The 71,430-nt window shown below is 43.7% G+C and overlaps 5 protein-coding genes across 10 annotated transcripts; all 5 read right to left on the reverse strand.

Moving 5' to 3' along the window:
- Positions 1 to 11,272: 11,272 nt before the first annotated feature.
- On the reverse strand, positions 11,273 to 12,388 carry LOC147992698 (BTB/POZ and MATH domain-containing protein 3-like). The gene has a single exon (XM_087541095.1). It carries the CDS (start codon positions 12,386 to 12,388, stop codon positions 11,273 to 11,275), a length of 1,116 nt encoding a protein of 371 aa, XP_087397221.1.
- Positions 12,389 to 14,983: 2,595 nt separating this feature from the next.
- On the reverse strand, positions 14,984 to 22,048 carry LOC147992699 (BTB/POZ and MATH domain-containing protein 3-like). 4 transcript variants are annotated; one of them, XM_087531401.1, is made up of 3 exons: positions 20,580 to 22,048; positions 19,954 to 20,473; positions 14,984 to 16,797 (listed from the first exon to the last, which is right to left on the reverse strand). In XM_087531401.1, exon 1 carries the CDS (start codon positions 21,750 to 21,752, stop codon positions 20,616 to 20,618), a length of 1,137 nt encoding a protein of 378 aa, XP_087387527.1. In that variant the 5' UTR covers positions 21,753 to 22,048; the 3' UTR covers positions 14,984 to 16,797; positions 19,954 to 20,473; positions 20,580 to 20,615. The 4 variants fall into 4 exon arrangements, with proteins under 4 accessions (XP_087387527.1, XP_087387525.1, XP_087387522.1 ...); XM_087531399.1 differs by having other exon boundaries at positions 19,954 to 20,109; positions 20,199 to 22,048; XM_087531396.1 differs by having other exon boundaries at positions 14,984 to 15,320; positions 16,196 to 16,797; positions 19,954 to 22,048.
- A 5,814-nt stretch (positions 22,049 to 27,862) lies between these two features.
- LOC147992700 (BTB/POZ and MATH domain-containing protein 1-like) lies at positions 27,863 to 29,392 on the reverse strand. 2 transcript variants are annotated; one of them, XM_087541099.1, is made up of 3 exons: positions 29,183 to 29,392; positions 28,754 to 29,116; positions 27,863 to 28,440 (listed from the first exon to the last, which is right to left on the reverse strand). In XM_087541099.1, the coding sequence occupies exons 1-3, from the start codon at positions 29,301 to 29,303 to the stop codon at positions 27,863 to 27,865; spliced, it is 1,062 nt and encodes a 353-aa protein (XP_087397225.1). In that variant the 5' UTR covers positions 29,304 to 29,392. The 2 variants fall into 2 exon arrangements, with proteins under 2 accessions (XP_087397225.1, XP_087397223.1); XM_087541097.1 differs by having other exon boundaries at positions 28,754 to 29,392.
- A 7,562-nt stretch (positions 29,393 to 36,954) lies between these two features.
- Positions 36,955 to 38,754, reverse strand: LOC125548196 (uncharacterized). The gene is made up of 5 exons (XM_048711864.2): positions 37,951 to 38,754; positions 37,772 to 37,864; positions 37,630 to 37,698; positions 37,482 to 37,550; positions 36,955 to 37,372 (listed from the first exon to the last, which is right to left on the reverse strand). Exons 1-5 carry the CDS (start codon positions 38,529 to 38,531, stop codon positions 37,318 to 37,320), a joined length of 867 nt encoding a protein of 288 aa, XP_048567821.2. The 5' UTR covers positions 38,532 to 38,754; the 3' UTR covers positions 36,955 to 37,317.
- Positions 38,755 to 48,664: 9,910 nt separating this feature from the next.
- Positions 48,665 to 51,212, reverse strand: LOC125518370 (uncharacterized). Of its 2 annotated transcripts, none has more exons than XM_087531409.1 (3): positions 50,735 to 51,212; positions 49,652 to 49,739; positions 48,665 to 49,565 (listed from the first exon to the last, which is right to left on the reverse strand). In XM_087531409.1, exons 1-3 carry the CDS (start codon positions 51,115 to 51,117, stop codon positions 48,696 to 48,698), a joined length of 1,341 nt encoding a protein of 446 aa, XP_087387535.1. In that variant the 5' UTR covers positions 51,118 to 51,212; the 3' UTR covers positions 48,665 to 48,695. The 2 variants fall into 2 exon arrangements, with proteins under 2 accessions (XP_087387535.1, XP_087387532.1); XM_087531406.1 differs by having other exon boundaries at positions 49,652 to 50,507; positions 50,735 to 51,206.
- Between the last annotated feature and the right edge of the window lie 20,218 nt (positions 51,213 to 71,430).

A 71,430-nucleotide genomic window follows, 5' to 3' on the forward strand; every position in this document is an offset into this window, starting at 1 on the left:
AGGCACAAGGTGGATGAGACGGTGACGATGGACCTGGCAACATTGGCGGCCCCTAGCTCGGGGGACCGCCAGGCCAAATGATTCTCCTAGGATGGAACTGCCGCGGGATGCGTCAGTCCCGGGCAGTTCGGGCACTCCTGGAGGTCCAGAGGTGCTATAAACCAGATGTGCTTTTTCTGTCGGAGGCACATTTGTCTGACGCGGGGGCGGAGAAGTTGATGACGAAGTTAGGTTTTCAGGAGAGGTTGGTTGACCCGAGTGATGGGAGGGTAGGAGGATTAGTGATGTTCTGGAAATGGGGAATGGATATCACAAAACTCGATGTAACGAGTAACTTTATTAATGTCATTGTTGATGACGGAAGGAAGTGGCGATGTACAGGCTTTTATGGAGAACCTGCAAGAGAACGTAAGCACAAATCCTGGGAGTATCTGCGATCGCTTCACCAGGTCATGGATATTCCATGGATGGTATTTGGAGACTTTAATGAGATCCTCTTTGCTCATGAGAAGGAGGGGGGAGCGGCGCGGGAGCAGCATGAAATGCAGGGGTTCAGAGATGCTCTGGCTGACTGCAATCTGGATGATATGGGAGCATCGGGGGACAGTTTTACGTGGAGCAGAGGACAAATAAAAGAGCGATTGGATATAGCAGTTTATAACTCTGGATGGAATATACTGTTCCCTCATGTGGGAGTTTTGAACGGGGAAATGACAAAGTCGGACCACCGACCCCTAGTGGTGAATACTGAAGCTTATGCGGAGCAAAGCAGGCCAAGGGGAGCAAAGCGAAGGTTCGAAGCAAGATGGTTGAAAGAGGAAACGGTGGAGGAGGTGGTACGAACGGCATGGCAACGTGTGGCGATGCTCGGAATTGGGCCATTTAAGCCAAAGATTGATGTTGTACATGTGGAGATGCACAAGTGGGATAGAGAAGTGTTGAAGAGACCGCAAAAGAGGATGGTGGGCCTGAAAGCAGAGCTGGAGGACCTGAGGAGGGGGCCGGCGACGGATGCAGTGATAGATAGACAAAAGGAGATATTACTAGTCATTGAGAACCTACTGGAGCAGGAAGAAATGGAGTGGCTGCAAAGGGGGCAAGCGAATTGGCTTAAGCATGGGGATAGAAACACAAACTTTTTTCATATGTATGCCTCTGCTAGAAGGAAGAAAAATACCATAAAGAGTCTACAAGATGAGCAGGGAGTGGTGCAAGAAGGACAAACAGAGATGGCGAACATTATACAAGCGTACTTTACTAACTTGTTTTCCTCGCAGGTGGCTATGCCAAATGAGGATGTAATTCAGAAAGTGGTGCCGAAAGTGTCGGAGCAGATGAATGAGGTTCTGCTGGCACCGTTTAATGAAGAGGATGTGCGTCGAGCACTCTTCAGTATAGGGGACTTTAAAGCCCCTGGACCGGATGGATTGCATGCGGCGTTTTACAAGCGGTTTTGGAGTATGATCAAGGACGATCTGGTGAAGGAAGTATTGGAGGCAATTAACTCAGGTACAATACCTAAAGGGTGGAATAGCGCATCTATTGTGCTGATCCCAAAGGTGGCTGCACCGACCAACATCACGCAATCTAGGCCGATTAGTCTATGTAATGTGGCCTACAAGATCATTTCCAAGATGTTGGCTAACCGGTTGAAAGGAATCCTGCCGGAGATCATTAGCCCGACGCAAAGTGCATTTGTCCCCGGGAGATTGATCACGGACAACATACTTATTGTGTATGAGTGTATGAATACCATTAAGAGGAAACAGGGAAAGTCAGGGCTCTGTGCGGTGAAGTTAGATATGCATAAGGCATATGACCGTGTGGAGTGGTTCTTCCTGAAGAGAATGATGGAGAGGCTGGGCTTTGATAATAAGTGGGTTTCGCTGATTATGGCATGTGTTTCAACAGTATCATATAGTGTGTGCTTCAATGGATCCAACACGGAGGTGTTTTCCCCTTCGAGAGGACTAAGGCAAGGAGATCCTCTATCTCCATACCTATTTCTACTTTGTGCAGAGGCCTTGTCGAGTTTGTTGCAAAGGGAGGAGAACAATGGTAATCTTGTAGGGGTGCGAGTATGTAGGGAAGCACCGCAAGTCTCGCACTTACTTTTCGCGGACGACTCCCTAATCCTGATGAGAGCATATGCGGAGAATGCAGCATGTCTTAGGGAGATCCTGGATGCATACTGTGAGAGCTCAGGGCAACTAGTGAGTGATGCGAAGTCCAGCGTGTTTTTTAGCTCGAACTTACCAGAGCAAGAGAAGGTGATAATATGTCAGAACTTGCGCATTTTTACGGAAGGCATGAATGACAGGTATTTGGGATTACCAGCAATGGTGGGTGCAGACAGGAGTGAAGCGTTTGAATATCTTATTGAACGGATCAACCAGCTGGTGAGTGGATGGAAAGAGAAGCTATTATCCACGGGAGGGAAAGATATTCTCATTAAGGCTGTCGCTCAAGCCATACCAGTTTTCGCGATGTTGGTGTTTAATATCCCGAAAAAAGTTTGCAAAGGGATGACGGATGCCATATCAAGGTACTGGTGGGGCGATGATGATAACCATAAGAGAATTCACTGGGCGGCGTGGTGGAAAATCTGCATACCAAAGAGAAAAGGTGGGCTGGGGTTCAGGGATCTACATAGTTTCAATCTTGCCCTACTGGCCAAGCAGGTATGGAGACTGTTGGAGAACCAGGAGTCGCTGTGTGCACAAGTCTTAAGAGCGAAGTACTATCCGAACGGGAAACTATTAGAAGCGAAGATGAAGAGTGGGTGTTCTTTCACGTGGCAGAGCATTTGTGCAGGAATTAACACCTTCAAAAGAGGTGCCATTTGGAGGATCGGTGACGGTTCTCAGGTTAATATTTGGTCTGACCCGTGGATTGCTGAGAGCGCGGACGGACGTGTAGTTACCCCGAGAGGAGCTAATCTGCTATCAAAGGTGGCCGACCTGATCGATCCGGTGACAGGTGTATGGGATCAAGATCTTGTAATGGATACGTTTTGGCAGGTTGATGCAGAGAGAATTGTGGCGATCCCGCTCGCGCCGCAGGGTATGATGGAGGATTTCGTGGCCTGGAGATTCACGAAGAACAACATGTTCACAGTCCGGTCGGCGTACCATGCTGAGTGGGATCACCAGTTTGGACAATGGTTTGAGAGAACGGAAGGCCAACAATCACAGCGTTATCCGGTATGGGTGAAGCTGTGGGAGTCCTCATTGCCGGGAAAGATCAAGATTCATGCATGGAAAGTGTTGCATGGGTTCGTTCCATGCTTCGGAGTCCTGGCAAATCGACATATTGCTATGCCTAGGAACTGTCCTACGTGTGCAGGAGGATGTGAGGATGTCAAGCATGCACTATTTACTTGTCCAAGAGCGGCGGAAATATGGAGATGTCTAAAACTAGATGGATTGGTGGAGGAGGCAAGTAATGTAGACAGAGTTGGTTCTTCAGTTTTGGACCATATTTTATGTATGCCGACGAGAGGAAGCCTGCTTCCAGAGGTGAGCGCACAAACATTAATCCTCGTTGGGATATGGTATATATGGTGGGAGAGAAGGCAACTATTTCATGGAGGAGAGGTCCAATCGCCAGCTCGGTCGGCCTTGTCAATTTCTGCCCTAGCTGCAAATTATATGCATGCAAGGAAGAAGGAGACAGGGGTGAACAAGGAACGATGGATCAAGCCTATGGAGGGATGTGTTAAGCTCAATGTTGACGCAGCATTTCATGCAGAAACTCTCAATGGAGCAGTCGGAGCAGTACTGAGAGATGACAGAGGGGGATTCATAGCGGCGTCCAATGGAAAACTAGAGCATGTGGCGGACGCGGCAACAACGGAAGCATTTGCTTTGAGACATGGGCTCCTACTGGCGCAACAGGTGGGCGTGAACAAGCTGGTGGTGGAGGCGGATTGCCTGGAGGTGATTAACACGATGAACTTGGGTGGATTCACGGCGACAGGAGCGGCGGCAATTTATGCAGATTGCAATGTACTCATAGTAGGTTATACTTCGGTGTCTTTCGTCCATTGCCCTAGGGAGGCAAACTGTGTCTCTCATGAGCTAGCTAGGCTGGCGGTCTCCAACCCACCCTCGCTGTGGGTTGAGGAACCACCGGCATCCATTGTAAGGTGGCTGGTGGAAGATGTAATGGTTATTTGATCTAATAAAGAGGCTGGAGTTTCAAAAAAACTCTTCCCTCATTACTTCTCTAGCATCTGGCGGGACTTTTGAGATCAAGATGAAATCGCCCGTTCTCTTAGCAATTGCTGCCATCTCGTGCGCCAGCTTGTTTTTGGACCTGGGAACGACGCTGATTTCCGAATTTGAAAACGCTCCAAGGAGCCTTCTTCTAGCATCAGCAATCACAACACGGCATGCTGAAATGCAAGTCCGGCTAGACTGAAGTCTACACCCCAGGCTTGCATTGTCCGTTTCAAGGACCAGCTGACCTACAAACAACTTTGAAAATTCTGCTAGGACCATTATAGTTGCCGCACCCTCCGCTTCTTCTGCTGAACTGCATCGAGCCAGTGGACGGCCAACAGAGAAAAAAAACATGCCCCTTATGGTCTCTAGCCACGGCCCCTCCCCGGGTCTCTCCTGTATCCTCGGAAAACGCGACATCACAGTTTAATTTTGCCTTGCATGGTTCCGGGCCGGACCAACTGGTTGACATCGGGGAAGCCGGCTTACAGTTTCTAACAGGGAAAAGAGACTGCTTATTCTTTCTTCCCTTCACTGACGAGTCACCTGCAGCCAACAGAAGATCTTCTTTTAATTTAATCAGATGCCTCATTGAGTCTGAGACAGTATTCTTCCCATCGCCATGCACCAAGTTGTTTCTTAAGTTCCACGCCTGCCAAAGGACCATCGGTGTGTTGTTTCTGACATTCTCTGACTGAGATAACAGCAGCATTTGCAACCAATCCCCACCCGTGTAACTGAGTTCAAATTCCTTAGGCAAATCCCAAACTCTCCTCAATTTACCTTAGTGCTCGGCTTCTAGTGCATGTTTACGATGGCATGAGATTCATCTTCTTTTTCCACTCCACAAATGTCACAAACATTATCCTCCGCTATGGTGCGTCTGAATGCGTTATGCTTAGTGGGTAGAGAGTTGGTAGCTACTCTCCAGCCAAAAATCTTTACCTTTTCCGGTATTTTTCTTTTCAAATAGCGTCCCAGATAATGCGATCACCCGGCTCCCTCGCTGAACTGGTTGCCTTCTCTGCTTTATTTCTCTGTATCGAATCTGCCAGTTTGTAGGCGCTCTTGACTGTAAAGATCCTAGAGTTTTCACCGTGCCAAGCTATGCAATCCTCCACATCCACCTTCGGAATTCTTATTTTACAAATCTCATCGGCATCAAACTCGTGGAAAACTTGCCTCACTAGTTCCACCTTCCACTCTTTTGTCTCCTGGTCTATCAGTTGGTTGACCCATCGGAGTCTTGACCTTCTTGCAAAAGCTGCAACTTCCAGTCCCTCCTTCCTTGGAATCCGTTGATCTCTCGTTATTTGTATGCTTCTACCATTTCCTATGCGCCAAATCAGACCCTTCTTCAACAGTTCGAGACCAAACTCGATACCTCTCCATGCTGGAGAAGCATCCGCCGGGAAAACCATGTTGAGGAGGTTACCATTGGGATAGTACTTGGATTTGAGTACTCTCGCGCAAAGGCTCTCTGGCCTGTTTAACAGCCTCCATCCTTGCCTGGCCAGTAGGGCTTGGTTAAACAACTGCATATCCCGGAAGCCTATGCCCCATCTCTTTTTGGTTTGATCATATTTTCCCATGACATCCAATGAACCTTACGCTTGTCCTCTTTAGCCCAGGTTTTTGACGCAACGGAAATTGGGAAAACGTTCTCCCGCCAACGTTCGACCACAAAATAGAAGCTGCATGTGTGTGTGTGTGTGTGTGTGTGATAATAAAAAGGACAAAAATCGTATACTAAGTAGCACGAATTACATTTCTCGGTGTCAAAGTAAATGCCTAAAAAGTCTTATAAAAGTGAACGGAAGGAGTAGCACAAATTACATTTCTCGGTGCCAAAGTAAAAGAAAAAATTAATAACTTCTCGGTGTCAAATTTTTTATTTTTGATAACTTCTCGATGTCAAAGTGCTAGAACTTATCACTTGGGGTTGTGCATGGAAATGGAAACGATTGTCCCAAATCAAGCTGGACTTGAACATTGTTTGCTTCTGCGGCGTACACGTTTGGTGTGGATATGCCACTGTGATGGTGGCGGATTTCAGATTAGACATCGTGGTCCAGGGCGATTCTGGATAATTGTTTTTGACGATTCAGAGGAAGATGAAGTGGAACAAGTTCGGATGAGGAGGAATTAGGTGCTAGGGGAAGCTCGAATGTCGAGAATCATGATTCCAGTCGTCAGGCGGTGGGATTAGGCGGTGGGATTAGGCGCGGGGTTCGTCGACGCCTTTTGTTGTCCGCCTGCCCAAGCCGACAAGGGGTGTGATGGTTGAGGCGTTGATGCGGTGAGCGGCACCCCTCCGCCACGGGCTTGGGGATTCCCGCATGGTGATCTAGGTATGGTTGATTCGTACTAGAAATTCCTCCATGTATCATGTTGGGGTTGTTATATTCGCAGGCGTTCTCTCATCAATGTGGCTCCACCATGGGAGGACCCAAGGTCACAAGGTGGGAGGCTAATATGGGGGTAAGGCCGCTCGAACAGGTAACAAATGAGATCTTCAATATACATTTCCCCCTTTTTAAAAGAAATCACATGGACTTTCATTCAATCAAAATGTCTATGGATATATAATATTTTTTAAAGTAGTTATGGATATATAGATAATATCAGTGGTAAACATAAAACCACACCAGCCCGGCAGGCCCCATGGGGGCGATTAGAAACGTAGGAGGAGCTGTCGTAACCGGCCAACAACCACAAGGAGGTGGTCGTCATGCCCTAGCATGAGGATGGGAGCTCGCTAAGGCAAATGCAACACCAATCTGTACAGTTCATGTGCTGGGTCTAAAAAGAGACACAACAGAAAGATCATGCGTGCATTTGTCTTGTGCAACATAATCTTGGACTGCGCCTTAGTGAATAGATAGACCAGCAGGAGATTGATGGTAGGTTTATCCTTCGTTTCACACTGCCCAGTACATATATATATATATAGTGAGACATTTCAGCAGCCACAATGACCATATGTTGCACTTTCCAAAATACAGTGACCAACACTACACCACAGACGTCAATAGGAGGCACTTTAGAATGCCTCAGAAGGCCCATATAATGCCAGCCTATAGAATCCTCCCCCCGTTTCGAAATATAAGTCTTTTTAGATATTCCAGTATAAACTACATACGAAGCAAAATGAGTGAATCTACACTCTAAAATGCATCTATATACATCTGTAGTGGAATCTCTAGAAACGTTTATATTTAGGAACAGAGGGAGTAGAAGGCATTTAAAAAATATGCTAGAGATGGTCATGAAGGGAAAGGTCTTTGAAGGACTTTTCCAGATACATCCGTCCATATACGCGCCTTCAAAGTTGTTTAACAAGGAAGTAGAGCCTTCGGCACACATGAGAAATAAATATGCTGACATGGGGTCCCCTTTTGTCATATCTCTATTTCTTTTTACCAGAACAGCATGAGCTCTGCATTTTCATTTCAGTAGGGGAGAAATTGTACAAGACTGAAGCAAAACAGCCGAGGAAACAAGAGAAAAAGAAGTCAGAAACTAAATCTGAATCTGTGCAAACAGTTCGACCATACAGGTATAACACACTCACTCCCATGCCTCCTTGAGGAGGCCAATAGCTTCTCTAGCCAAAGACATGACCATTTTTTTTTTTGAAAAGGGGGGTCTCCCCGGCCTCTGCATCAAAACGATGCATACGGCCATCTTATTAACGAAATAACAAAAGGTGCCAACAAGGTTCCACAGTCTCCAGTCAAACAAAAAGCAAAGGAAAAATGCCGCTCACACAGAGCGACAGGCGGCTAGATACAGAGACTAGCCGGAAAAAGATGCCACAACCAGCTGGCTAAAAATAGATAGGGAAACTAATTGCCTATCCTATTACATGACCGCCATCCAAACCGGTTGAAGATATCCCGAGCTACCATCTCCCAGCGGATAGATCCAGTAACCAAATGCTCCCTGGCCTCCATCTGAGTGAGTAGCGACCACGAACGGATCAGTGCCGTAGCTCGGAAAATAACCTGCAAAGAATGAATCCGTGATGTTCTGTTAAAAACCAAATCATTTCTGCAATTCCAGATAGTCCATAACAAAGCACAAACTCCAACCCGAATATGTCTTGCTACTTTAGGCTCAATCCCATTAAGCCATGTCCCAAATAAAGTATTGACCGAGGTCGGTGGAGTAATATTAAAAGCAATATGGACCGTCTGCCAAAGAACTTTGGCCAACGGGCAATCAAAGAATAAATGCTTAATCGTCTCATCCCGATCACAGAAACTACACCTAGTAGGTCCTGTCCAATTGCGTTTAATCAAGTTGTCCTTTGTTAAAATAACTTGTTTATGGACAAACCACATGAACACTTTAATTTTTAAAGGAACTTTGACAGCCCAAACATACTTGGAAGTTGGAATAGCATTCGAATTAATAACATCAATATACATTGATTTAACTGTAAATACTCCAGAGCTAGTCAACTTCCAGCGCAAAATATCGGGATGGTGAGAAAGTTGAATCTCCATCAGTCTCCTAACTAGATGAAGCCATTCTTCCCATCGATTGCCCGCTAGCGACCGTCGAAACTGAATATTAAGGGGGACATATTGGAATACCGTTGCCACGGACACCTCACGTCGTTGAGCAATCCGATATAAAGACGGATATTGAATGGCTAAAGGTGAATCACCAAGCCAAGTATCCTCCCAGAAACGTGTACTTGTACCGTTTCCAATAACAAATCTCGTCCTATTGAACATAGATTGTTTGACTTTCATTAGTCCTTTCCAGAAAGGCGAATCAGTCGGCCTGACTGCGACCTGGGACAATGTTTTAGTCTGGAGGTACTTGTTGCGGAGGATCTGCGCCCACATGGCCTCCGTTCCGGAAGACAGCTTCCACAACCACTTACTAAGAAGGCATCTGTTCTTAACTTCAAGATTTTCAATACCAAGACCCCCTTGGTCTTTCGGTCTACAGATGATGTCCCATTTAGCAAGCCGGTATTTTCTTTTAAGTTCATCACCCTGCCAAAAGAAAAAAGACATGACCATAGCACTGGAGTTTACCGCGGCCTTACAAATCCTCCCATTTCTCTGGAGGCATATGCTTCAAGTGATGTAAACCGCCGCTGAGCATTCATCCACTTATGCCCATCTTTTCCTCGGGCGTCTACTCTTTTACAACTAATCATTGATTGAAACGGCAGTCAGGGCGCCTGAGCAGCAGCTAGGAACCAAGTTTCCTTTGCAAACATCAGTTCCTTCTCAGTCTATCCGCTGTCCAAAGCCTGTTTTAGAGGAGAGTCCAGATGAAGAATTTGATTTTCATCTCGGCTTGCATGTTCCAAACCTTCTCAAGCTGAAGTTGATGTGATACGGGATCAGAATTGCACTTTACAAGAAGATTTGGTTGAGTACTGTCCATTGGCCGAGATCTTCCAGAATATCTAGTCAGGTTTAGGCTCAAGAGTGATGGACTGGTTTTTCTTTCCAAAAAGGGAAATGAACATGTCCAGCACATCCGCAGAGGAGATATTACCCAAACGTCTCATCCAAGATCCATTGGGGATAGCATCTTTCACCGTGAGATTTTTAGATCTAGCAAAAAAATAAAAATGGTGCCAACTCTTCGGAGCATGCCCATCAAGCCATCTGTGGTTCCAGAAACTAGTAAAAAAAATTGTACTCCCTCCGATCCATAATAAGTGTCGCGGTATTGAAGTTAAACCTTAGTTCAATACTGCGACACTTATTATTATTTATCAAAGGGAGTAGTAGATTTGACATTCACTTTTACCAAGAACCCGACAAGCGTGACACACTTCAGGAGCAGCCTCATAAAGCTATCAATGAGCCTAGCTTGTACAACACTGGTCCAAATCGTGTCGCTCAACCCTATCATACGTTTCCAGCATGTCAAGCTTGACCACAGGTTATGTTGCTTTATACTTATTCTTTAGAGCATGCTCACTCTCATATGTGCTACTAGGACGTTGTCTGATCCTGATCTGGTTCTACTACATCCAAGCTTAGGCATCTGCAGTCGTGCTGCCTGGTCTTTTTTATTTAAGAATTTTGTGGACTTTCATTCAATCACAATAATGTGTATGGATATATAGATATTTCGAATATAGTTATGAATATATAGATAATGTCAGGGGTTAACATAAACCGCACCAGCACAGCAGGCCCCATGGGGCGGTAAGATTTTGCAAAAAAATCCAGGTTTTGTGGGGACATAGCGCCTTATGTCTCAAATCTCGTGAATTCTTATGGTGCTTGAACTTGAACATGTTGTCTTAATAATTTCTTCAGGGGCGTCAAGGCAAGGGGCGTGTGGTACCTGGTACAATGGCTGCCGGCGCTGGCGGGGACCGGCAGGAGCTTCAGGCTCTGGACGGTGCTCCTGGCCACTGAGGTGTTGGTGGTGGCGCTGATCTACCTCCTCCGTGACAAGTGGAACCACATCGTGCAGCAAGAGGCGACCAGGATGAGCGACGGTCCAAAGACGTCGTAGGAGCCGTCGTACCCGACCAACTACCACAAGGAGGTGGCTGTCGTACCCGGCCAACTACCACAAGGTGGTGGCGGCCGTGATGCCGTAGCATGAGGATGGGAGCTCGCTTGGCCAAATGCAACACCAATCTGTACAGTTCACGAGCTGGAAATAAAATAGTTAGAAGAGGAAGATCAGAAACATAACCTTGGATTAATTTCAGTAACTTGTTAACTGAAGCTGCAAATTGGACAGCTTTTAGAGCGTAGATAGTCTTCCTTTTGAGAAAATAGAGCGTAGATAGATACAAACACACAGTGTGGCATTTTGCCCAGCCGGGGATTGCATGATCAACAAGAGATTTATATCAAACACTAACTTCTTATAATGCCAAGTAGGCAACCATTCAGCTCGCGGTACCCATACAGTGAGACAATTTCAGGAACCACAATAATAGTTTGCACTTTACAAAATACAATGACCAAGTGCAAAAGTGAATTCCTTGCGTAAGTTCAGCTACCGACCCATTTTAGTCTAAGTAAGAACACACCATTACAACGAACGACCTAAGCTTTCGAGGCAAGCTTGGCGATGAGCTCATTCAAAATGGAGGGATCAGTTGCAGACATGTGTCGCCACTCGCTGGTCGCCATGACTCCTCCCAAGGTTGCAGCAGATTGTACTTTGAGGAACTCCAGGCAGGCCTCCTTAAGTCCGCGGCAATGGTGCTGCGCTGCCAGACCAAGGATGGCTGTCACCGAGCTCAAATCTATGTGCTCCGATAGCCTCTCTTCACACATCGACTTGAGCCGCGGGAGATCAAACCTATCCGCCGCAGCAAGCAAGTGTCGCAGCCACGTAACCTCATCGGCGTCACCTTCTGCTTCTCCTCCCACTTTCATCATCTTGGGCATCAAGTCGCTGTAGATGAAACCAAGCATGGCCTTGAACACGTTCGGCTCCATGTCTTGTATCAGTATGGCACCCGTCATGGTCCCCTCCTTCATGGGGCCGAAGAGCTCCGCCATGAAGACAGGGGAACGTGCTGCGAGAATGTTCCGGTGAGCAGCAAAACTCTCATGGCCGACCTTGAAAGTCACATCAGAGCCAACCTCCGTCGCAAAGAGATGGTTCAGGTGCTCGGATATGTTAGATGGCGGCACCTCAATGAAGGTAGCAGCGGCTTCGGCGATGATGAAGTCACACCGGATGGTGAAACAGTCATCCTTGAGATGCTGTGACTTCTCAAATTCCTCTCGTTTGATGAATCGACTTCGACCATAGCCGCAGTTTTTTCTCAAGAAGTCATGTGCTTTACTTGCACGGGTGCATGAAAGTACTTGCTTGTCAACCTGATCAATGAAACTAAACTGAGTATGCACCTTCACAGATCGTGCAACATCCTGATCAAGGATGAGACAAACGGACATGAAACCGGCAGCATCGATGCCATCACCATTGGGATAGAATTTCAGAGCCCATCGGTAACCTCCAGCTCGGAAGGTGCGACCTCTGATTCTCCTTCCATCGGGCAGTTCTTTGACGCGGGAGTAGCCTTCGACCACAAGCAGGTGATACCACCAGCTGCCGCTGCTGGCCGTGCCGGAGTAGATCATGGCCGACTGCGCGGGTGGCTGTAGCAGCCTACCGCCAGCAACGAAGGATGCGCCGGCGAAGGACATGATTCCTGCGATATTATGGGCTAGCAGTAGCACTTTGGCGATGTGTGAGCTGTGCTCTTCTCAGTCGGAATACGGCTCAGGTTGTATCCCAACGGAGAGGAAGGTGGGGCGGGGGGCGAGCCGGCGGCAGGGGAGGACCTAGCTAGAGGATGGGGGTGTTGACGGAGGGAGAGGCGGCGAAGCGGGAGTGCTTACGTCCGGTTAATCGGCGAAGGGGAGTGGTCGACGGCCAGATGGAGATGGGGACGAGTCTAGGTTAGAAAATTCCGTAGGGTGGGCTGAAAAATACCCAGCTGGCCCAGATTTTACTGTGATCTTGGGCTACCCATCCAGGCCACCTTTGTTATTTATTTTCATCGTTGCCTAATTTTTTTTATTTTCACCGACTTTCACATATTTTTTTAATATTCAACGACTTTGAGGAGCTTTGTTTTTTTATTCATTCGAAATAACATATACTCCCTCCGTTCCTAAATATAAATCCTTTTAGAAATTCCACTATGGACTACATACAATGTAAAACGAGTGAATCTACACTCTAAAGTATATTTATATACATCCGTATGTAGTTCATAGTAGAATCTCTAAAAAGACATATTTAGGAACAGAGGGAGTATTAGGAGGGGTTCAACTTCACTCATAAGCTCTTTAAACCATAAGCAATAACAATCGTCAAAAACTGCCACCGCTCCTGCAAATCATCCTTGATTCATGGTCTCAATAATCTTTAAATTATTGCAGTTAATAATGAGGCATTGCAGGGATATACCAAATCCCAGCGTCAAGTCTTCAACCGTCAGGATGTTTGCACACCAATCTGTACTCCAATTTCCCCGACAATGAATTTGCTTTTATCGTCATTTGGGATGGCACCAGCTGTGCCCATAAGCAAGTATTGACCAAAAGAAGCATCGGCATTAAGTTTAACAAAACTCATGGGAGGGTGAATGCAACCTCCTCTTCCAGAGCACGTATCCACATAGTAATTTGATTAGCATCTTTACATCTTTCCCACCACAAATGCCAAAAGCAATAATGGCGACCATCTCACAACATCTTGAAGACCCATAATAGACAAATTCTGGTCTGGCAAAAGGAGTAACAACTCCAGAAGAGCCTCACCAACACAATCAACTTCAGAAGCTCTTTTAATAATTTCATCCATCTCCAGCATTCTCCGAACCTCCTTTGCTTTATGGCATAGAAACAACAAGTGTTTCATATCTTCTGGTCCAAACAAACAAGAACGTTGGGCGAAACTTCCAGATGTCTAGTAGCAGCCATAACACGGCATGAGAGAGAGTGCCATGTAACGTACGCTAAATATATTTTTTACCTTTGCTAGGCAATATAACTTCAAAATCTTATACCAAGTATAATTAACAGTGATTTATTTCATTCCACTAGTACGACGAAGTTTCCCCATGTTGATGTTCCCATTCCACAAGATACTCATTAATTAACAAGAGATCACAAGAAAGCAAAAAATCAACGAGTTCCAAAAGCCCACTCTCGCGACATGATCGAACTAAAGTGCACAGTGCCCGCTACGACCCACAAATTACCATCATCTTTAATCTTATGAATTACTTTATTATACCCGGCAAGGAAGAGGGATGCCATGCGCTTCTCACGTCACTTGGGCAATTGTTGCCGTTGATGTTCGTAATCACGCATCACCAATCCTTAACCACCATATGAATATAATTATATTGGGTTTTGCATGAATATAGTATTTTTAAATGAAGCATATGAATTCTATTATTTGGTCTTTGCAGGTTTCCGAATTGCTCATCAGGGGCACCGAAAAATTGGCGGTGGCTTTGCCCGCCTGTGATTCGCCCAGATTTGGTGTCAAAATAGATGGAGAGCTGTGGTGGGCTGGCATGACAAAATGTTGAAACCCCTTCAAACAGGCATTCATCCAGATATTTTGGCATGGCAGCGATGGTTGCAATCCAAACAGCCTCTTACTACTACTCCGTGTAATCCCTGTAGCCAGAACTTTTGCAATTTGACCCCTTGATATTGTAAACAATCTAAATTTACCACATAAACATATAGTGAAGAGTTGTTGATACAATAACATTGTGCTTTCACTAATGTATTTGAGGCAGTGTCCACAGAAATATAACAGTCGAGGTAGCACCCATGTGATTTTGAACAGTCAAAACGTACAGAAGATAAAGGTGGAGATACTAGGCAACAAAGATCTTCACGTACAATTTTGGTGTGCTATCCAAAATTTGTCCATATCAGAAATTCAGAGAGGATAAATAACCAAAGATACATATCATTGGTCGCCATTTAGAGTTAAGCAGGCTTATAGCACAAACTTTTTCACCATGGAGCCTCCAAGGTTTTCCTAGTAAAAGGATTGGCATTCGTTGAATTAACTCTTTTTTGTAGTGATATTTTTCATAAGTCATTTCTTATAGTGGCATTTTTCGAATAAGTGGACATGGCATATATGGAGTTGACCAAAGATTAACTGTTATATATAACTTGCAGCAATGTAAAATGATTTATCATGAGGGGCATGCATCAAATTCATAATAGCAAAGTCAATCAACATGTGTACAATGGTACAGTAGGTTGGTAATCAAGTTGTGTATTTATGGTTCAAAAAATAAAATCAAGTTGTGTATTCTCATGCATAACTAAAAGTACTACATATAATCTGAGTTTTCTGTACTAGTTGCGCAAATATGAACAAATAAATACAATATGCACTCAACTATCTACAGATGCATCTTAAACTATCACTCCAAGCTCCAGATGACGATCACACCCGAATAGCCAACCCACAGGCCGGAGGCCCTGCATTAAGAATCTCTTTCTTGATATTTGGGGATGAACGAACCAAATTTCCAATGGCACTGACTTAATACGGCAACAAACTAAATGTCTAATTACTATTTGTTGACACCCCCTGCAACAAAGACAACATACATATGGTTAGTTCATAGATTAAGGGGGTTCCATACAAGATTGTCATCACATATGTTTGATCCTGAAAATAACTTGAAAAAGATAGTCTTCCTTGGCACTGAGCAAAAGTGCGAAGATGTATAGAACTGACAGAAGTATTGATTGGAAAACAGAGGCAAAAAATGAGACTGTTTTCATACAATTCAATAGCTTTATATAATCGTTTGAATTTCATTCTGCGGGTTAACGAGATGACAGCTCTGTCCAGCTGTATGCTTCGCAAAGCTATAAAGATGACTCAATTTCAGTCGGTAACGCACTCTGATGTAAAAACTATCAAATAAATCAAAATGATATTGCAACCAACTGCTCTCTGACTTAAAAGTGCAGCTTCTTGTTCATAAAAGCTACTGAAAATTCAGGGATGATGTGTGTGGGACACGGTTAAAAAGGATTATAAATAGCTGGGCACAAATTGCCAATCCTCGTCACCAAATAGATAACGGGAGACTTAAGCAAGCATTCCATTAGTTAGATATAATTCTTCCATGTAGATATCTCAGTCTCCAAAAACAAATATGAACGTCGTTATGTTATCGAAGATGAAGTTATAGAAGAAATATGTGCTGGTAAGTTTGATCAACTTGGTTACCTGAAACTTACTTGAGAAATGCATGTTCTGTTCCTTGTTAACGTTACAAAAGGTACAATGCCCCAATTTGGTTTAAACAAAAGATCAAAGAGTGTTAGTAAAGTTAAATGAACAGTTACACTTGACTAATGTCTCAGTGAAACTTAACGCAATTGCCAAAATGATTATTTAATGGAGGGCAGAACTCCAAAACAAAACAAAAATTCAAGAGGGCATTAACTTACCATGTTGAGTACCTTGCTTCTCAGCTATACTCCCCAGCCTTTCATCAAGACATTATTTTCCAAGTCTAGCATTATAATTTGTTGAGTAAGAGAGGGCCTTCATTTCAGCAGACACTCATATCACTTCCGACTGCATTATTCAGATGTCATACATGATATTTGGCGAATATAACAGGAATTACATTCGCAAAATAAAAAGAATATAACAGGAATTAGCTCCAGACAGGAAGCAAAAAATTACTCAAAATAATCATTTAACTAACAGTGCAGAGCAGAATTAACTAACAGTGAAATCATGTAATTGATGGACTTTACTGTCAAAATACATGTGTGCACCTTCATTACAATTTGGAAAAGCAGCTATCCAAACCAAGATGTTGCAGTCTTAGAGAACACCAGGCTAACTCATCTCATACCAGAGTTAGCTCCAGACAGGAAGCACAAATAACTATGCTACTTCTGCTCTGTCCGTGCACTCCACCCCATCCCCGACTGGCGCCTGCCACATTGTTTGCAGCCACTACTTGACGCAACACACCAATCATGTTATCCACCTAGCAAGGTGTCCGAATAACATGTAATCCACCACATGGATCCGACATCTGCATAATAAAATTAACTGTCAGGCAAGGCCCACCTGCCAGTGTGTGAGGACGACTGCATACTCCTTTTTCTAATTTTATATAATAGTAATACAAAAGAAGGTTAATTTGGGTGAACTCCATCTAAATTTGTCACTGAAATTATCACATTCAACGATTGACCTCAGATTCCTCAGGAGAATGGCAGATCCATCAGATGACTTCAAGTGGCAGGAAGTAGTGTGTATTAACAGTTATGCCCTGTTCACGGGATACCTTTCCATGGCCATCAGGGGCCTAGGTTTCCTGGCTATTACCTGGACCACTGCCGTTCTCCTTGGTGGTTTCGTCTCCACGCTGGCTAACAAAGACTTTTGGTGTCTAACAATCATTAGTTCATTACCCACCTTCAGACAGCTGAGTTAGTCCTTCTAATCATCAAGTCATATATTTGTGATGCATAATTTCTTTCTTTTCGTGGCTCCATCTTTCTAAGATGCGTATGGATATGAAGGTTTATTTAGTAAATGCACTTCTTATCCCTTTGTAATACTCCCTCCGTCCCATAATATAAGAGTGTTTTTGACACCACACTAGTGTAAAAAATGCTTATTATGGGACAGAGGGAGTGCTGTTTTTGTGATGTATATATAATGAACAAGATCTATGATGTCTTTCTGAATGAAAAGCTAGGCTATACAGAAACTGCTATCAAGTGTGACAAATGCTGTGAAGAGTGTCTTGGACAGCTGCCAAAACTAGCCAAGGAAACTCTTGTATATATGTATGTGGATTGTGGACATATCTTCTTCTTCAGCTCTGCCCACTGAAACTGAAGGAGCTTTCATAGCAGCCCTGGCAGACATGATTGTTGACAACAGGAAAAACAGTTCCATGGTGACAATGGCATATGAAAACCTCAAGGACCTATGTATCCAATGCACCAAGAATGCTGAATGTTTCAAGAAACTGCTGAAAGCCCTACAGTTGTGATGCCAAAGGTAATAATAAACGTCAAACTCAACTGTCCAGACTCCACTAGACTAGACTGAAAATATTTGATTATGTAAACTGCTGCCATTATTGCCAAACTGAAATGTACTCCACTTGATATATGTTGCAGATCTTGAGGGAAATAAATGCAGATTTAGAAGGTCCTGATCCGCGAGATGCTCAAGAGTGATCTGTGTACAGGAAAGTGAGCTCTCAGCCACACTAATTGTTTCTCTGTGTGACCATACGCGATACGCTGATCAGTGCGTATCCACATCTGGCTCATCAGTTTGTGCCAAAACGAAAGAGGCACGTGAGGGACAAGGCATCGATCCTGTCAATACTTTTGCCTGCCTCGTCGAGGAATCTAAGCAGTTTCTGGACGAAAAGGAGCAGGAGAGATCTGGTGGCCATTCCACTTACACCCCCATAGTCGTTGTCACGAAGGGGAAAATTATGGGACTGTAGCAGAGGCAGGAGAACGGGAAGGGTCAACTGGCCACGACAGGTTAAGGCTGATGCATCAGTTGGAGGACAAGTATTCTGGAGGTATGCTGCTTCAGTTTCTGCGGCTTCAAAAACGAGATCAAGGCAGTCTGAGGCTCATCCAGCACAATAATTAATCTCTGTCATGCCTAGTATGTTTCTACTTATTCTAATTAAAACAGTGTATTTCAGTGTCTACTACTGCCAGGCCATGAACGACGTAAACTGGAGTATATTATGTGTGCGTTCCCAAAAAATGTGGTCACTGCTACTAGGATTTCCCGTTCAACTAACAATGTCATGGGGACACAGATGATCCGGCAGATTAGACAGACCATCCTCATGACATTGTTCCCGGCCCGACGGTTTGCTTGTCAACAAACAAAGTCAACTAAAATCTCCCGGGCCAGTTCTTGTTCCAAATACTAGTCGACAGGCCATCCCCGATTCTTTTCATCAGTCCAACCGAAAACATAGGCAATGGCCGGCCCAACGGTTTGCTTGCTTCCTAAGTAAATTCAGGCTAATGCATGTGGGTTCTTAGATTTGGCACAGATTGATCTCAAACTAAAATCTCCTGGGCAAGTTCTTGTTCCAAATACTAGTCGACAGACCATCCCCGGTTCTTTTCATCAGTCCAATCCGAAACATAGGCAGTGGCCGGCCCGACGGTTTGCTTGCTTCCTAATTAAATTCTAGGGGTCGAAGCGGCATCCAAGAGTCTAAGGAGAACTATTTCACCTGGTGTTTAATTGTTGAAGTGTTTTAGTGGAAATCGCCAGTGTGACACCTGCTACTAACAAATTGACTTACATTGCTTTCTTTGCTGGGCTTTTGCAAGCGGGCTCAAAGAGAGTGTGGTCACCTACTCTGGGCCGACTGGATTATCTTGAACGGTTATCTATAGGATTTAGTGTTATCAGATCCTAAATTATGGGCCAATTTAAAATTAAACTAGAAAAATGTGTGAATACATGAAAAATAAATAAAACTCTAGGCTTCAGAAACGGTATTACATGCATAAATTGATTTTCTATCTGATACATAAATTAGTAGAAAACAGACATTTGTGGTACAAAAAGTGATCACAAAACAATTTGCGGCTCGAGTTCATTGTCATAGAAAATAATAACATAATAGAAGAAAAAAATGGTTTAACAATTTATTCTAGTGACATAATGAACCAAAACAATGTGAACAATAAAGGAAAGTGCATTTCAAAATAACAAACATGAGCAAAAGAAAGTAAAAGTATGTAAATTCTACTTCTTTTTATACCTCACAGTTGTCATCTTGTGATAGCTTTTATAGTATTATTTTCCCCATACTTTACCCCTTAGTTACGATGTCGTGACAATTTTTTGCTCTTTTTATAGTCCCAAAGCTAACAAGCTAGATCTAATTGCTAGGACTAGGAGGATGTGACAACCGATGGATGTGAAAGATCATTGATGTCGACCAAGGGGGTGAGTCAAGGGGAGTGAATAGGCGACTAACATTTTTTTCATTGATTTTAGGAATATTGTGGAGATATAAAGGTCGTGTAAAATGCAACTACATGAGATAAACCCTGCATGTAGTACACAAGCAAATACACGAACAAGATTAACAAGTTTGATGTTTCTATCAGAATTTGTGTTCCTCTGATGTTTGTTGGCATATATATCCATGGGCGTAAAGGCGCAGAGCATGTGGTACCTGACACACTGGCTGATGGGAGTGGTGGTGTGTGTGGTGGGAGTGGCCACCGTCTACATCGACCTCCACACATACCAGAAGAGGACCCACAGGAGAATCAGGTTCTAGACGGTGCTCCTCACCTCCAAGGTCTCCACCATGGTGCTCATCTACCTCCTGCAGGACAGGTGGAACCACTCATGCGGCAAGAGTCGTCCACCAACAAGCAATCAACATGTTCAACGACAATGGAGAAGCCATCGTACCCCACCAACGACCACAAGGGGGTGGCCGTCATGCCATAACAATAGTATGCCGACAGGAGGGAGCTTGGAGGAATGGCACCGACGATCTGTACAGTTCCCTCCGATTCGTTAATTCAAGCTGAATATTGGACAGCTTTCAGGATCACATAGCTAGATAGACAGATACACGTTCACACTGTTGCATTTTCACCAGGCCTGGCCATTTTCAGGATCGCATGATCGATCAACATGGAGATTGCTGAAGCCAAGGTACGGAGTATGTACTCAGATTCACACTGCATGAAAGGAATGCATGACAATAGATCAACATTGATGTTTGCTTAACTGAATCTATAAACCATCCATGCCTTGCCCACATATGTTTGATCCTCTTATGCGTACCAGAAGCCACATGAGGACACTGTTACAGCAGACGAACTAAACTTTGGAAGCAAGCTTGGCGATGAGCTGGTTCAGAACGGAGTGATCGGTTGCACCTATGTGCTCCCAATCGCTGGTCGCCATGACTTCTCCCAAGTCTGCAGCTGACTGAACTTTGAGGAACTCCAGGCACGCCTCCTTGAGTCCACAGCATTGGAGCTGCGCTGCCACGGCAAGGATGGCCGACACCGAGCTCAAATCTATGTGCTCCAACAACCTCTCTTCACACATCGACTTGAGCCTCTGGAGATCAAACCTATCCGCCGCGGCAAGCAAGTGACGCAGCCACGTCACCTCGTCAGCTCCACCTTCTTCTACTTCTGCTTCTCTTTCCGCCTCCATCTCTGGCATCAAGTCGGTGTAGACGAAACCAAGCAGTGCCTTGAAGATGTCCGGTTCCATGTCTTGTATTTGTATGGCGGCTGCCGTGGTTCCCTCCCTCATGGGGCCAAAGAGCTGTGCCATGAATACGGCGGAACGGGACGCGAGCACACACCGGTGGGCGGCGAACGTCTCATGGCCGACCTCGAACGTCACATCGGCGCCAACCTTGGTCAATAACAGATGGCTCAGATGCTCGCTTATGTTAGATGACGGCACCTTTACCAAGGGAGCAGCAGCATCATCTTCAGCTATGATGAAATCGCACCGGATGGTGAAACAATCATCCTTGAGATGCTCTGAGTTCTCAAGGTCCTCGCCTTTTATGAAACAACTGCGGCCCCAAGTAGAGCCGCTGCCAGAGAAGTCGCATGCTTTGATTGCACGGATGAATGCTTGATCTTGCTTGCCAATCTCATCAACCAAGCTAAACTGGAGATGCACCTTCACGGGCCGCGCAACATCCTGGTCAAGCACAAGATAAACCGAGATGGAACCGACGTCCTCCGGGGAATAACCATTGGGATGGAACCTCAGAACCCATCGATAGCCCCCAGCTTTGAAAGTGCGGCCCATGATTGTGCCTCCATTGGGCAGGTCCTTGATGCGGGAGTAGCCTTCCACCACAAGCAGGTGATAGTAGCAGCTGCCTCTGCTGGCCGCGATGGAGCCGGAGTAGATCATGTCCGACTCCGCGGACGGCCTGCCGCGGCCGCCACCGCCGGCAACGACGGATACGCCAGCGAACGACATGATTCCTGCGATCTTGTGGGCTGGCACTTTGATGATGTGGAGCAGCAGGGGTCGCTGGGCGAGCGGCGGGGGAGGGTGGCGTTGAATGGGCGGGGGGAGATCGGCGGAGGGAGAGGCGGCACGGGGGAGGGGTTTCGGCAGGCCAGTCAGCGCTGGGGAGAGCGGCGCAGGGTAGTGGTCGACGGCGAGGCGGCGCAGGGGGAGTGATCGACGGCGAGGCGGCGGCGAGGCGGGGAAGGAGGCGAGGGATTTGGCGTTGGGGACGGCGGCGGTGCGAGAGTGGCGAGCAGAGCAGGAGAGCTAGGTTAGACTTAGACACTGGCGGAGAGGCCCATGAAAATTCTGCGCCATGGGCTGAAAAAGTCCTGCTGGACCAATTGTTAGGGCTTTTACGCGAAATATGGCCGCCGTCCATTTATTTTTGGGAAAATTTTATTTTTGCCACTCTAGATTTTGCCAATTTTCCTTATGTCATTCTGGATTTTGACATTTCATTTTTGCCACTCTTAGCTTTTGAAAATTATCACAATTGCCACTTTCATGGGTTATTGGATTTTGCGCAGATTGGTCTCAAACCTAAAATCTCTCGATAGTTGCTTCTCAATCCGATAGACCATCCCCAATTCTTTTGATCACTCTAACTCGAAACATAGGAGATGGGCGGGCCAATGGTTCGCTTGCTTCATAATTAGATTTCAAGAGTCGAAGTGGCGTCCAATAGTCTATGTTTTTAGTGGAAATCACCTATGTGACAGCCACTGCTAAAAGACTTTTTTCAATGCTGCCACTGCTAAAAGATTGGCTCACATTTTTTTTTGCTGGGCTTTTGCAAGCTGGCACCTACTCTGGGCCAACTGGATTATCTATTAGCGTTAGCATTTAGTTTTTTTTAGAGACACGGGGTTAGCATTTAGTGTTACCAGATCGTAAATTATGGGCCAATTTAAAATTAAGCTATAAAATGTGTGAATAGATGAAATAATTACAACTTTAGGCTCTAGAAACACTACGTGCATAAATCAACTTTCTATCCGATACATTTTGCAACTAGTAGAAAACAGACATTTGTGGTACGAAACAATTTGCTGCTCAATTCCATGCTCATAGAACATAATAAACCATATAATAAGAGGAAAATTTTTTGTTGAACAATTTATTTTAGGGACATGATGAACCAAAACAATGTACCCGACAAAGAAAGGAAAATTCTTCTCAAAATTGTGAACAAGAACAGAAAAAAGAAAATAAAAGTAGGTACATTTTAGTTCTTTTTTATACATATCATATAGTTGCCATCTTATGGTAGCTTTTGTAGTATTCTTTTTTCCTTCGTATTTAACCCTTTAGTGTGACAACTTTTTGCTTCTTCTATGGTCCGCAAACTAACAAGCTTGATCTACTTGCTAGGATGATGTGACAGCCGATGGATGATAAAGGGTCATTAATGTCGATAGGGGGCGAGGGGAGGGGAGGGAATAGGCGACTCACAATTTGAGAAACGCTACGTGGTAACCAGGTGATGGTCTAAAAAGATCGACCGCCTCACCGCGGGTTTGATGGAGCCCGTAAAAGCAGTCTGGTGGACTTTCACATGAGTGTCAGCCTATTCAACAAGGCTAGTGTTGTGTTCATCCCGCTGCAACAGAAGCCTTGTTGCAAAACACCACCGAACCGTTTTTTCTTTGTGAAACAAGACCCATTTGCAGAAACCTTATGTAACAAGACCCTTGTTAAAAAAACACCACTTAACCTTTTTTTTTCTGAGACAAGATCTATGTTGCAGAAACCTTCTGAAAGAAGATCCATGTTGCAAAAATAAAAAACTTCACCACCAAACCATTTTTTTGTTTCTGAAAGAAGACCTCCGTTGGAGAAATCTTCTGAAACAAGACCTTTGTCAGCATCTACATCGGCCTCCACACGTACCGGGAGAGGACTGGTAGGTGCGTTAGGCTCTCGACGACGCTCCTTGCCGCCAAGGTCTCCACCATGGCGCTTGTCTACCCACTCCCTGTTCGTCTGCAAGAGGAAGAGACCGGCCCTGGTGACAACCCAAGGAGGTGCCATCATAATCTTGAAATACCCGGCCAATGACCACGAGCGACGGATCATTCAAGCTCGTCGACTTGGAGGAATGGCCGGCACCGATGATCTGTACAATTTCCATAATCTGGAATTATCCTCCAAGTAATTATTTCAGGTGCAAATTGGACAGCTTTCAGGAGTAGTACATAGGTAGATAGATTCATAATATTGGACTAGAAGTGGTTACACGCTTTGTCGCACCACTCTTTGCCCGGGGGTGTACATTACAATGACGATTTTCACACAAAACTAATAGACCATTCAATATCATCACAGTTATTCATGCTCTTAATTTTCTTTTGAGCTATGCTAAGCTGCTCGCCGAACTTCTTCTGTTCAGATAGAAGTTTTGTTCTCTCCTCTTAGATTTCAATAGTTCAAATGCCTTGCCAAAATTCACTGAGTTCCTATAATGGAGTAGCAGGACCTTCCAGTTATCAATAACATGAGCTTCAAAAGAACACATTTCTACTATTTAACACCATCAGTTCTGTTTCTCAAATCAGTTTCAGACCTATGTGGTTTTATTTATACATGCAGCAGAAATTTCATCCTTGCGACACTAAGTAAAACTTCGACCCGTCAAGGGCTTTGGTTTTCAAATCCAAGTCCCAAAATGATAGCTGCTCGCGGAAAAACTTGACTTCCTAAGCATTTTCTCTCTCCTCTAATTCTGACATTGCTGAACATCTAGACAACAGAGTTGAATATTGCGGAAAAACTTGAGGCATTCATACCGTCCTGCTCTTGCTGAACATCTAGACAACAGGGTTGAATGCTTATTGAAAGCTCTTGGGCCTTAGTGCTAGCCATTTCAAGTAGTTTAGAAATATTGTACTGCATAGTCTGCATCCCGAGTATTCAGAAGCTTTTTTTGAACCGCTCCAGCTACCCAAACAAGCTGCAACACATGTTAAAAGCTACAGTTGGAGAGTCATGGACATGTTTTCCTCGGAAACCCTCAATATCTACTGCTTCATCCATTCCAACATCCCTGAACTGAATGTTTTCTGTAGTTTCAGGATTGCCTTGCTCAGAAAATTGACTTTTAAATTCATAGCTTTCTCATACGAACTCATAAGTTTACTATTTTCTTCATGCATCACTTCCAACTGAAGTTGCGGTTCAGAAATTTCTCATCTCAAAAGGTGATCCTTGTGGCTGCATTTTTCGTCTAGTGCTTAGGCTCTTTCACAGGATGAACCATCTGTAGGAAAACCTCTGGTTTGTCATCCAGCAGGATATCATTAATAATATTCCCTCCATAAGAATGATGTATGTATTGCTAGTCATTCACGTCTTGAGTTTCAGGCATGGAAGGGTAATTTGCATCTTGTTTCACCTTGGTATTGACAATAGCTTGTTCATAGAGCAATCAATCAATAGCTTGATGTTGAGCTCTGTTCTCAATTCCCCATTCCCCTTTGGCAATCCAATGCAATTTCACGAGCTTCTGATTATCTTTGACTTTTAAGTATGTTTTGCACCAACTAATGTCTTGAGTTCTGTCTGAGCATTAAGCATGAGATTGTTCCTGACCATGAGCTAAAAAATAGTAACCTCAAGCAATATAGACCAAGCTGATCATATAGCTTAATTTACTGAAACAACAGATGATGTAATAGCAAAATGAGTGACTAACAATAGCGAAATTCATATCAGTGTGCAAGTAGAAGCTACTCATATTCACATTTTTTATGTGGTATATAAAGTCATCTCCCTGCACATCTTTTCTTTGACCTTCCCAGCCTTATTTCTATAATTTAAGGTTGCACTTTATCAGCTTGTTTGCAAAGTTATGAACACAAGGCATGCAAAAATCGGTAACATGAACCGGAGCTTTACAATTTGTATAGAAAAGAAATATGACAACCAAAGAATGAGACATGAATGCTATTATAAACACATGCTGCATATATGCAAATATATCTTTTTAAAAAGAAACCCTGCTGAGAACTGGAGCTCTAAATGTGAAGTAAAAGCATGAGCTGCCACTGCTTCATAACCTTTTTTTTACTCTGCTTCTAAGCTTCTTAGTTTACCATGATTATCAACTTGTCAGAAATACACACAATGTCTTCTCAAACCAAACTGACTAACTGCCATAAACTTCATTGTTGCAATTTAGGGCGTGGCTCCGCCATTGTTGACAGAGATATAAATTTTATGGATCATCACTATGCCATCTAACATCACCAAGGCTTACACATGCAGAGTAACAGCGGGAAGCTGGAAGACAGAGGCCTGTCAGCAAGTGATAGACACACGGATGATAGCCATGCTGATCATGGAATCATACCAAGTATCAACCCATGTTTACTGTTGTAAAATAATCATGATCACGATGTGCACAGTAAGTTTTCTTGTATAACGTCTATGCAGTAATAGATCCACAATCACTAATATCATGAGAGGCATAACATATGCAGTTTAGAGATGCATGACACCAACATGAATTTTTATTTTTTTTCTTGGAACTTATTCGGAGACGGGGATGGGCAGGCGAGCCACAAATCCTAACCCCACGAAAACTGTCCAAACCTAAACAATCGCAACACATGGAGTAAAATTCTAAACAAATAAGAATCACAATAACATGTCAGATAAGCCGTTACCTCCTTGGCCGCACGGGACAGGTTCGTGCACAGATACCACGCACGAATGTTGCTCTAGTGTTGTCTGGCCGCTGGGTGATCACCGGCTGCCACAATCCACAATTGTCGGCCACCGCGTGTCCACACTCCACACCTCCTTTTGCTCCCGTTGGTCTCACTAGTCATGAGCCCACGCATCCTTGTCAACAACTGAGTGTCGTAGGGCCGTAGAAGATGCTGATGGAAACCAAGATAATGGAGGAGGAAGAAAAAAGGGTTTGATGCAGAGCCGAAGCCATGGGACAGCTGCAAGCAGCAGAAACACACAGCGAGAAAGCAGCCCAAAAGAGCCACCAAATCCCCTCAAATGCAGCTGCCGGCAGACAGCCAGTAGTGGCGGCTCCAGGAATTTGCTTCTGGGTATTCATGTGTATTCATTTTGCCAAAATCATTGTTGTTTTTCAGAAATTGTCACTGTTTTACCAAAATCAACACTGTTTTGTAAAAATCATGGGTATACACATGAAGACCCAAGAATACCCCTAGCACCGCCCCTGCCTGCCAGCAACACTCGCACTCACCGGTTCCTCAACAAATGCCTCCCAAGAGGCGCCCTCCCCTCTGTAGGCAGCCACGCTCACACCCCCGAACGCCACGTGCTCCCCGACACCTTTTTTCTAGGGGTAGCCGCCACGATGCCCTTGACCAGAAGAGACCGGCTTTTCCCTGCCATCAACAGCTCAGCTCAGGCCCATGCCACCCTGTCACTGACGCCACAAAAATCCAGCTCACACAGACATATGACCAGGTCAAAATCAGAGAGACAAGCCAATCCAGTAGCCTGAATTGCTCCTAGGCGATTTTGCCCTAGGGAGCTTAGTGATTTAAGGGATTACAATTCCAATAATCTTGAATTACCCTCCAATTCATGAATTCAGGTGCAAACTGGACATCTTTCAGGAGTACATAGATAGATAGATACTCTCTCCGTCCCAAAATAAGTGTCGCTGATTTAGTACAAAGTTGTACCAAATCAGTGACACTTATTTTGGGATGGAAGGACTACACAATATTGAATACAATTTCCATAATCTTGAATTGCCCTACAAAGTCATTAATTCAAGTGCAATTTGGACATCTTTCAAGAGCACATAGCTAGTAGATAGATACATAATCTTGAATTACTGTCCAAGTCATTAATTCAGGTGCAAATTGGACATCTTTCAGGAGTACATAGCTAGATAGATACACATGCGTACGGCGAGCACCATCCATTAACATGGAGATTTGCTGTAGCTAAGGTACTTTCACAGTCACACCAGAGGAATGCAGGACAATTGAATCTACGTTGATGTTCACTTAACTGAACATAAACACCATCGGTGCCATGAGCATGCACATGGTGTTTCTCTAGCACATCGTATGAACGAACTACACTTTCGAAGCAAGCCTAGCGATGAGCTCATTCACAACAGAGAGATCAGTTGCAGCAACATGCTCCCAGTCACTGGTCGCCATGACTCCTCGCAAGTCTGTAGCGGACTGGACTTTGAGGAACTCCAGGCAGGCCTCCTTCAGTCCGCAGCAATGGTGTTGTGCAGCCACACCAAGGATGGCCACCGCCAAGCTCACATCTATAAGCCCGCACAGCCTCTCTTCGCACATCAACTTGAGCCTTTGGAGATCATACCTGTCCGCCGCAGCAAGCAAGTGTCGCAGGCCCGTAACCTCGGTTCTCTCTTCTCCTCCCACCTTCATCATCTCGGGCATTGAGTCGGTGTAGATGAAACGAAGCAAGGCATCAAACACGTTTGGTTCCATGTCTTGTATTTGTATGACACCGGTTGTAGTGCCTTCCATCATGGGGCCGAAGAGCTCCGCCATAAAGACAACAGAACGGGCCGCAAGCACACATCGGTGAGCGGCGAACTCCTTATCGCCGACCTTGAACATCACGTCGGCGCCAACTTTGGTTGCAAAGAGATGGTTCAGATGCTGACACATACTCCCTCCATTCCTAAATATAGTGCATATTAGTTTTCTAGGGAAATTCCATATTGTAGTGCGTAGTTTGAGCTCAATCCAATTATGGACGAAATTAGCCCTCCACCAACCCATCAAACGCAGAGCCTCCCTCCCTTGTTTATTTGTTCTCGTACACATCAGATGGAACAGACCCAGATGACTGGAGGGTGCCGTAGTTTCTCTCTAATTTTCTATTCTACTGGCATGGAACCTCGAACAGAACGATTGGGGCTTTCTCGTCCAAAACTTATCGCCAGCACATGCATTGGTATGTGGGCTGTTATCTATGCGCATTACATTTAGGAATGGAGGGAGTATTAGATGGCGGCACCTTAACGAATGGAGGAGCATCGGCAGCTTCAGCGATGATAAAATCGCACCGGATGATGAGACAATCTTCCTTAAGATGCCCAGACTGCTCAAGGTCCTTTCCTTTCATGAAATGATGTTCACCCCGGACTTTGTAGGTGTTAGAGAAGTCGCATGTTTTAATTGCACGAATGCATGCAGGCTCTTGCTTGTCAAACCCATCCATGAAACTAAATTGGAGATGCACCTTCACTGGCTGCGCAACCTGCTGGCCAAGGGCAAGATAAACGCACATGGAACTGCCATCCCCCAGGCAACCATGGGGACATAGCATCAGAGCCCATTGGTATCCTCCGGCTCTGAAAGAGCGACCCATGATTTTTTCTCCAGTGGGCAGGTCCTTGACGCGGGAGTAACCTTCGACCACAAGCAGGTGATACCCTCTGCCGCTGGCCGTGCCGGAGTAGGACATGGCCGACGCCGCGGATGGCTGCAGCAGCTTGCCATCGGCAACGACGGATACGCCGGCGAAGGACATGATTCCTGCGATATGGTGGGCTAGGCGACTAGCACTTGGGCGATGTGTTTGCCGGCTAGTCGGCGGAGGCGAGACGGCGCTGGGGACTGATCGGCGGCGAGACGGCGGAGGTGTGAGAGTGAGATGGGGAACGAGACGGGCGATTTGGCATTGGAGGCGGGGGCGCGCGGTGGGGGGAGTTGGGAGTGCGGGTAGGTTTTTGAGAAACGGTGGCGCTGCCCACGAAGATAATTCCGTGAGTTGGGCTGAAAAATACCCACCTGGCCCATATTTTACCGTGGTCTCTCCTGGATTACCCACTCTTCTTTGAGCGTACACCGGGACGTATCACTTGCTGTGTCTACTTCTACATCTTTCACTTCTTGTTGTGAGTCACATGTAACGCGAAAAAAACCACAGCGCCCTCCAAACTCTGGTTTTCCTTTTTCCGGTTTTCTTTGGCCTGTTTCCCTTCGGTTTTTTTGTTTTATAGTTTTCCATTTTTTCTTTTAAATATTTAAAAAATTGTGAAATTTTCTTGAATTCGTGAATAATTTTTTAAAAATAAGTTAAGTTTTTTACAAATTAATGAACTTATTTTCAAAATGATGAAATTTTATCAATTCCGCAATTTTTATGTCTAAATCCTTTTTTTAAAATTCATGAACCTTTTTCCAAATTCACATTTGTATTTCTATAATTGGTGAACATATTTTCATATCTGCACTTTTTAAAAAGTGATAAACTTTTTTCGAGTTCATGAAGTACTAAAGTTAACCCCCTTTTTATAACCAGCGGGTTTATTTCACAAGTGCTAGTACGAAAAAAAAAACACTAGGACACAAAACCACCTAGCAAAGCAACACCCGACCCTAGCGATCGAAAAGCAATGGTGGAGTGAGCTATGGGCCACGCCCCGCTAGCAGCGTGCGCGAGCGCCTGTGCACCGAGAGCAACTAATCATTGGGTACTCCTTTGGGAGCCCCCGCAAGGATCACTTTGGGTGGACTGGGAGCGCGTTACTTGGCGCACTCTCAGTCGCCGTCACTTGTCATGATCTGGACGCTTTCACCGAATTTTATTTTAGTTTCTATAATTGTTTCCGACTTTTAGATGATTTTTTTGGCTTTTCGGTTTTCCTCTGGTTTTTCTTTGGTTTTGGACAAATTTTAAAAAAATTGCAGGAAAAACATATTTTTTTCCTTCCGCGAAAGGCACATATTTAGTTTTTGTGAAGGCAGGATTTGCTTCCACAGTCATGCCTTTCGGAAAGGGGGAAAACACGTTTTTTTTCCTTCCGCAAAAGACAAGGATTTACTTATCGTGAAGGCACGATTTGCTTTCAATAGAGTCGTGCCTTTTGGAAAAGAAAAATAAACGTGTTCTCTTTTTCTTTTCCTTCCGCGAAAGGCATATGTTTAGTTCTTGTGATGGCACGGATTGGCTTCCGCGATAGTCATGCCTCTCCAAAAACTGAAAAGAATGCGTTTTTCTTTTTTCCCCTTTCGCGCGACATTACTAGAAAAAGGCCTACTAATGGCGCACCAGTTTTGCCTACTAATGGCGCATCACTGGTGCGCCATTAGTATCACGCCACTAGTATTTTTTACTAATGGCGCATCACTGGTGCGCCATTAATATCTGGTATACTAATGGCGCATCACCCAGTGCGTCATTAGTATATAACACCATGCGCCATTAGTATGCCTCCCAGGGACCATATTTAACCATGTGCTTTGGCACACTAATGGCGTACTGCGGATGGATGCGCCATTAGTATGAATATTAGGTTTTTTTTACTTTTTTGATTTTTGCACATGTTACAAAATATATTATTTGACAGAATATAGACAATAGCACACAGCAACAGCAGATTCATCGAATACAATAGAAGATTAGTCTCCGAATACAATTCATCATATTAGTCTCCGAATTCAAAAGACCGAACAAAGATAAAACATTACAAGTCTCGAGACCGCGAGTATCGAGTTTGTCGGAAGTAATACTAATCCTAACAAGTCCTACTAATCATCATCATACAACTTCTACTCGTTATTCATAACAAGTCATACGATCATCATCTTGATAGTCATCGAACCAACCCTACTTAATTGTTCTTAGCACATGATCATCAGTATTAGGCAGGACCTAAATACCCTATTTAAGCTAAAATAGCATAAAACAATATAGACCCTGACTCTCCATTATGGAGAATAGAGAACATCCTGTCTCCAATTTTTGCGCTTCGCTTCCTTTTGCTTCCAAGAAGCTCCTTACGACTGTCCATATATTTTTTCCATCCTTTAATTTTCATGTCTCCACTTCTTTTAGAAATCTCGTATGGACAGTTGAGATTCGTAGGACGACCTAGCTGTATGTTCAAAACATTAACACTATCTTTCTGATACATCATATGAGGCACACAATTCTCTGAGATTATTTGTTGAAAAACATAGTAATAACTTCATAGTTAGCAATGATGTACTAGTTTTAGAAGTATGCAAAAGATGCACGAATGTCGTAATAGTAAAAATCTTACCAGGGTATCTCCATGGTAGTTACCGTAGTTGAACACATGCACTAGTGGCACGTATTTACCATAATGTTGAGGAGTTTGATTGTGGATAATGTAATTCTCAATGTCAGTACAAAATCCGGCCAGATGATTTTTCTCCTTGTAAGTTGTTAATTCGAAGCCATCGGTGTAGTGGGTTTTGTCTACCATCTCCCGCACATTCTTTGAACAATAAAAATAAGCTGTCAATGGAAATAAGTTGTCAACTATTTTGAAATAAACAATATAAATTAGCTAATAACTATGTTTGAGAAACTCACATAGCGGTAGAACTGGAGGCGTATCAACAAGGACCCAAATGTCCATATTGTCTTGGTTGATGTCAGGATTACCAAGATCCATGGTGATAAGCATACCCTCATCAAAACCATACATCTTGCAAAATGCTTCCCAATTTTTGCAACCAAAATGGGTTACGCTCTCAGAATTATATAGATTTACTTCAAAGTCCACATCGTGATGAGTCCTTAGGTGAATTTTCTTTGTTTCAGAAATTTCATGGTCTTCAAAATCCATCCTCTCCAAGACATAGCGTCTTGCATGGCATGGGATAAGCTATACTCGAATTGTAAAAGATGAAAATTACACGTTGAAATAGTTGAATTCATGCTTAATTATGAAAATAACACTTGTCGTCGTTGTGTACCGTTTCAACTTCGAAGGTCTCCTCGAGCTTAATGCTGAAGCGCTGATCATCGTCCAGGTGAGGCATGTCGCACAGACCTCGATCGTCGTGGCACCAGTCGCACTCCGCCGGGAGACTTTCGTCGTCCGATGATGATGACGACATATCCTACGTTCATAATTCAAAACTACATCATTTAGGGTTTGTCGACACCAAGGCATCCTAAAAGCTAAGCTTTTATCATTTAGGGTTTGTCGACACTGAGGCACCCTAAAAGCCTAAGCTTTCATCATTTAGTTTCTTATCGACATCGAGGCACTCTAAAAGCCAAGGTTTTATCATTTAGGGTTTGTCGACGTCAAGGCACCCTAGAAGCCTAAGCTTTCATCATTTAGGTTTTGTCGACGCCGAGGCACCCTAAAAGCCTAAGCGTACATCATTTAGGTTCTCATCGACACCGAGGCACCCTATAGAAGCGAAGTTAAGTTTTCATCATTTAGGGTTTATCGATGCCGAAGCACCCTAGGTTGGGCCTAATCACTTGGCACTAATCACCTGGCTCTATTGCCACCTATGTTGGGTTTATCATCTAGGGTTTATTGATGCTAACAATAATTCTAAGTTGGGCCTAATCACTTGGCTCTATTGCCACCTATGGTTTAATGCAGCAAGAATGGCGGGGCAGTTGATCCTACTTAACTAAGTACTAAGATACCCCGGCCCATGCATTAGTCGCAAGTACCCCATATGTCCTATTTTTAGCAAAGTCATGCTAAAATTCATGGAAAATTCCAGCATGATCTTTGCTGAAAATAGGACATATGGAGTACCCGAATTTGCCGGAACGGAAGTTAATCGACATTCCGGCAAACTCAAGGGCCTCTCGGGGTACAGCAGCAGCATCATAAGTTGACAAAATTCCCAAGTAGTACAGCAGCAGCATCACAAGTAGTACCAATGAACATATAGTCCAGCAAGTTGAAAAATCTGAAGTTCTCAGCATGAAGAATCACACAACACAGCACCTACATTATGATGATACATTTGGAGATTGCACATACAGTTTTCACATAAGCATAATTGTTCTGGAGATTGCACATACAGTTTTTGACAGCACAGCACATATGACAGCACATACAGTTTTCGTTACTGCTCCCAAATGAAATGACACTTTGACATGGCTGCAATTTTTAGTGTCTACTTATCTGCAATTTTTCAGGGTCTGCTTAGGAGAAATAGGTTTCAAACTTCAGCTTGCTTTGTATAAGGAGACTAAAAAACTATCTAAGGAGTTCTTCAAGTTCAAGTTACAGCCTGCATGACATTTTCCTACACAATGCTTGTTGTAAATAATTACTTAAAGTAAACACTTTTTTATCTTAGCTTACTTACAACAGAATGCCTATCATTCTGGTTTTCCAATTCCTTTTGTTTCATTTTCAACATTGCTCTATTTGTAATTAATAGCACTGTTCAAGAAATCTGTATATGCAATCTACAGAGATCCCCCTCCTGACTTTTAGACTGATTTTCCATCAAAATTGAAAATAGTTACACTAAGTTTCAAAATAAAAAAATACACTTCTCAGTTTTACAAACTAAAAATTACTCTAAAACTGAAACTTTAACTGACTTTTAGACTGAATTTTTACTCCAAGAGTTTTTATATTTAGATCACTTTAACTGAATTTTACATTGAGTTTTAGATTGGATTTTAAACTTTCTTGCAATATAAGCTTGCCGTACACTTTATATTTAGATCAGGAGTCAAGCTCTAAAATTGAATTTTTAACTAAATTTTTATGACTGCATCTGTTTCAACTTCAGTTTCAGATAAAGTTTATATTCAGATCAGGAGACTGACTTTTAAACTGACTTTATATTCAGTTTCAGGTAAGGACATCAGAGAATCTACAGCGAGGGGCGGCCGGCGCGGTGAGCACGAGCCCGCATGCACAAACGGTGACTAAACAAGGAGAAAAACAGGGGAATCGATGGAGACGCTCACCGCGGAGCCGGGGAAGGAGACGGCGAGGCCGAGGGTGGTCGGGGCAGTGCGGATCGACGCCGAGAAGCAGTGGTCGGTGATGAGGAAGAAGAGGTCGATGCGCTCGATCCTTGATGACCCGGCTCCAATCCGTGGACGTAGGCGATGAAGGTGATGATGGTGTTGCTCCTGGCGCAGCTCCTAGGCACGACAACGGAGGACGGGGCGGTCGGTGGCCGCGGTGACGCGTGGCGGCGGCGCTCGGGGTGGAGGAAAGGAGCGGGGCAGGCCGTCAACGGCGAGGACCGAGAGGGCGATTGAGGAGTGGAGGGAAGGAGCGGGGCAGGCCGTCGGCGGCGAGGACCGAGACAGCGAGGCGGGGCGCGGGGGTCGTCGGGCGACTAGGGGGGATGAATCTGGCGAGGGGGGAGTGAATCTGGCGAGCGGGAGGGACGAAGGGATCGGGCGACTAGGGGGGAAGATTACTAATGGCGCACCCCCTGGCGGTGCGCCATTAGTATGTTTTTTTATAGCAATGGCGCACCCCCAAGACGGTGCGCCATTAGTATTCTTTTTTTAGATAGCAATGGCGCACCAGCCAGCCGTGCACCATAAGTAAGATTTTTTTATTATTATTTTGTTGCATCTAATAATTTAATAGAAAATTAATATGAATATGAATATGAAAATGAATATGAATATGAAAATGAATATGAATATGAAACAATAATAAATTTTTATAAAAACAGTAATATTTTTTAAAAAATATCATCAAATTTGTTATTTGAAAATATTTATGAATCGAAAAAATATCATCAAATTTATTATTTGAAAATATCATCAAATTTGTTATTTGAAGATATAAACAAATTTGTTTTTTTCGATTTTTAGTTGCATTCATTTGTGACGGTGGAGCGGGGGAGGGTGCGGGGGGTCGGCGGCGGTGGTGGAGCGGGGGAGGGTGCGGGGGGTCGGCGGCGGTGGTGGAGCGGGGGAGGGTGCGGGGGATCGTCGGCGGCGGTGGAGCGGGGGAGGGTGCGGTGGATCATCGGTGGCAGTGGAGCGCGGGAGGGTGCGGGGGGTCGTCGGCGGCGGCGTGGGTCGGGGCAGGGGGGGAATTAGCTAGGGGGCGAGGGAGAGGGATGAAGGGGATCTGGCGAGAGGAAGGGAATTAGCTAGGGGGGATCTTACTAATGGCGCACCTGCGGTCGGTGCACCATTAGTAATCTTTTTTTACATAGCAATGGCGCACCAGGCAGAGGTGCGCCATTAGTAATCTTTTTTTTACATAGCAATGATGCACCAGGCAGAGGTGCGCCATTAGTAATCTTTTTTTATATATAGCAATGGCGCACCAGCCAGAGGTGCGCCATAAGTAAATTTTTTTATTGCATGTAATAATTTTTTAGAAAATGAATATGAAACAGTAATTTTTTTTTATAAAAACAGTAATAATTGTTGTTTAACAACAATTGTAGTCTACACTTTTTTATTATTATTTTTTAAAAAAATGAAGAGGGGAGAGGAGGCGCGGGTGGGATCGAGATCGAGATGGAGGGGGAATCGAGATCGAGATGGAGGGGGAATCGAGATCGAGATGGAGGGGGATCGAGATCGAGTGTCCTCATGAATATTCAATATTTTATCATATTGAATATGAAAAAATATCATCAAATTTTAAAAAATATTCATGAATTCAAAAAGTGCCCATGAAATTTAAAAATATTCATAATATCAAAATATGTACTAATGACGCACTTCTACAGGGTGCGCCATTAATAGGTTTAAACTAGTAATGGCGTACTATGAGGCGGTGCGCCATTAGTAGTTTTGCAAAAAAAGAATAAAAAAAAATTCAGTACTGGCGCACTCCCTGTCTGGTGCACCATTATTAGTTAGAACTAGTAATGGCGCACTTCGGTAGGATGCGCCATTAGTATGTATGTAAAAATGAAAAAAAATTATCACTAGTGGCGCACCTGTTTTCTGGTGCGCCATTAGTGTCTTCCACACTAATGGCGCATCACCAACTGGTGCGCCATTAGTATATGAGAGAATTCCTTATTTGACCCTTTCTTAAATTTTGGTTCCCTTTTTGGCCCTAGTAAAAAAATTCTTCATGTTCTGGCACTCAAACTTCAGTTTGTTCCCTATATGACATTTCCATCAGTTTTGGCAACTAACACCATTAAATCCGACATGAAAAGTCCTTTTTACTCTTGGTGTAGTTTGTGACCAAAATTGTGAACTAGAAGTCAAAAGCAATGGTGATGTGATCCGTTTGTCTTGAATACATTACCAAATGAAACCAAATCTGCTATTTAGCACAACTTTAATTTTAATTGGATAATTGGACAGAACCTCCCTTGTATATTGATGATATATCCCCTGTACAGTTCATATATGCACAAATTATAATATACTTGGAGCAGATTCACATGTATGCAAACTAAAAGTTCATAGAAGCTTGGTCCAGGTTCACATATACGGAAATAGTCCACATATTTAGTCCTCTACACACATTCAGGTTCACATAGAGTTCACATATAATAGTCCAGGTTCACATCATGTCAAATACAACACATGAAGGTCACATATAGCACTTACAAAAGCCCAGGTTCACATATATATTACATAAACAGCTCAAAAGTTTCCCAAATGAACCATGATATGGAAAGGGATCCAATGAGAATCACAAGCTAAGCCTCCTTTTGCTTCGTGTGCTCATTGCAGGGCTGGCAGGATTCATTTTTTTGCTACGTGTGCCCATTGCAGGGCTATCATGTGGCACCATAGGAAGGTGTGGCAACTTATCAGCAACCTCTTTGCCTTTTCTTTTGGCATGTAATTACAAAGCAACAGATGCTTTCTTGTTGGCCACACAAATGGGCTGAGTTGTTGATCTACACATACACATTCATGGCAGCACATCATACATCACATATAGTAGCCCAGGTTAACAATAGAACAATGCATAACATAACATAAAATTCGGAAACAACCATAGGTTACCTTTTTGCTACTCTGGATCCAGATTTACTCCCTTTCCCTTTTTCCTTAGTTGTTTTCTCCAACATTTGGCTATAGTGAGAAGAATGCAATTAGAATACAAAACCAAGCTTTCATCTAATCTACTACAAAATTCAGAACTAGTTCTTACCTTTTTGATGCTCCAGTAATTGAGTTATCATGTTTTCTCTTTTTCGTAGTTGTAGGTTCCAAGCTTTGGCTATTGTGAGAAGTTACTTAGAATTCAAACACAGATTTCATATAATTATGAGCATGAGTGTAAAGTGGCTAACCTTGGCGGAAAGCACATAGAGGCTGCTGGAGCATCATCCTCGCAAGGCACAATTGATGCTTTGGTGGTCTTTGCCCTCTTCTTTGGTGGTCCTCTACATGAGCAACAAAAAGTAGTTAACATGTATGGCTGCTTACAAAAAAATGCAAGTGAAGCAAGTTACACAATTATATTTATTACCTCACAGCTAAAATAGCAGCAATGTCATCTGGGTTACCCTTCTTGCATTTATGCCAATGATGCCCATAGTCCTTACAAATAGGGCATAAGTGTTGGCCGCTTTTTATTTTCTTCTCACTGCAGCCTTTATACCTCTCAGTTTTATGCCTACCCGCCGTGGATTTTAGTAGTGGTGGAAACATGAAGAATCCATGGTCAGATTTAGGCCATTGGTTCTTGTCAACCATGGCAGGAATTAGTTGGTCATAGGCTTCCCTAAATTTGTCAATGGAGTAATACAAGTCCACATAATTCTGTATGTGTGCATTGATAAGAGATGTGATAAATGCTAGACCATGCTTGCAAGGAAGGCCAGAAACTTGCCATTGTCTATAAGAACATGTCCTGTCAAGCAAGTTGACCACAAACCTAAAGCCGCTGCCTCCCAATGCTGTCACTTCAGCGACTTCTTCTGAGCTTTCTACCACCTCCAAGTTTAATTCTCTAGTCTTTGCATTCAACTTCTTAATTATGTGGGGAAGAATCAACCCAACCAACTTTCTTGCTACTTTCCTCCTTCGGTTCCACATGATCATAATCATCTGCCTAACCTTATCAAAGAAGTCGTCCAAGTTCAAGGACTTGTGATGCTTAATCCAATTATTGAAGCACTCAGCCAAGTTGTTTGTAACATAATCCACCTTGGAAATTGTTGAGAACTGACTCCTAGACCACAACCTAGTGTGCCACTGAAGGATCGGAAGTATATCTAGAGGGGGGGTGATTAGACTACTTGACCAAATAAAAACTTAACCTTTTCCCAATTTTAGTTCTTGGCAGATTTTAGCTATTGTAGGACAAGTCAAGCAATCATCACACAATTCAAGCAAGCATGCAAAGAGTATATTGGCAGCAGAAAGTAAAGCATGCAACTTGCAAGAATGTAAAGGGAAGGGTTTGGAGAATTCAAACGCAATTGGAGACACGGATGTTTTTCCCGTGGTTCGGATAGGTGGTGCTATCCTACATCCACGTTGATGGAGACTTCAACCCACGAAGGGTAACGGTTGCGCGAGTCCACGGAGGGCTCCACCCACAAAGGGTAATGGTTGCGCGAGTCCACGGAGGGCTCCACCCACGAAGGGTCCACGAAGAAGCAACCACCCACGAAGGGTCCATGAAGAAGCAACCTTGTCTATCCCACCATGGCCATCGCCCACGAAGGACTTGCCTCACTAGCGGTAGATCTTCACGAAGTAGGCGATCTCCTTGCCCTTACAAACTCCTTGGTTCAACTCCACAATCTTGTCGGAGGCTCCCAAGTAACACCTAGCCAATCTAGGAGACACCACTCTCCAAGAAGTAACAAATGGTGTGTTGATGATGAACTCCTTGCTCTTGTGCTTCAAATGATAGTCTCCCCAACACTCAACTCTCTCTCATAGGATTTGGATTTTGTGGAAAGAAGATTTGAGTGGAAAGCAACTTGGGGAAGGCTAGAGATCAAGACTCATATGGTAGGAATGGAATATCTTGGTCTCAACACATGAGTAGGTGGTTCTCTCTCAGAACATATGAGTTAGAATTGTGTATGTGTTCTGATGGCTCTCTCCACGAATGAAGAGGAGGTGGAGGGGTATATATAGCCTCCACACAAAATCCAACCATTACACACAGTTTTCCAATCTCGGTGGGACCGAATCAACAAACTCGGTCGGACCGAAAAGGTAAACCTAGTGACCGTTAGAGATCTTCGGTGGGACTGACATGCAACTCGGTAGGACCGATATGGTTAGGGTTTGGGCATAACGTAATCTCGGTGAGACCGATTACACAAACTCGGTGAGACCGAGTTTGGTAATAAGCTAACCAGAGAGTTGGTTAGGCAAACTCGGTGGGACCGATTTGCTCTTTCGGTGAGACCGAAAGGTTACAAAAGGGAAACATAGAGTTTACATTGCAATCTCGGTGGGACCGATTCGCTCTTTCGGTGAGACCGAAAAGTTACGAAAGGGAAACAGAGAGTTTGCAATCCCATCTCGGTGAGACCGAGATCCCTATCGGTAGAACCGAATTGCTAGGGTTTGGCAGTGGCTTATGACAAGTGAAACTCGGTGGCGCCGGATAGAAAGAATCGGTAGGACCGAGTTTGGCTTAGGGTTTAGGTCATATGTGGATATGGGAAAGTAGTTGAGGGTTTTGGAGCATATCACTAAGCACATGAAGCAAGAGGCTCATTAAGCAACACCTCATCCCTCCTTGATAGTATTGGCTTTTCCTAAAGACTCAATGTGATCTTGGATCACTAAAATATAAAATGAAGAGTCTTGAGCTTTTGAGCTTGAGCCAATCCTTTGTTCTTAGCATTTTGAGGGTTCCACTTTCACATCCATGCCATGCCAATCATTGAGCTTTCCTGAAATAGTCATCTTGGAATAGCATTAGCTTAATGAGCTATATGTTGTTATGAATTACCAAAACCACCTAGGGATAGTTGTACTTTCAATCTCCCCCTTTTTGGTAATTGATGACAACATATAGATCAAAGCTTCGACAAATGATAATAAGCATGAAATATATCGTCGCTTTGAGAAGTATGTGACAAGTAAGAGCTCCCCCTAAATTTGTGCATATTTAAAATTTGCTTTGGACTGCAAATGCACAAGGAGTTAGAGTCATGGGTTACTCTTCCATGTCACATACATCTTGGTGGAGCGCTTAAAATGATAAGAATGAAATACATGCACTCATCACCAAGAATAGTGAATGATCACATAAGATAGATAAGATGATAATATTAAGCAAACATTAAGTGTAGCTTATGATCAAACACATGATCATCAATGTCTCACGAGCAATGACATAGTATCTCACACAAAAGCAAACAAAGTTCGAAAAACCACCAAATAAAACAAGAGAGAATAAAAGCAACACTCTCTCTCGAAGCCTATGATCTATACATTTTCTCCCCCTTTGGCAACAAGTTACCAAAAAGTTCCTAGAAAATGCATAGTGCTAAGTCGACACTCAGGCTTGATCTTCTGGTGGTGGTGGAGTCCGGAGCACTCCAAGGACGAAGCCTTCTGTAGACGTGGTCGGAGTCAAGGCTGAAGTGGACGCTGGAGCTGGTGGTACTGAGGCTGTAGCTGGTGCAGAAGTGGTGGCTCTGGTGTCAGCAACTGGCACTGCATGTGATCTCTGAGCTCTTGGCACTCTGGCAAATGCATCAGTTGTAGTCTTGCCTCTCCTCTCCTACATGTCATCCTGGAGCTGCTCCACTACAGTCTGAATCTCTGTCACTTTGACATCCAAGTCATAGAACTTTTGTTCCATGATCCTCTCTAAGCTTGCCTGGTTCTGAGTTAGGGTGGCTAGTCCTTGCTCAATCCGCAGGGTGGATGCAATCAAGTAACCAAGCTGCTCTTGTTTGGTTTTCAGGAAATATTCAGATGCCTCCTCTTGAGTAGGCATCTTGGCAGCTTTCTCCTTCCTCGCCTTCTCCTTCTTGGCTTGTGCTTGGGCAGATGATGGCTCATTCTCAGTCATGACCACTTGATTATCTTTAAAGTCTGGATGGATGGGCAGGTGTTCCTTGTCCAATAAGTATATGCCCGTGCCCATCTTAGAGTTTATGAGCTCCTGAATCTGTGGGGCATATCCACAGCTCCTCTTCTGGTCTGCTGCTGTCCTCTTGATTGTTTCAATCATAAGGCTCATGAATTTTAATTTCTGTGGCACGTCAAAGATATGAAGCAAGTTGATCGCGTGGCCCCTGATCATCTTGTGATCTCCAGACTTGGGCAATAGGGTGTGCCTAAGAATCCAGTTGATGGTTGGCAGCCCTGACAGAAGATAGTGTACTGAGCCAAACTTGAACGTATCAAGTGCTTCATTTGGAATCTCCTTGTACATGTTTGACATTGAGTTGTGGTCCATGTTCTTCTTGGCATAAATATCCAAGTCATCGTCATGCTCTTCTGGGGCATTAATCAGCTGAGCCCATTCAGCAACTGTAGACTGGTACCTCGTACCCTCTGACATCCATACAATCCTGCCATCTGGATAGAAATGGGCTGTGGAGTAGAACTGCATGATGAGTTCCTCGTTCCACTTTGTGAGCTTCTGCCAACAAAGTCCTCTACTCCACATGCCTTGAAGCTGTCCTGCACTCCAGGTTAGTACTCTTCGTTGTCCTTGATGTATTGCCAATCAACCCATCTCATATCACAGACAATTGGCTTCTTGTCTAGCAGCACTGTCTCATAAAAGTCTTGCTGCTCCTTGGTGTGAAACCTGCAGTCAACTGCAGTCCTTCTCCTTGAAGCATACGGGTCTTCTTCTCTCCACTTCCGGAGCCCTGAATCTCTCCTGAGTTTCATATCCTCAGCCACAGGATGAGCATCGTCGTGGTCTGGGATCTTGGGCTTGAGCTTTCTAAGAACATTCTCTTCTTCTTCTTCTGCAGCTTCAGGCACTGGGGCCTTGTTCTTCTCAGTAGCTGGGATGCTTCTTGTGTTCCTCTTTGGCTTTGGCTTTGGAGCTGGCTTGGCCTTGGAAGCAGCTGCCCCTGTTCTTATGGCATCACCCATCAGCTTGGGTGCCTTAGGTGCTGGTGCAGCTACCTCTTCTTCTTCCTCCTCATCTTCCATGATGGAAGCCTTGCCAAGCACTCTAGCTACAGTTTTCTTCACCCTTTCTTTCCTCTTCTTGCCTTCAGCAGCAACTGGCTCAATGGGAGTGGGCTTCTCAGTTGAAGCTCTGGCCTTTGACATAGGCTGCCTGCCTGCTGGCCTTTTGATCTTCATCCCTGGTTTTATGCCCTGTGCTGGCTCAACTCTCTTGGAAGTTGCTTCCTCTTCTACCACATAATCCTCATCTTCTGAGTCTGAGGTTCTCTTCTTTCTCTGTCTTGTGGCAGCTTTAGGCAGATTGCTAGGGGTGCTCCTGCTGCCATCATCTGAGGAACTTGAGGGACTAGTGCCCTCACTCATCTGCACTTGCTGCTCTGACAAGTTCTGGCTATCACTTTGGTCTGACATGATGCAAATTCTGACTGCTGACCCTGTGAATAGGTTATAGATGAGATAGAGTGGATAAGCATCACAAAATGCAGAGATTTTTGCAAAAGAATAATTCAAAAACTTAGTTTTAGTTTCCCACTGAAAGCATCTCGGATCTACCGATTTGTAAACTCGGTGATACCGAAGCAGTTTTGGCACCTAAACTAGTGAACTCGGTCAGACCGAGTCACAGTTCGGTGGCACCGAGACTGCTAGGGTTTCACAGAGTTCCAAAATCGGTCACACCGATAAGTAATTCTCGGTCAGACCGAGTCTCACTTGTGCAATGGCATAAGCCAAATCGGTGGGACCGAGTTTTTCAACTCGGTGGGTCCGAGATGGTTTCGGCGGAAACCTAACCCTAAAATTTTCGAATTAAACCTAATCTACGAGTTCATTGACTGGAGAGAAGTTTAACAAACGTGGCAAGAATCATGATGATCACAATGTGCTAAGAATCGGATTGGGGAATAGCACAAAGATCGAGTCCATACCCTAGTTCGGCGGAGACTCGCTACGGCGGCAACGACGGGGTTGAATTTCCGTTGACGGCGACGGAGACCAGCGACTGGAGGCGGCTGGCGGCGAGGAGACGATCCGGAGACCAAGTTGGCAGAGCAGGCTATCGCGCGGGCGAAGGGGTTCGGAGAAATTTCCAAATTTTTGCCCGTGACTATATATAGCCCGACCCTGTCGGTGTGACTGAGTGGAACAACTCGGTGGCACCGAGATGCAAAACTGTATACAGTTGTTGCAACTCGTTGTGACCGAATGGTTCAAATCGGTTGCACCGAGATCGAAAACCTAGATCAACTTAATGATCTCGGTAGGACCGAAAGTAGGGTATCGGTCAGACCGAGAATCATAAAGAGGTTTTGGAAGTTTAAGTCTATGACGAATCGGGGACTCCGAGCGCTCCTCACATAGAGTGGTTCGAATCTGACTTGATCAAATTTTGTGATGTAGCATGAATAGAGTTTGAGACGAGAAAAGCATAGATAGCTAGAGGAGGTTCTTAGGCATTCTTGTCCGTCCACTTGGCAAAAGGAAATAAAACCAAACAATCAAAACAACAAGTGGATGTCCTCGAATGGGTAAAATATGCAACCAGTATGCTCACACAATAAGATGGCAAATGAAATATGTGACAAGGCATGCACAACCAATTCTAGCATCTATCAAGCAATTTGTGATGACAAGGTCATCTATATATGAGTATATTGACTTAGGAGTCAAGTGAGAACACTTGATCATAGGTCATACTCATCGTTTAAGCTCAAGTGGGGTTACCACTTTTACATAAAGCATTGTTGTGTTCACATCTTTAGAGTTGCTTTAGCTCAAGTCTTAGAGTAAAGCTCCCCTAGATGTGATATCCCCCCTTAGAGGGATGAACTAACCTCGGGTTTTGTCGATGATGACTTCATGTAGATATTGAAGATGTGGATGCTCAATGTTGATGTAGATCACTTGGAGCTATCCATTTGAGTGAATTGCACTTTCAATACCTACATGGGTTAGTCCCACAAGGAACAAACGAGGATATCCATAGACATAGAGTGATGCACCCACAAGATGATGTCCATGAAAACTTTTAGGTTACCTTGTCCCTTGTCTTACCAACAAGAGGGTTTGTGACTCCTTGAACTAGTGCAAGATGTGGAAGTTGATTGCACTTGTTCTTGCCAAAATGATAAGAGTGAAGTATGTTGGCGGAGTCACCCTCAAGAACTCTCTAGTTCTTCTTCTTTTGGATCCACACCATCTTGATGGGAATCCTTGGAGTTGTAGTCGTACTTGATGAAGTGGAACTTGAAGTAGTCTTGGGAATCCACTTGACTAAGGTCTTAGGAGCTTCTTCAAATGCATCAATTTCCTCTTGAAGCTTGTCCTTGCCTTTTTGCTTGTAGTCTTGTGGTGGAAGATCATCTTGAGCTTGTGTCCCCTTGAAAGAAGTATCATACTTCTCTTGTTGAGGAACAAACTTTGTCTTGGGGTATTGATCTTCTTCCCACTCAACTCCATTGGCATTGAACTTTCGTTCAAAACCAACACCTTAATTCTTCCGGTGCATTCCTTGCTTGCGCACAATTTCCTCGAATTGCTTACTCCCGGCAAGGCTTTTGTACACTCCTTTCTCTATAATTCCCTTCAATAAGCTATTTTCTTGCTCAAGTGTAACTTGGCTAAGAGAATCATTAGTGGAATCAAGAGAACTACTAGAAGCAACAATATTGGATTTAGCATGATCATTGTTACTGCTAGAGGAAGAATCTTTCTTGTTCTTGTTACTAGACTTGACTTGAGGCATGTAAGTGGATAAGAGTAAACGCTTGGCAATGTAAGAAGAGCTTTTCTTGCGGATATCATCATTGATTGCTTTTAAGAACTCATGCTCTTGCTCAAGATTGAGCTTTTCAAAGCGTAATTTCTCATGAGCTCTTAAAAGTTCTTGATGATCTTCGAAGATAGTTTCATGAGCTAACTTAAGAGTGTTTAGTTCTTTAGTTAGAGCCTCAATCTTCTCCTTATCATTGTCATTCGTTTTATCTTGATTAGCATGATTAATTGACGTTTCATCATAGTATTCATCACTAGAGTTGTCAACAAGCAAATCATCACCTAACAAGTCATCTTCATCACTATTGAAATCAACATACTCGGGGTGTGTTACCTTAGGACCTTTGGCCATGAAGCATCTTCCAATTCCTTCATTTGGTGAGTCAAATATGTCGTAGGAGTTGGTTGACACAAGTGCTAGACCGGCAACACCTTCATCTTGAGTATCTTCGGAGTCGGAGTGATAACTTCTCTCGGAGTGGCTGTCGGAGTTGGAGCTGGATACCCATTCACCAACATGAGCTTGATGTCTTCGTTTTGTGTAGCTCCTTGATGATTTTTCCTTCCTTTCCGAATCCTTGCTTCTCTGTGAGTATCTTCGTTCATAACGATCATCTCTACTCCTTCTCTCTCTTGGTGGTGATTCTTTGCTTCTTCTTTTTGGAGAATCTTCTCTTCTCTTGTAGGGAGCCGTACACTCATTGGAATAGTGTCCGGGTCTTCCACAACTGTAGCAGTTTCGCTCTCGACTAGAAGATCTTTTGTCATTGTAGGACCTTGACTTGAAGATTTTATCTTTGCTTCTACTCTTCTAGAACTTGTTGAAGTTCTTCACCATTAAGCTCAATTCTTCATTGAAGTTTTGTTTCTCACTTGATGATGTAGGGGCTTCACATGAGGCTTTGTAGGTACCACTTGATTTGTTGTGAAGTTCCTCTTTATCCTTAAGTGACATCTCATGAGCAACAATTCTTCCAATCACCTCCGTTGGCTTGAGATCTTTGTAATTGGGCATCATTTGGATCAATGTGCACACGGTATCATATTTTCCATCCAAGGCTCTTAGAATCTTCTTGATGATGAATCTATCGGTCATCTCTTCACTTCCTAAGCCGGCAATCTCATTTGTGATGAGAGCAAGCCTAGAGTACATTTCAGCGACACCTTCACCATCCTTCATTTTGAACTTTTCAAGTTGACTTTGAAGCACATCCAACTTGGATTCCTTGACGGAGTCGGTACCTTCGTGCATATCAATCAAAGTGTCCCAAATTTCCTTTGCATTCTCAAGACGGCTGATTTTGTTGAATTCTTCGGGGCACAATCCATTGAAGAGAATATCACAAGCTTGAGCATTGTATTGCAACATCTTCAACTCATCCGCGGTAGCTTCACGGTTTGGTTCTTTCCCATCAAAGAAGTCACCTTGCAAACCAACACACACAATAGCCCAAACGGCGGGGTTATGTCCAAGAATATGCCTTTTCATTTTATGCTTCCAACTAGCAAAATTAGTACCATCAAAGTAAGGACCTCTACGGTGATAATTTCCCTCGCTAGACACCATACTCTCCTAGGTTGTGAAACCAAGGCTATGACCACCAAAAGCTATGGAGATCAAAGCAAATGGAGACCAAAGCTCTGATACCACTTGAAGGATCGAAAGTATGTCTAGAGGGGGGGTGATTAGACTACTTGACCAAATAAAAACTTAATCTTTTCCCAATTTTAGTTCTTGGCAGATTTTAGCTATTGTAGGACAAGTCAAGCAATCATCACACAATTCAAGCAAGCATGCAAAGAGTATATTGGCAGCGGAAAGTAAAGCATGCAACTTGCAAGAATGTAAAGGGAAGGGTTTGGAGAATTCAAACGCAATTGGAGACACGGATGTTTTTCCCGTGGTTCGGATAGGTGGTGCTATCCTACATCCACGTTGATGGAGACTTCAACCCACGAAGGGTAACGGTTGCGCGAGTCCACGGAGGGCTCCACCCACAAAGGGTAATGGTTGCGCGAGTCCACGGAGGGCTCCACCCACGAAGGGTCCACGAAGAAGCAACCACCCACGAAGGGTCCACGAAGAAGCAACCTTGTCTATCCCACCATGGCCATCGTCCACGAAGGACTTGCCTCACTAGCGGTAGATCTTCACGAAGTAGGCGATCTCCTTGCCCTTACAAACTCCTTGGTTCAACTCCACAATCTTGTCGGAGGTTCCCAAGTAACACCTAGCCAATCTAGGAGACACCACTCTCCAAGAAGTAACAAATGGTGTGTTGATGATGAACTCCTTGCTCTTGTGCTTCAAATGATAGTCTCCCCAACACTCAACTCTCTCTCATAGGATTTGGATTTTGTGGAAAGAAGATTTGAGTGGAAAGCAACTTGGGGAAGGCTAGAGATCAAGATTCATATGGTAGGAATGGAATATCTTGGTCTCAACACATGAGTAGGTGGTTCTCTCTTGGAACATATGAGTTGGAATTGTGTATGTGTTCTGATGGCTCTCTCCACGAATGAAGAGGAGGTGGAGGGGTATATATAGCCTCCACACAAAATCCAACCGTTACACACAGTTTTCCAATCTCGGTGGGACCGAATCAACAAACTCGGTCGGACCGAAAAGGTAAACCTAGTGACCGTTAGAGATTTTCGGTGGGACTGACATGCAACTCGGTAGGACCGATATGGTTAGGGTTTGGGCATAACGTAATCTCGGTGAGACCGATTACACAAACTCGGTGATACCGAGTTTGGTAATAAGCTAACCAGAGAGTTGGTCAGGCAAACTCGGTGGGACCGATTTGCTCTTTCGGTGAGACCGAAAGGTTACAAAAGGGAAACATAGAGTTTACATTGCAATCTCGGTGGGACCGATTCGCTCTTTCGGTGAGACCAAAAAGTTACGAAAGGGAAACAGAGAGTTTGCAATCCCATCTCGGTGAGACCGAGATCCCTATCGGTAGAACCGAATTGCTAGGGTTTGGCAGTGGCTTATGACAAGTGAAACTCGGTGGCGCCGGATAGAAAGAATCGGTAGGACCGAGTTTGGCTTAGGGTTTAGGTCATATGTGGATATGGGAAAGTAGTGAAGGGTTTTGGAGCATATCACTAAGCACATGAAGCAAGAGGCTCATTAAGCAACACCTCATCCCTCCTTGATAGTATTGGCTTTTCCTAAAGACTCAATGTGATCTTGGATCACTAAAATATAAAATGAAGAGTCTTGAGCTTTTGAGCTTGAGCCAATCCTTTGTCCTTAGCATTTTGAGGGTTCCACTTTCACATCCATGCCATGCCAATCATTGAGCTTTCCTGAAATAGTCATCTTGGAATAGCATTAGCTTAATGAGCTATATGTTGTTATGAATTACCAAAACCACCTAGGGATAGTTGCACTTTCAGCCACCTCCTAAGATATGCAATTGCCGCTGGCTTTGCTATGTCCATTGCAGCCCAATTTTTTTCAAATATATATGGGTTCCATGAGTAAGCAGCAGCCCAAAGGTGGTCATCAAACACCTTTCCATGAAACTTCTTCTTGAAGTTGGACACCAAGTGAAACATACATTCCCTATGTTCGGCCTCTGGGAACACTTCTTTTACACCTGTCATCACTGGTTGCCCAGCATCGGTGCATATGGTTAAACCCCTTGGGGATCCTATGGCTTGTCTAACCATTTGCATGAACCAGGTCCAATTCTCATTAGTTTCAGAATCAAAAACACCCATACAAACTGGATACATCCAACTATGGCCATCAACAGCGGTAGCACTAGCCAGCTGCCACTTGAACCTGCCTGTCAAGAAGGTGCTATCTACTGCCAAGTATGGCCTGCAGCCATTAAGAAACCCATCGATGCAAGGCTTCAAAGCAACAAAAATTCTTTTAAATCTGATTTTATCTTTTATTGTGTGATGATCAATGATCACTATGCTACCGGGGCAGCAACTTTCAATTTGCGACTTGAAACTATAAAGATTATCAAAGCTTGTATCCCAATCACCATATAGTTCCTTCAAGGCTAGCAGCTTACCCATATAGACTCTCTTAGAGTTGATGTCGATTCCATGATGCTCTTTAAGCTTCTTTCGCAATTCCTTTGGTCCTAGAGTTGCATCCTCAATTAGCCAGTCCTTCACGTGCTCACATATCCACCGCTTGTTTGCATTCTTCAACTTCTTTTTTCTTTTTGTACTAGAGCAATCATGACCACAAGGGTTCTTTCTCACCTACAAAAGATGAACATAGAAAATTAGTACTAGAGTAAAGACCATGACCACAAACTAAGCACACATGAGTAAAGTTAGAAAATTACCATTACTATGCACTCATCTTCCATTGTAGAAGCATATATCCTCCATGGACACTTATCTTCATCCCTTCTTGAACAATAAGCTCTGAACCTATGTGGTGCACTCTTTTCGGTGTCAAACTCAAATTCATGTTTGATTGCATGCTGAGAAAGCGCCAATTTAAACTCTGCCATATTGGGATATTTTCTTCCTTCGTTCATTGGAGGATCTAATTTATTATATTCAATGTGTGGTGTATGATCTGCCTCGTGATATTCCTCATCTTCCTCTACTTCAACCTCTGACATGCTCTCATCCTCGCTCTCAACCTCGCTCTCAGCCTTGCTCTCATGATCAGGAACATAGTCTTTGTCCTTTTCTTTGTTGGAACAAGGAACCATGATAAGAGGTACAGGTTCATCCTCTAAATAAATATTTTCCTCATCAACACCAACATGCTCATTCTCAGGTACTGGGTTGCGAAGATAATCATCATCATCATCTTGTTCTATGTTGTTAGGTTGGCTATGCGCATCACTATGCCACTCCGTTATAGGCTCATATGGTTCCGATGGATCACAATATGCAACAAACATGTGCACAACCTTTGTCTTAGAGTGTTTCTCAAACATCGACACCAATTCTTGGTCAGATGTTACTTCAGGGTAGATTTTAAGAACATCATCATAATACTGAACATGTGCAACTTCCAAATAACGAGGCGAGTACTGCTCTACGATTTATTCAACCAAGTCCTTATAATTTGTTAAGTCGGAATCAATAACCTTATCAAAACAGAAGCATTTGATATCCTTTCTAGCCTTTTTTGGGTTGCCAAGCAAATTGATTTTCAGCACATAAGTTGAATTTTGATCCATCCTGTAAAAACCAAATAAACTTAATCATGAGTTGCATTTGGGATCCATCTCTAAGTTTAGATTTTGCAGCAAATTATCATCTCTAAATGAAACTCCTAAGTAATCTGTTGCATTTCGACAAATCTAGAAGAGAGGTGCTACAAATATGTTGCATTTGGGATCCATCTCTAAGTAATCTTCAAAGCCATCTCTAAGTACTCTGTCAAATTTAAAGAAGAGATGCCTCACCCATCTAGACAAGCCGATGTAGCCGCATCCCTCGGTGATACTTGGCCTTGCTCTGGTGTTGCACCTTTACCACGCAAGGCTGAGACCGCCGCACAGCCGGCCTCCCCACCATGGCCGCCCTCCACCTCCCCACCATGGTCGCTTTGCCCGTCGTCAGCAGGTTGGCCGCCCCCCGCCTCCCCACCATGGCCGCCTCGCCCGTCCTCCAGGGGTTGGCCGCCCCCCACCTCCCCACCATGGCTGCCTCGCCTGTCCTCCAGGAGTTGGCCGCCCCCCGCCTCCCCACCATGGCCGCCTTGCCCGTCCTCCAAGAGTTGGCCGCCCCCTGCCTCCCCACCATGGCCGCCTCGCCCATGGCCCTCGTCCACCTCGCCCTCCTCCATGTGCCGCCGCTGGGTGCCTCGCTCGCGCCGCCGCTGGGTGCCTCGCTCCTCGCTCGTGCCGCCGCTGCGCTAGGTTTAGGTCTCGGGGAGGAGAAGGGGAATCGGGGGCAGAAGGGGGGGGGTTCGTTTTTCTTTTTTTTAGCGTGCTATAAAGAAGGGGTAAAACGAATTTTCCTGTCATAGTTGACGGTGTTAACAGCAAAAATCGACGGAAGTGTCATGAAAGGAAGAAAATAAAGTTAGGGTGTCAAAAAAGGAAAAAATAAATTTTTAGGGCCAAAAAGGGAACCAAAATTTAAGAAAGGGCCAAATAAGGAATTCTCTCTTAGTATATAGTAGTGGCGCACTACTTCCCTGGTGCGCCATTAGTGTCAATCCTATCTATAGCCCTTTTCCTAGTAGTGCGAGACACAGATTTAGTTCTCGTGGAAGCATGATGACCCACAAGTATATGTAATCTATTGTAGTCCTTTCGATAAATAAGAGTGTCGAACCCAACGAGGAGCAGAAGGAAATGACAAGTAATTTTCAGCAAGGTAATTTCTGCAAGCACTGAAATTGTCGGTAACAGATAGTTCGATAACAAGATAATTTGTAACAAGCAAGTAACGATAACGGTAACGAAAGTGCAACAAGATAGCCCAATCTTTTTAGGGCAAAGGACAGGCCAAAAGGTTTCTTATGATAAGCAAAGTGTTCTTGAGGGTACACGGGAATTTCATCATGTCACTTTCATCATGTTGGATTGATTCGTGTTCGCTACTTTCATAATCTTACATTATTAATAAGTTGATCCCAACTACTACCAATTCTCTCAACATGCAGCTCGTCCACATCATCGTCTAGCCACATCAGCACTTCTCTTGATTTAGCTCGCCTATGGTGAAGCCACGTCACCACTTAATGTTGTCGCTGCAGGTCGCTCGCTTTGTGCTACACTAGATGATACCCCGCGCGTTGCAGCGGAAATTGTAGCCGAAAAATTGAATATATTAGACAGAGAAAAATAAATAATTTGAAACACCTGTTAAGCATGTTGTCTCCCAGCTAAAGTAAAACCATTTCATGCACAACTCGCTTGAAAAATAAAAATGTATTCCGTGTCTAGCAAGTTAGAATTGCCCATCATTGAGAGGATTTTGACCCCAAAAAAAGTAACCTGCGAACACATGATATTTTGATTATCTAGAGATACATCCAGCATACATCAGTAATCACAAATAGATGATTTGTTGAATGGCAAATAAAGCTAATTTCTTCACACGTTAGCAGATTACGTGTTGAACAACGAAGGAGGTGTGCGGAAGCCATACCATGCATCAAAGGAGATTTGTATCACCATAACATGGCTAGCAGGATTAGAATTGCCCATCATTAAGAAGAAATTTAATAACAAAAGTAACCTGCAAACACTATTTTAATTATGTAGAGATACATGCAGAATACATTAGTAATCACAATAGATGATGTGATGAACGACAAAGAAGATTATGGGAGCCATACCATCAAAGGATATTGCAAGCTAATTTCACATGTCTTCAGGAAAATCAGTGTAATCCTGGTAACAAAACTGAGGGACTGGAGTTACCTTAAGTTACACGATTGGCAGAATGTGCTAGAGAAAAATGAAGTAGTCAGTAGCCAATCTGCAACTTGAACTTGAGGTTGTGCACAATGGATTAGATCAATTGGTCATCATGTGGTACTTGATGGCGGCCCTTCACGAGCTAGAACCTGCACAGGATGGCTAGCGCCATATTCATCCGCAGCACCGTCGCCGCCAATCCATCGGTCTGGCCAGAATCTAGCAACGTTGACAGGCTTCATCAAAATAGTGTGAGCACGATCAGAGCCCCCGCGGCGGCAGCGACGACGGCCCCATCGCCGACCCACGGGACTCCCGACAGTCGGCAGGGACGGTACCTCTAGTCGTTGAGCCCCCCCCCCCTTAATCCCGCGGGCTGCTACATCTCGAGCTAGCGTTGGTTTTCCCCGAAGAGGAGGGGGTGATGCAGCACAGTAGCGTAAGTATTTCCCTCAGTTTTTGAGAACCAAGGTATCAATCCAGTACGAGGTAACGTGCAAGTCCCTCGTACCTGCATAAAACGGTAGCAACTCGCAACCAACACTTAGGGGTTGTCAATCCCTTCACGGTCACTTACGAGAGTGAGATCTGATAGAGATAATATTTTTGGTATTTTTGGTATAAAGATGCAAAGTAAAAAGTAAAAGCAAAACAAGTAAAATAAAGTAATGGAGATTGATATGATGAGAATAGACCCGGGGGCCATAGGTTTCACTAGTGGCTTCTCTCAAGAGCATAGATATTCTACGGTGGGTGAACAAATTACTGCTAAACAATTGATAGAATTGAGCATAGTTATGAGGTTATCTAGGTATGATCATGTATATAGGCATCACGTCCGTGACAAGTAGAACGACTCCTGCCTGCATCTACTACTATTACTCCACTCATCGACCGCTATCCAGCATGCATCTAGAGTATTAAGTTAAAAACAGAGTAACGCCTTAAGCAAGATGACATGATGTAGAGGAATAAATTCATGCAATATGATAAATACCCCATCTTGTTATCCTCGATGGCAACAATACAATACGTGCCTTGCAACTCTTTTTGTCACTGAGTAAGGACACCGCAAGATTGAACCCAAAGCTAAGCACTTCTCCCATTGCAAGAACTACCAATCTAGTTGGCCAAACCAAACGGATAATTCGAAGAGACTTGCAAAGATAACTCAATCATACATAAAAGAATTCAGAGAAGATTCAAATATTATTCATAGATAAGTTGGATCATAAACCCACAATTCATCGGTCTCAACAAACACACCGCAAAAACAAGATTACATCGAATAGATCTCCACGAGAGAGGGGGATAACATTGTATTGAGATCCAAAAAGAGAGAAGAAGCCATCTAGCTACTAGCTATGGACCCGAAGGTCTGAAGTAAACTACTCACACTTCATCGGAAGGGCTATGGTGTTGATGTAGAAGCCCTCCGTGATGGATGCCCTCTCCGGCGGAGCTCCGGAACAGGCCCCAAGATGGGATCTCATGGATACAGGAAGTTGCGGCAGTGGAATTAGGTTTTTGGCTCCCTCTCTGGTCTAATGGGGGTACGTAGGTATATATAGGAGGAAGGAGCACATCGGTGGAGCTCCGAGGGGCCCACGAGGCAGGGGGGCGCGCCCAGGGGGGCGCCCTCCACCCTCGTGACCTCCCCGGAAACTTCTTGGAGTAGGATCCAAGTCTCCTGGATCACGTTCGGTGAGAAGATCACGTTCCCAAAGGTTTCATTCCATTTGGACTCCGTTTGATATTCCGTTTCCTCGAAATACTGAAATAGGCAAAAAACAGCAATTCTGGGCTGGGCCTCCGGTTAATAGGTTAGTCCCAAAAATAATATAAAAGTGGAAAATAAAGCCCAATATAGTCCAAAACAGTAGATAAAGTAGCATGGAGCAATCAAAAATTATAGATACATTGGAGACGTATCAGGCATCCCCAAGCTTAATTCCTGCTCGTCCTCGAGTAGGTAAATGATAAAAAGAGAATTTTTGATGTGGAGTGATACTTTGGCATAATTTCAATGTAAATCTTCTTAATCATGGTATGAATATTCAGATCCGAAAGGTTCAAGACAAAAGTTCATATTGACATAAAAATGATAATACTTCAAGCATACTAATTAAACAATTATGTCATCTCAAAATAACATGGCCAAAGGAAGTTCATCCCTACAAAATCATATAGTTAGGCTATGCTTCATTTTCGTCACACAAAGATGTTCCCAACTTCTATACCCCCGATGACAAGCCAAGCAATTGTTTCATACTCAAATAATCTCAAACTTTTTCAACCTTCACGCAATACATGAGCGCGAGCCATGGACATAGCACTATGGGTGGTATAGAATATGATGATGGGGATTGTGTGGAGAAGACAAAAAAGGAGAAAGTCTCACATCAACGAGGCTAATCAATGAGCTATGGAGATGCCCATCAATTGATGTTAATGCAAGGAGTAGGGATTGCCATGCAACAGATACACTAGAGCTAAGAATGCTCAACAAAAGAAAACTAGTGGGTGTGCATCCAACTTGCTTGCTCATGAAGACCTAGGATATTTTGAGGAAGCCCATCGTTGGAATATACAAGCCAAGTTCTATAATGAAAAATTCCCACTAGTATGAACAAGACAACTTATGAGACTCACTATATGAAATCATGGTGCTACTTTGAAGCACAATATATGAGACTCACTACATGAAGAACAAGGTGCTACTTTGAAGCACAAGTGTGGAAAAAGAGATAGTAGCATTGCCCTTTTTATTTTCTCTTTTTTTGGGCCTTTCTTTTTTTCTTTTTGGCCTTTCTCTCTCTTTTTTTTGATTGGGCAATGCTCTAATAATGATGATCATCACACTTCTATTGACTACAACATAATGATTACAACTCGATGCTAGAACAAGATATGACTCTATATGAATGCCTCCGGCGGTGTACCAGGATGGTGCAATGAATCAAGAGTGACATGTATGAAAAATAATGCATGGTGGCTTTGCCACAAATACGATGTCAACTACAAGATCATGCAATGGCAATATGACAAAAGTAAAGCATGTCATGATGATGATGATGATGGAAGTTGCATGGCAATATATCTCGGAATGGCTATGGAAATGCCATGATAGGTAGGTATGGTGGCTGTTTTGAGGAAGATATAGGGAGGTTTATGTGTGAAAGAGCGTGTCATATCACGGGGTTTGGATGCACCGGCGAAGTTTGCACCAACTCTCAATGTGAGAAAGGGCAATGCACGGTACCGAAGAGGCTAGCAAATGGCGGAAAGGTAAAAATGCGTATAATCCATGGACTCAACATTAGTCAAAAGAACTCATATACTTATTGCAAAAATTTAGAAGTCATCAAAAATCAAGTACTACGCGCATGATCCTAGGGGGATAGATTGGTAGGAAAAGACCATCGCTCGTCCCCGACCGCCACTCATAAGGATGCACAAGCCAGGTACACTTCATGTTTCAAATTTGTTACACAACTTTAACCATACGTGCATGCTACGGGACTTGCTAACTTCAACACAAGTATTTCTCAAATTCACAACTACTCAACTAGCACGACTATGATATTATCACCTCCATATCTCAAAACAAGTATCAAGCATCAAACTTATCTTAGTATTCAACCCACTAAAAAGAAAGTTTCACATATCTTGAATACCAAGTATATTAACATTAAGCAAATTACCATGCTATTAACGACTCTCAAAATAATCTAATTGAAGCATGAGAGATCAAGTTTATTTAAAACAAACCACCACCGTGCTCTAAAAAGATCTAAGTGAAGCACTAGAGCAAAAATTATCACGCTCAAAAAGATATAAGTGAAGCACATAGAGTAAACTATCAAGCTCAAAAGATATAAGTGAAGCACATAGAGTATTCTAACAAATTTCAATTCATACATGGCTCTCTCAAAAGGTGTGTACAGCAAGGATGATTGTGGTAGACTAACAAGCAAAGACACAAATAATACAAGACGCTCCAAGAAAAACACATATCATGTGGTGAATAAAAATATAGCTCCAAGTAAATTACCGATGGAAGTGGACGAAAGAGGGGATGCCTTCCGGGGCATCCCCAAGCTTTGAATTTTTGGTGTCCTTGGATTATCTTGGGGGTGCCATGGGCATCCCCAAGCTTAGGCTCTTGCCACTCCTTGTTCCATAATCCATCAAAAGAATTCACCCAAAACTTGAAAACTTCACAACACAAAACTCAGTAGAAATCTCGTGAGCTCCGTTAGAGAAAGAAAACAAAAGACTACTTTAAGGTACTGTAGTGAACTTGTTCTTTATTTGTATTGGTGTTAAACCTACTGTATTCCAACTTTTCTATGGTTTATAAACTATTTTACTAGCCATAGATTCATCAAAATAAGCAAACAACACACGCAAAACAGAATCTGTAAAAAACAGAACAGTCTGTAGTAATCTGTTACTAACGCAAACTTCTGGAACCCAAAAAATTCTACCAAAATTAGACGATCTGGGCAATTTGTTTATTGATCAGCAGAAATTGGAATCACTATTTTATCACGTTCTGGTGATTTTTGACAATTCAGGCACTGAGCACAAAGATTCTGGAAATTACAGCAAGATCAAATAACTATCTTCCAAGAAGATCTAATAGGTTTAACTTGGCACAAACACTAACTAAAAGATAAACCACATCTATTGAGTACTTTGATTATGAATCTTTTTATCTAGATTTTTAATGGATTCAATGGTAGCAACTTTGTTTTCAATAATTTCAAGCCTTTGCATAACATGCTCCAAGGTTAACACAGTTCCATTAACCAAAAGGGGAGGTGAGCCAAATAAATCTATTAAAACATTATAGGAATCAAAAGTATGGCTACCCAAAAAATTCCCTCCGGTAATGGTATCAAGGATATATGTATACCAAGGATTAGCACCTACATAAAAATTGCGAAGAAGGACTGAAGTAGATTGCTTTCTGGTAGATCTATTTTGAGCATTGCAAATTCTATACCAAGCATCTTTTAGATTTTCTCCCTCCCTTTGTTTAAAATTTAGCACTTCATTCTTGGGAGATAACGGAGAAGATAAGGAATTCGACATAGCGACAGGTAAGCAAACTAACACATGAGCAAACAAAAGGCAAAGGGAAAGAGAGGGCGAATAAAACGGTAAGGGTGAAGTGGGGGAGAGGAAAACGAGAGGCAAATGGCAAATAATGTAATGCGAGAGATAGAGATTGTGATGGGTACTTGGTATGTTGAGTTTTGCGTAGGCTTCCCCGGCAACGGCGCCAGAAATGGCTCGTTGACGGGAGAGTAAATCTTGACTTGACTTGGCGTAGGCCTCCCCGGCAACGGCGCCAGAAATCCTTCTTGCTACGTCTCGAGCTAGCGTTGGTTTTCCCCGAAGAGGAGGGGGTGATGCAGCACAGTAGCGTAAGTATTTCCCTCAGTTTTTGAGAACCAAGGTATCAATCCAGTACGAGGTAACGTGCAAGTCCCTCGTACCTGCACAAAACGGTAGCAACTCGCAACCAACACTTAGGGGTTGTCAATCCCTTCACGGTCACTTACGAGAGTGAGATCTGATAGAGATAATATTTTTGGTATTTTTGGTATAAAGATGCAAAGTAAAAAGTAAAAGCAAAACAAGTAAAATAAAGTAATGGAGATTGATATGATGAGAATAGACCCGGGGGCCATAGGTTTCACTAGTGGCTTCTCTCAAGAGCATAGATATTCTACGGTGGGTGAACAAATTACTGTTGAGCAATTGATAGAATTGAGCATAGTTATGAGGTTATCTAGGTATGATCATGTATATAGGCATCACGTCCGTGACAAGTAGACCGACTCCTGCCTGCATCTACTACTATTACTCCACTCATCGACCGCTATCCAGCATGCATCTAGAGTATTAAGTTAAAAACAGAGTAACGCCTTAAGCAAGATGACATGATGTAGAGGAATAAATTCATGCAATATGATAAATACCCCATCTTGTTATCCTCGATGGCAACAATACAATACGTGCCTTGCAACTCTTTCTTTCACTGAGTAAGGACACCGCAAGATTGAACCCAAAGCTAAGCACTTCTCCCATTGCAAGAACTACCAATCTAGTTGGCCAAACCAAATGGATAATTCGAAGAGACTTGCAAAGATAACTCAATCATACATAAAAGAATTCAGAGAAGATTCAAATATTATTCATAGATAAGTTGGATCATAAACCCACAATTCATCGGTCTCAACAAACACACCGCAAAAAGAAGATTACATCGAATAGATCTCCACAAGAGAGGGGGATAACATTGTATTGAGATCCAAAAAGAGAGAAGAAGCCATCTAGCTACTAGCTATGGACCCGAAGGTCTGAAGTAAACTACTCACACTTCATCGGAAGGGCTATGGTGTTGATGTAGAAGCCCTCCGTGACGGATGCCCTCTCCGGCGGAGCTCCGGAACAAGCCCCAAGATGGGATCTCGTGGATACAGGAAGTTGCGGCGGTGGAATTAGGTTTTTGGCTCCCTCTCTGGTCTAATGGGGGTACGTAGGTATATATAGGAGGAAGGAGCACATCGGTGGAGTTCCGAGGGGCCCACGAGGCAGGGGGGCGCGCCCAGGGGGGGCGCCCTCCACCCTCGTGACCTCCCCGGAAACTTCTTGGAGTAGGATCCAAGTCTCCTGGATCACGTTCGGTGAGAAGATCACGTTCCCGAAGGTTTCATTCCGTTTGGACTCCATTTGATATTCTATTTCCTCGAAATACTGAAATAGGCAAAAAACAGCAATTCTGGGCTGGGCCTCCGGTTAATAGGTTAGTCCCAAAAATAATATAAAAGTGGAAAATAAAGCCCAATATAGTCCAAAACAGTAGATAAAGTAGCATGGAGCAATCAAAAATTATAGATACGTTGGAGATGTATCACGGGCGCACACCATGGTGCCGTCCGGGAGCACCTTTCCCTCGATGGCGCCGACGAGGTGCCGGTTCCCTTATCTTAGCGAAGATGAAGATCAATCGATGGAGAAATTAATTGGAGAGATGATAGGACGACAGAAACGTTGGAAAATCAATCGATGGAGTTATTGGGAGGTGAGAAGACAAGGAAGGAAGACCCACCGGGAGAGGTGTGGAGCACGGCAGAGGTCAACTCTTCGGCTGTAGATCTAAGCCACCGAGAAGTTGCGAGAGTCGGCCTTATGAGGGAGCCCGTGGTCAGCCTAGGATGGGTCCTTCTCCTGGTGGTAACTGAACGCTAAGGCTGGTCATAGTGGGGAGTAACTTATACTAGTGTCATGCATATGACACTAGGCTAAGTTATTATCTTTATAATGCAAAGTAACATAGTAGTAGTATCATAGACGGCTTCATTTATTATCTTGTAGACTCATCTTGTATTGGGAAGCGCTATGTTACAGTAACATATTATGTTACTACTTCTCATTAACTACTTGCCATATAAGCAAAAAATTCTTGAAATGCGTTATGTTACTCGCTAAGTTACTCCCACTATGACTAGCCTAATGTGATTGCTTTGCACACAGTCGATCGCTGACCGTAGGAGGAATAAGGCTTTTGATTGGCTGGTTTTACAAACTGATTGATGATGTGGCACAAAGCTAATGTAGACAGTGTGCATGTTAAAAGAATGTTAGATTCGCATAGTGTACTGGCCATCCAACACGGCTTTCCTTCTGCACACGTACCGTTGAGTCAGGAAAATATACGTGACCGCCGCGTTTTGCACGCCGGCTTTCGAGCCCGATAACTGAAGCGCACATTTATCATGTCATTAATTTACACCCGCCGGTTGATTTTCCATCAATCTCTCCATCTTCCATATACACCGGTGCCTTTTCTCCTTCTCGAGGGAATAAATGGAGGAGTAGATGGAGTTGCGCTCCACACAAGAAGTTCCTCATCTGCATGAGAGGATTCATGACCCATTCAGGTTTAGTTCCTGAAGAGCATGGTTAATAGAAGAGCCCACTGTTGGCTCTATGCTCATGCCATGTCACTTGTAGCCTGTACAAAAAAAATCCTATATACTAAGGTTGGCTGTAAACATTGGCTATTGTAATTAATGTTTGCATGCATGAGGAAGTTGGCAACCTCATCTCATTGGAAGGGAGGAAGCAGCTCCGCTGCATGCAATTCTTTTTCCTCGTGTGCTGCGCTAGAGCCGGGCGCTAGCTGAAGCGCCGGCTTGCTTCTCTCTCTTCGCTTCTATCTGCTCCAGCTCAGATTTTGCTGACTTGGAATACCTTATAGCCTGCTGACTAGACTCTATTATACTTGCTCTTAGATACTACTCCACGCCTGTCACCAAATGGTACAAGTCTCGAATAGGAGGTGGAGGCTAGAACTTTCTAGAACCAGCCGGCTGTTGGTGAGAGATGCTGCCTCCCACGCACAGCCACCGCCCGTGTTGTCCTCGCGTTCCCATCAGATTACAAAGTTCATCAGGTACACCACTTCCCATGCCTCATCCGCCCTACAGCGGCATCTGCCGTCGGCTGGATCTGGGCTCTTATTACGGTATCTGTGCATGTAGGTACAGAAGTGAACCGGCGGGACGCGAAGCAGATGATGGGTTTCGTGGGGATGCCCGCGTCATGTTTGGGCACGTTCGCCACACTCGCCGGCCCTGTCAGCCTACGAGAATGGTTCAGCAACCTCCTCTTCGCCGCCACCGTTGCAATCTTCGCTTGTGTGGTTACGTCACGTCCCCTCCTCATCGTGCCTACAGGTCCGGTTCTTAAATCTAGAAAACTGAAAATTTGTTTCTTGATTGAGTTTGTAGAACTGTGTCAAGTAAACTGGTACCAGAGAAACATGCTTTATCATCTCTGTATTTTGACCAATACATTATTTTTACTCATCCAATAAGTTAGCAAGTTGTTATTCTAATTTTTTTCAAAACTGAACATATTACATGATGATACGTCTTTGTCACATGGTGCTGCCATATTTTTTCTACAGATGCTCTTGCAATCATCAGGCAGAGGTAGGAAACTTCCGAGGCTGGGTCATATTTGCGCCCTCGAAGCCGCCTGCATCCTGTTTCAATCCCCTCTCTGTATGAGGTTCTCCCTGATTCCTCCATTTTCCAATCTTCATGAACCATGTTGCTTCTTTGCTTTTTATATTACTGCCATGCAATTGACGCATTGATCATTTTTTTTCCTTGCTTTCCTTTAGTATACAGAGTCAATGTTCATATTATGAATCCCATCTCCAGCCTGCATATACTAACTTAAACCACGAAACATCTTGAGGCATCTCAATTCTCAAAGCAAGGACATGTTGTCTGTTCTAGCTTCCAGCCACACAATTATTGAGAGGTTTGTTGTCATCCTTTAATTTGAAGTTGCAGTTCTTTTCAATAAACACCACAAATGTTTCTAATGAATTGAGAGGTTTGTTGTCATCCTTTAATTTGAAGTTGCAGTTCTTTTCAATAAACACCACAAATGTTTCTAATGAACGCTACTTTATAGTCCAACTATCCTGAGCATAGGGATTTCACAAGATAATACAACACCAGTTAGTGTGGCTTCTGATGATACAGGAAGGAATTGGAAAGAAGTACTGCTCATAGATCTACATACTTAATTAGTAAGACCTTGACTAATTTATAGTCCAACAGAAATTTTTCGTTCACATGAACTCCGGTACAAAGGGAAAAACAGATTTTGCTGAAGATGCTAGTGGCGATTCCAGTGGTATAATAAACTTAAATACCCTGCGGTGTACCATATATTTACCTAATAATAATTCCTCTACTACCGACCAAGTACCCACAACAATGAATACGTACAAGTCACCATTATTGACAGAAAATCAATAAACGAACGTCCTGCCATGTAAATCTTACCCTTCTTCCCTACATTTATTGAATAAAATTAGTATACCTATTCTGATTTGACATTATCTTCTATTCCCACTATTTAACATCAGCGGCACAAAATAAATTTGATCTTGCTGAGAAACGTCTCCAATACAGCAGCTGCCACTTCATGATTTTTTTTCTACATCAGTTTTGTTCTAATGACAGAACCTTGAAAATCATACACTAGATTTTTAAAAAATAAATTCCCATGATGATGGCCATGTCGTTTGCTTCTTATTCTCGTGCATGGGAGCTAAGGGCACATCTTTTAAATAATTTTTCTATAAATCACCAAAATTACCTTAGTCTCTTTTAAAAATATTTTTTTATAAATCACCAAAATCACCTCAGTCTTTTATTGTGTTCTTATAAATATGTAAGCACTATAGTTCCATGGGTTTAAGATTTAGCGAGCCTCTTCTATCAAGTGCCAGCCCTATTTCTAAAAAAATATGTTAGCACTAGAAGTGTTTAGGCCAACCAGTACACAGGATACATACTGTATTTGAATTAAAATGACCTACCCGCAAAAAAAAGGAATTAAAATAACCTGAAAGATGTCACTTTACATAGAGATATCTTACCTTAGTGCTTCAATGTTGTTTTAAGGGAAGACCACTGTGAGCTATTGCAGAGTACTCCCACAAGGAAAAGAATATCTTTCAAGGTAATATGCTTTACATAAATCTAACAATTGAACCAGTTACTTACAATGATCAAACTCACTATACTATCCACTTAATACCCACCTAACAATGCTACAAATTTTACACCATGTAGGGCACCATCGAGCTATGGCACAATGAAGATACATGCTTCAGTTCCCTCCATGCCATGTATAGTATACATAATTGTTGCCTTGATAGCCACCTATTATAGCCGAGATTCTCACACTTCTAGATGTCTTTTACTGGTACAAGACTTCACATATATCATACTGGAGTACATGTATCTGCATCAATTGTTGATATCTGATATTGTCCGCGCATTTTCTGTACAGTTTTGTTGCATCAATTTGGATATCGACTTTTCTCAAATAAATCATCAAGCCATCCCGCAGCAACGTGTGGGGCATCATCTAGTTTGATATGTGGGTGGACCGATGCTTAGGTGTTGTTCTTACTTGAACAAATCTCTTACTTATGATTAACCCCCTCGCAAGCATCTGCAACTACGAAAAAAGTATTAAGATAAAATCTAACCATATCATTAAACTTTTGGATCCAAATCATTCCCTTACGAAATAGCGCATAAACTAAGGTTTAAGCTTCTGTCACTCTAACAACTCATCATCTAATAACTACTCCACAATGCATTCCCTTAGGCCCAAATATGGTGAAGTGTCATGTAGTCGACGCTCATATGACACCACTAGGGAATCACAGCATACATATCATCAAAATATCGAACACATATCAAGTTCACATGATTACTTGCAACAAGATTTCTCCCGTGACCTTAAGAACAAAAGTAACTACTCACAAATGATTAGAGGGGTATTAAATAGCATAATGGATCTGAACATATAATCTTCCACCAAGTAAACCATATAGTAATCAACTACGAGATGTAATCAACACTACTAGTCACCCACAAGTACCAATCTGAGGTTCCTGTACAAAGACTGAACACAAGAGATGAATTAGGGTTTAAGAGGAGATGGTGCTGTTGAAGACGTTGATGGAGATTGCCCTCCCCAAGATGGGAGAGTTGTTGGTGATGATGACGACAATGATTTCCCCCCTCCGGGAGGGAATCGCTCCGTCGAAGGGCAAAAGTGCTCCTGCCCAAGTTTCGCCTCGGGAGGGCGGCGATTTGTACCGAAAGTCCTCGCCTTATTTTTTTTCTAGGCCAAAATGACTTATATACAAGAAGAGGGGCATCGGAGGTTGGCTGAGGAGGACACAACCCACCAGGGCGCGCCTGGGCTCCCTGATGCGCCTAGGTGGGTTGTGCCCACCTGGTGGGCCCCTCCGGTAGTTATTTTCTCTAGTAATTCTTAAATAATGCATAAAAATTCTCCGTGAAGTTTCAGCTTATTTGGAGTTGTGCATAATAGGTAGCTCTGACGTGCTTTTTCAGGTCCAGAATTCCAACTGCCGGTATTTTCCCTCTTTGTGTAAACCTTGCAAATTATGAGAGAAAAGGCATTAGAATTACTCTCAAAAGCATTATGATGCATAAAAACGTTATAAATAACAGTAGGAAAACATGATGCAAAATGGACGTATCAAAGCACAGAAAAGAAAAAAAATGTTTTTTCCTTTCGTAAGTGGCACGGATTTAGTTCTCGTGGAGGCACGGATTTGCTTTCGCAAGAGGCACAGACGTGTCTCTTCGAAAAGGAAAAAAAATTCTCCTAATTTGGTTTCTTCATCCATTTCTTTTTCATGAAAAAAGTTATTTTTCTAGAGCTCCAAAAAGGCTGGATTTTTTTCTCAAAGAAAGGGAGCCAGGAGCCAGGAGATGGGCCAGATGCAAATAAATTTGTATAATGTAGGTTAATTTGTTGTCATGTGGCGAAAAGAGAGAAAGAGAAGAGAGAAAAGGAGAAGAGAAAAAAGAGAGAAGAGAGAAAAGAGAAGGGAGTAAAGAGAGAAAGAGTGAAATAGAGAGGGAAGAGAGGAGAGAAAAGAGAGTAAAAGATTGTTTGAAAATTCTTTTTATAATTTATCTAACATTCTAACAGTTGTGAATGCAGCAATGGACCCAATGTGCCCCAGGTGTGGTGATGACCGTCACGGAAGGTGCGACAGGGTGGTTGAATTGGGGCTGGGATGCTCGAAGGCTGGCCCAAGCAACAATTTCCTCGGGTCCAAATGTTTGCCAGAACAAAACATATGATTGACATTTTTTTCGAAAAGGAGGGCTCCCCGGCCTCTGCATCAGAGTGATGCGTACGGCCATCTTATTAACCAAATAACAAAAAGTGTCAACAAGGTTCCAAAGTCTCCAGTTGATAGAAGGAAAATGCAGCTCACACAGAGCTTAAGAAGGCTAGATACACAAACTAGCCAAGAAAAGATGCCACAACCGGCTGGCTAAAATAGATAGGTAAACTAATTGCCTATCCTATTACATGACCGCCATCCAAACCGGTTGAAGATATCCCGAGCTACCATCTCCCAACGGATAGATCCAGTAACCAAACGCTCCCTGACCTCCATCGGAGTGAGTAGCGACCAAGAACGGATCACTGCCGTAGCTCGGAAAATAACCTGCAAAAAATGAATCCATGATGTTCTGTTAAAAACCAAATCATTTCTGCAATTCCAGATAGTCCACAACAAACCGCAAAGTCCAACCCGAATATGTCTTGCTAAGTCAGGCTCAACCCCGTTAAGCCATGTCCCAAATAATGCATTGACAGAAGTCGGTGGAGTAATATTAAAAGCAATATGGACCGTCCGCCAAAGAACTTTGGCCAACGGGCAATCAAAGAATAACTGCTTAATTGTCTCATCCCGATCACAGAAACTACACCTAGTAGGTCCTGTCCAATTACGCTTTATCAAGTTGTCCTTTGTTAAAATAACTTGTTTATGGACAAATCACAGAAACACTTTAATTTTTAAAGGAACTTTGAGAGCCCAAACATACTTGAAAGTTGGAATGGAGTTTGAATTAATAACATCAATATACATTGATTTAACTGTAAATACTCCAGACCTAGTCAAATTTCAGCGTAATCCATCGGGTTGGTGAGAAAGTTGAACCTCCATCAGTCTCCTAACTAGATGGAGCCATTCTTCCCAAGGATTGCCCGCTAGCGACCGTCTAAACTGAATATTAAGGGGGATAGATTGAAATACCGTTGCCACAAATACCTCACGTCGTTGAGCAATCTGATATAAAGACGGATATTGAATGGCTAAAGGTGAGTCGCCAAGCCAAGTATCCTTCCAGAAACGTGTACTTGCATCGTTTCCAATAACAAATCTCGTCCTATTGAACATTGATTGTTTGGCTTTCATTAGCCCTTTCCAGAAAGGCGAATCAGTCAGTCTGACTGCGACCTGGGACAATGTTTTAGTGTGGAGGTACTTGCTGCAGAGGATCTGCGCCCACATGGCCTCAGTCCCGGAAGAAAGCTTCCACAACCACTTACTAAGAAGGCATCTGTTCTTAACTTCAAGATTTTCAATACCAAGACCCCCTTGGTCTTTCGGTTGACAGACGATGTCCCATTTAGCAAGCCGGTATTTTCTTTTAAGATCATCACCCTGCCAGAAGAAACGCGACCGATAGAAGTCCAGTCTTTTCCTAACACCAACCGGGACCTTAAAAAATGATAAAAGGAACATAGGCATACTCGTGAGAACCGAATTAATCAATATCAAACGGCCTCCGTATGACATGAGCTTACCCTTCCAGCAGCTCAGTTTTTTCTCAAATCGATCCTCGATGCACTTCCATTCTCTGTTTGTCAGCCTACGATGGTGTATCGGAATACCAAGGTATGAGAAAGGTAAACTCCCCAACTTGCACCCAAACAATTGCCTATAAGACTCCTGGTCGTCTTTGGCTCTACCAAAGCAGAACAACTCGCTCTTATGAAAGTTAATCTTTAACCCGGTTAATTGTTTAAAAAGGCATAACACCATCTTCATATTTCTCGCCTTGGCCAAATCATGCTCCATAAAGATGATTGTATCATCTGCGTATTGAAGGATGGAAACACCTCCATCAACGAGATGAGATACCAAACCACCCACTTGACCATTCTCCTTAAACACTAACAAATAATGCTCTAGAAGAACAGAACAAGTTGGTTTTACTTAGGCCAGGACCCCTTTAGAGCTTGCATGCTGCAGTTCCAAAGAGAGGTTATTGCTGTAGAGATGAACTTATCATTATCAGGTAGACAATCAGTGAGCCTAATCCATTCCATTGTTTAAGTTTTTTTTACTGTAATTCCATTGTTTAAGGTTGCATGCTTTATGCAGCAAGGTGATGATGTTGAAGAGGGAATTGTATTGTGTCATGCAGAGACTTCAGCTTTCACTTGGGATGTTGCATTACAATTAGAGTCCGTCGTTGGCTTCAGTCGGGTTGGTTAGCAAAGACCGTAGCTAGCTAGACATTAGCGACCCGTTTGGTTCAGCGAAAGTGGTGCGGTTTCTAATCCCCACGCTTTCTGAAATGGTAAACTGTGTTTGGTTCGCGTACTACGTTTTCGGCAGCAGCGGTTTCCAATACGCGGCTTCGCAGAGTCGAAACAAGCCGAAGGTGAGTAGCAAACCGGGTGAAGCCGAACGAACCAAACAAAGCCAGTATCCAGTAAAAAAGAATAGGAAGCAGCGCTTCCCTATACTGAAACCAATTATGTTACCTGAGCAGGAACCAAACGCGTCATAAGTTTCTCCATATACACACAAGTCCACGTCAACAGAAGCAAAGAAAAAAGAGTGTCAAAGGAGATAAGATAACCAACAAGCCAATAGCACTATTAGAAGGAAGGAATGCGGAGTTAACAAGACAACATTGTAGCCACCGCATTGGTCGCAATGATGGAGAAACATTCACAATGAACCCACCGCATTGGCGTGAACGAAAAACGGGTTGGCGAAGAGACTAGGAGTAGAAGATGTGGGGAAGAACGAGGAAGAGAAGAACATCAATTATCCCTTCTATCAATGAATGGTATCTGGGCTGGAGGTGGAGCTTATTGGCGACTAGGAATACATTCAGGTTGCCACTTACCTCCCATGTCAGTGTGCATTTGCGAAGTTGAATGGACCTTTGAGACTGATCTCTATAGTTATTTATTATTTTGTGTCAATAGTATGTGTTAGTTTAATCCACTTTATTATATAATAAATATGAAAAAAAATATCTTTGTTGCAACGCATGACGAAGATGAGGTGGGTGTCATTTGATTTTAAAGAAGGAGTCTCCAGCGAGAAATGTCCCATTACGATGGGAAATCGAGTGAGAAAGGAAGGGTCCGAGAGAAAAAGAGGGCGATACGTTGTGGGGTGGGGTTTTTTGTGTTGGGCCCATGTGTTGGAGATAACATGAGGGATAGTCCGAACAACCGCATTTTTTCCCCATATAAGGTCTAAATTTGAGGCAGCCCAGACTATCCATACGATTAAATTTTGAAGAGCCTACTGAGTGTTCATTTGATGTCCGAACACGTCCGGACATTTGAGAACAAATGAGTTTTGACCTTATAGATAACCTTAATTATTTGTTTAATTAATTTATATATGCATAATCCGTAGCAACGCACCGGCGTTTTGCTAGTTATTATAAGTCATGGCATGAAGAGCACACCGCCGATGGACGTATGATTCCCGATGCCGTTTTAGAGATGACGTGGTGGGCCGGGACACGTACGGACCTGGGGAGCTGACGCGACTCCATTACGAGCGGATGGTGAAAACTGCAAGAATCCGGGTGTCGACATGTTTGAAGATGTTGTCTTTTCATCATTGAGAAAAGGAGATGATTGGCGATTTGACGGATGCCCATGGAGCTCGCGTCCGAAAAGTTGACGGTAATTGCACCGCGCTATTGGAGATTTGGAGCGTAGCTAGCACTAGGAGAAGAGAGCCTCATGATACGGAACCAAGCCCCGTGTCGTCCTGCCCAGGGCGTGCCGGCGGTGATCCCTTGACCTGACGTTCTTGCCGCGAAGCCGGGCGACGCCCGACGGGGCTTTTCTCTCGTGGCGATTCCTTGCTGGCAGCGGAGTGGGCGGGTGGCTTGCGAGTGCGTGGAGGGCACCGACAAACCGATGGAGGTGCTCGGCGTTGGCGGTGAAGAAAGAAGGATGGTCGCTGGCAAGCCTGCACCCCGTGTCCTCGGAGGAGGAACGGCGGCGTGGGGACTTGGGGAGCACGTATGTAGTATTTTCTCCGTCCACAATTACTTGTCGTACAAATGGATATATAATATGTAGATGTATTTTTAGTTCTACATATATTTATTTATGCCTAAACACTGTCTAATGAGTACGTGTGATCCAGCGTTCCCGAGGGGCCGCATTAGAGCCGTCGATCTCGCGCGACCGCATGACACGTGGGCGTGGCGACCCGACCAGGTGGAGAAAAGATTTTTTCGCTTCCCCTTCCTCCATCCTCACCCGTTCCCCAGTCCACTTCACCCTCGGACCGGCGACGAGCCAAATCCCCACCAAATCCCTAGGGCTTCGCCACGAGCGCGGCCGGCGACGGCCCGGCGAAGGATTCCGCATAGCTCGAAACGGGGTGAGGGTGGCGCGTGCGTGCCGAAGAAGGAGGAGAATGTAGGGGCGACGGGGGAGGAGGTGTAATTCTGCGCGAGGCGACGACGACCCCGAGGGACGCGAGATCCTGCTGCTTCAAGGACCCGAGGTTAGTTTACCCATACGTTCTACCCTCGCCCACACATCTCGCGGTTGCTGGGGCTTCGTCGCCGACGCCCTCGTCGTCGACGACCGCAGGAGCAAACTATTGTGCCTTGTTTTTGTAGGCAATGGTAGAAGATAACTAGTCAATAATCAATTTTGAAATGATGCAGGTTTAATCAGTTCAGAGAATAACCAGTATGAAATGTAGGCATTAGGCAAGGAGATAGATATATGTAGGCAATTAGATAGAGTTATGTAGGCAACAATCAATTAGAGAATAAGTAGTAATGTGTGTTTTTGTTTTCTGTATGTAAACAATCGTCGTGCATTTTTGATTTTGTAGGCAATTTTAATCAACATTTTTATAGACATTGTTGTGTGTGTTGTTCGTAGGTAATTAAATTAGCATTATAGGCGATACTGTTGTGCTATCAACAGGCAGTTCTCAGGAATGTTCACCATGTGTTTGTAGGCAACACCAGTGTGTTTTTGTAGGCAATCAGACAGAGATAAGTAGGCAAAACAATGCATAAGCTGTGTTCATAGGCAATCCCGTAGATAATGACGTGTGTTTTTGTGTTTCATCATCTGACAACACATTTTTAGTAGAAAAATACAAGAAGGGGGGCAAAATTCTCACATATTTTTTCTTGCCATGATTTTGTGCCTTTTTTAGGCAGTATTGTAAGATACGTGAGAAAACTACAGATAGTTTTGGCATGGCATGGCGTGGAAGCACTAGTTGTGGTTCTAGTAGTAGTAGCAGATTTCAGAGATGGCGCTAACCTCTGCCATTTTCCTTTTGGTTAGCAACTAAAACTACGCGTCATATATGGCACACATTGTAGCAGGTTGTAACATCCCGGATGTAATTTACCTTATATGTATCCCAACTCTTGCCGTTTCCGGCTTTAAGTTGTTTTATTTCATCGTTGTCGGGTTTTTTGTCTCCGTGTGTTGTTGTCTTTATCATGCATCTCACATCATGTCATCTTGTGCATTGCATTTGCATATGTGTTCGTCTCATGCATCCGAGCATTTTCCCCGTTGTTCATTTTGCATTCCGGCGCTCCTATGTCCTCCGGTGGCCTTTTCTACCTCTTTTCGTGTGCGGGTGTTAAACATTTTCGGATTGGACTGAGACTTGTCATGCGGCCTTGGGTTACTACCGGTAGACCGCCTGTCAAGTTTCGTACCATTTGGACTTCATTTGATACTCCAACGGTTAACCGAGGGACGGAAAAGGCCTTGTGTGTGTTACAGCCCAACACCCTTCCTATTTGGCCCAAAACCCACCAAAAACCTCTCCATCATCTAGAGCATTCGATCACTATCGCGTGACCGAAAACCGCACCTCATTTGGAGCTTCCTAGCTCCCTCTACCTATAAAACTAGCCCCTCCTCCGAAATTTGCGGGTCAATCTCCCCCCTAACCCTAAAAATCTCCTCGCGCAGCCGCCGGACACGTCCGTACCGGGCGGACGAAATCGCCG

The sequence above is a fragment of the Triticum urartu genome, chromosome 1A (assembly GCF_056163025.1).
Source record: "Triticum urartu cultivar PI428250 chromosome 1A, HENAU_Tu73, whole genome shotgun sequence".
Lineage (NCBI taxonomy): Eukaryota > Viridiplantae > Streptophyta > Magnoliopsida > Poales > Poaceae > Triticum > Triticum urartu.

Bases quoted from the DNA above. Each gene is read 5' to 3' on its own strand.
- LOC147992698 (XM_087541095.1), bottom strand. From the start codon at position 12,388: ATGTCCTTCGCCGGCGCATCCTTCGTTGCTGGCGGTAGGCTGCTACAG.
- LOC147992699 (XM_087531401.1), bottom strand. From the start codon at position 21,752: ATGTCGTTCGCTGGCGTATCCGTCGTTGCCGGCGGTGGCGGCCGCGGC.
- LOC147992700 (XM_087541097.1), bottom strand. From the start codon at position 29,303: ATGTCCTTCGCCGGCGTATCCGTCGTTGCCGATGGCAAGCTGCTGCAG. The intron at 28,441-28,753 runs GTAATGCGCATA...TTAGGAATGGAG, and splicing joins TACTCCCTCCATTCCTAAAT to GGAGTATGTGTCAGCATCTG.
- LOC125548196 (XM_048711864.2), bottom strand. From the start codon at position 38,531: ATGATTATGATCATGTGGAACCGAAGGAGGAAAGTAGCAAGAAAGTTG. The intron at 37,699-37,771 runs GTTAGCCACTTT...TTCTCACAATAG, and splicing joins TCTATGTGCTTTCCGCCAAG to CCAAAGCTTGGAACCTACAA. The intron at 37,551-37,629 runs GTAAGAACTAGT...TTCTCACTATAG, and splicing joins ATTACTGGAGCATCAAAAAG to CCAAATGTTGGAGAAAACAA.
- LOC125518370 (XM_087531406.1), bottom strand. From the start codon at position 50,260: ATGTTTGAGAAACACTCTAAGACAAAGGTTGTGCACATGTTTGTTGCA. The intron at 49,566-49,651 runs GTAATTTTCTAA...CATCTTTTGTAG, and splicing joins AAGATGAGTGCATAGTAATG to GTGAGAAAGAACCCTTGTGG.